The sequence below is a fragment of the Myxine glutinosa genome, chromosome 2, assembly GCF_964187855.1.
Source record: "Myxine glutinosa chromosome 2, kmMyxGlut1.1, whole genome shotgun sequence".
Lineage (NCBI taxonomy): Eukaryota > Metazoa > Chordata > Myxini > Myxiniformes > Myxinidae > Myxine > Myxine glutinosa.
This window is the reverse complement of record NC_136262.1, coordinates 105,989,636-106,061,724: the sequence shown is the minus strand read 5'-3', so window position 1 is coordinate 106,061,724 and position 72,089 is coordinate 105,989,636. Positions and strand designations below refer to the sequence as shown.

Genomic DNA, 72,089 nt, shown 5'->3' with positions numbered 1-72,089 from the left:
ACCAAATTGAGCAACCGAGCAAGAAGGACCTTGGTCAGAGAGGGGACCAAGAACCCAATGACAAATCTGACAAAACTAGAGTTCCTTCGCTGAGATGGGAGAACCCTCAAGAAGGACAACAGTCTCTGCAGCCCTTCACAAATCTAAGCTTTATTGAGGAGTGGCCAGATGGAAGCCACTCCTGAGAAAAACGCACATGACAGCACACCTGGGGTTTGCAAAAAGGCACGTGAAAGACTATGAGAGTATGAGGCAAAAGATTGTGTGGTCTGATTAGATGAAATTTGAACTCCTTGGCCTGAATGCAAAGAGCTACGTCTGATGGAAACCGAGCACAGCTCTCACTCTATCCCTACTGTGAGGCATGGTGGTGGCAGCATCATGCTATGGGGATGCTTTTCAGCGGCAGGGACTGGGAGATTGTAAGGATACAAGGAACAATGAATGGAGCCAAATACAGGCAAATCCTTAAGGAGAACATGCTCGAAAGTGCAAAAGGCCTTAGACTGCTGCGAAGATTTAAGTTCCAACAGAACAATGACCGCCAATCATACAGCCAAAGCAACACTGGAAAGACTTCAGAACAAGAATCTGAAAGTCCTTGAATGGCCCAGCTAAAGTCTAGATTTGAATCCCATTTAGAATCTGTGTAAAGACTTGGAGATTGCTGTTCACCAGCACTCCCCATCCAACTTGACAGAGATTGAGCAAATCTGAAAGGAAGAATTGGAGAAACTCCCCAAATCCAGATGTGCAAAGCTGATAGTCATTCCTACAAAGACTTGAAGCTGTAATCACTGCCAAAGGTGCTTCTACGAAGTATTGACTCAGGGGGTTGAATACTTATGTCGTTCTGTATTTCATTTGGAATTATTTCGTAAAAATTTCGAAACCAAAAAATTCCACTTTGACATTGTGGCGTATTATGTGTAGATCAGTGAGAAAAAAAATCTCAATTTCAATCCATTTTAATTTTCAACCTGTAACAACAAAATGTGAAACGAGCAATGCGACTGTGTCGTCAATATGCCTCCACATAGTCCCTGCCTGTGACAACGGGTAGATGCCCTCATTCACTGTCCCAAAAATAAACAAGTTTGATTTAAATCCCTTCAGCTGTTTTCAAGTATCACATTTTCACCAGCCATGACAGGTTTCACATTGATCGGTGAAGCGGTTTCGGAGAAGGGATATTTTTTAAATATCGGCTTTCAAGCTGCCATACCACATGGCATATGACCTTAAAATTGTACATTCTGCATATGTATGGGTAGCGGATCACGTTTGTGAAGTTTGGTGTTGATCGGATAAGGTTCTTTTTTTTTTTCTTTTTTTTCTTTTTTGTTTGTTTGTTTGTATACAAGATCGAGGCTCGTGAAAGAGCGAACATTAATCACACAGAAAGACAAACCGACACATAAAACATATAACATCGGGAGCGGTAGACAAGATGGGGAGAGAGGGGGAAGGACACAAACACAACATTTGAGAGCAGGGACCGAGAGACATGGAGACATCGAGAGATCTGAGAGAGGGCGAGGGCTTTGGGGGGGGGGGGCATGGGAAGGGGGCGGTGGGAGAGGTATAAAACATATGGACACTGCCAGGACTTCCAGGAAAGAAGTTGGAATTTCAAACAAGGTGGATCTGGGGTGAATTAGCGGGGGTAGAAAAGATCAAGGTTTTGGATGGGGGAAGATAAGAGATGGTGGTGAACAGCTGTTTTAAAGACCTGGAGGGAGGAGTGGGATTGAAGGGAGTGAGGGAGTTTGTTCCAGAGGCGGGAGAAAAGAGGAATGAAAGAGTGAAGGTGAGCAGAGAGCCGAGATTTCGGCAGTTTAACCATCAGAGGGTTGCTGGCAGATCTTGTGCGACCTGTAGAAATATTTGGGGGCAGAGCACAGAGAGAGCTGGGGGTGCAAGGCCGGAGAAGAGATGGTAGAAGACAGAAAGACCACCTACCTGCCTGCGGTGAGTGAGTGAAAGGCCCTCAGAGATAGCTTCATCGCGGGAGATTCCAATAATTCTGAAAGCTTTGGTTTCAACAGCGTGAAGCCGAGCTAGGTGTGAGGCAGGAGCACCGGCCCATAGGGGAGAACAGTATTCCATTGAGCTGCGGATGAAAGCCTTGTATGTGGTGAGGTGCTCAGGTGTGCCGAGGAAGGACTTCGCACGACGGAGGATGCCCAGTCGGCGACTGGCTTTGGAGGCCAGCTTGGAAATGTGGTTTTCCCAAGAAAGATCATGGCAGATAGTGAGACCCAAAAGCTTGAGCGACAGAACTTCTTGGAGAGGATTGTTGAGAAAGTAGATGGGAGGGTTGTCCAGTTGATCTTTTCGGAGAGACATAGTAAGAGTGTGAGATTTGTCAGGATTGAAAGACATGTTCCACTTGTTTGACCAGTCTGTGATTTTGTCCAAGTCTTCAGAGAGTGAGGACGCTGCAGACTGCCGATCTGAGGGATGAGGAATGGAGCGGCAGAGAGTGGAGTCATCAGCAAAGAGATAGAGAGGATTTTCCAGAGAGTCGGAGAGATCATTGATAAAGACCAGAAAAAGCACAGGGCCCAGAACACTGCCTTGGGGAACTCCAGCCTGAACAGGAAGGGGAGATGAGAGAAATCCATTCAGGGCCACATGTTGACTACGACCAGAGAGGAAGTCCGCAAGCCATGCATGGAGATTTCCATGGATACCATAGGAGGAGAGTTTGGTTAGCAGAGCTGGGTGCCAGACCGTATCGAAGGCACGTGATATGTCAAGGGAGACAGCTCTGATTTCCTGTTTGGCATTGAGGACCTCCATCCATTGTTGAGACAGCAGAAGCAGCATGTCCAGAGTAGAGTGACCTGGTCTGAAACCAAATTGATGATCAGAGATCAAGCCATTGGAGAAGAGGAAAGATTTCATATCCGAAGCAATGATGGATTCCATGACTTTGCTGATAATTGGGAGAAGGCTGATTGGTCTGTAGTTGCTAGGATCTGTTTTTGCACCTTTTTTGTGCAAAGCGGTGATGTTGGCTGATTTCCAAGCAGATGGCAGTTGACCTTGAGCAAAAGAGAGGGTGAAGAGAACAGAGAGAGGGTGAGATAGAGCGGCAGAGCAGGATTTTAGGACCCGTGGGCTGATGCCGTCGGGTCCAGTTGCAGAATCAGAGTCGAGGGTTGACAGAAACTTTTCCACCTTGTCAGGAGGAAAGAACACGGAGTCCAGGAGCAGCAGGGTACGACTGGGTATGGTGGGTACAGAGAGGGATGGGTTTGGGACACAAGATTTAGAGGCAAACACAGAGTTGAGGCATTCAGCTTTTTCACATGCGGAGTCAGCTGTGTAGCCGTTTGAGGTAAGGGAGGGGATGGAGGGGGAACAAACACCAGAAACGGATTTGACCAGACGCCACCAGGATTTGGAAGAGGGAGACAGATAAGAGAGTTCGGTCTTGAGAACGGAGAGATATTGTTTCCTGGCTCTCCTGAGGGTGGACACACACTTGTTTCGGGCTTTGTGAAAGGAAATGAGATTTCCTTCCGTTGGATTTGCTTTCCAGGAGACGAAGGCAAGTTGTTTCTGGGCAACAGCCTCACCACAAGATTCCGTGTACCATGGACGGGAGGAAGGGTATGACAACTGAAGACGAGATGGGATAAATCTGTGCATGAGAGAGAGCAATTTACTTTGGAAGAATTCCCAGGATGAGTTGATGTCAGAGGTGGTAGAGATGGGAGACCAGTCCAGATGATTGATGGCTGCTTGAAGACCGTGCCAGTTGGCCTGAGTGAAATGCCAGACTCGTCGACGCTGAGCAGGCTCCCTGAGGATGGTCAGAGAGATGTCCACTTTAACAAGGACATGATCAGATGATCCGATTGGAGCAGAAGAAGAGCAGCAGACATTTTCAGGGAAGTTAGTCATAACCAAGTCCAGAAGAGAAGATGTTCCGTTGACTGAGATCCGGGTCGGGAAATTGACAGATTGTGTCAGTCCCAGTGAGTCGCAGAAGTCCTTTGCTGAGGAGCCATGGCTGGTGAGAGAGGTACCCACACCCAGCCAACTGGCATGATGACAGTTGAAATCACCACATATGAGGAAGAGAGAGTTGGGATGAGTAGATAGAAGTTGGTCCATATTATCAGACAGCGAGATGTAGATGGAGTCATCACTGTTTGGTGGACGGTACAACACACATATGAACAAGAGGTGGGAGCCAAGGGGAAGCCGTAGCCAGAGGTATTCCTGGGGGTGAGGTGGAGAGTGCAGTGCAGGGCGAGTGAGGAAGAGAGTTTTTGATAAAGATAGCAACCCCGCCTCCAGGACGAGGCTCAGGTCTATCATACCGGAGGAGGGAGTAGCCCGGGAGAGATACTAAGGAATCAGAGACATCATAAAGGAGGAAAGTTTCTGTTAAGCAGATCACGTCTGGTTTGACAGAAGCAACCTGTATGGAGAGATCAGTTAAGTTTGAATGAAGGCCCCGGATGTTTGAGGTCCATACCGTTAATGAAGAGGAAGGGGGAGCATCAGATACAGAACAGGGGGGAGGAGGGGTAGGGTAAGATGTGGAAGAGGTGGAAGAGGTAGGGAGAGCTGTTGAAGGTGTGTCAGAGATTTCAGAATAGCTCGGAGAAAGGGAAGGATGGGGCGGACAAAAGGTTTGATGGTGATTGGGTGAGGCACAATGAGGTGTTATTTGAGGAGGGGGAAGAGCGAGGCAGAAGGTTGGGGGAGATGGAGGTGAGAGTTGGAAGGGGGAAGAAGCGGGGAGGACGCTTTGAGGAGGGGGAGTGAGAGGGGGGAAATTGAGAAGCAATGAGGGTGGGGAGATTTGAAGGGGAGGGGTGAGGGGGGAGTTTGGGAGGGAAGGGACAAGGGGAGCGATTTGAAAGGGATGGGATATGGGGGAGATTTGGAGAGAGGGGTGAGGGAGGAGTCTAGGAGGGGAGGGGCGAGGGGGCGTCTTGGCGGGGAGGGGTGAGGGTTAGTTTAGGAGGGAGGGGGCAAGGGGGGAGATTTGAAAGGGATGGGTGATGGGGAAGATTTGGAGGGGAGGGGTGATGGGGAAGATTTGGAGGGGAGGGGTTATGGGGAAGATTTGGAGGGGAGGGGTGAGATTGGATTTTAGAAAGTGTACGATTTATGGGAAACGAACATTTATTGCAAAATGAGTTTCTTGTGACCTTCGAGTTAAAAATACGTTTAAGGACGCTGGATGGAGGATGGAGTGCAGGAGAGTTTAGGGAATGAAGAAAAAAGGCACTATAGGAGATGGATATTTTTTTTGGGATGAATTGATTTGGTGAGCAAGTCGAAAGCAGCCTTTTAAAGAAGAAGAAGAAAAAGGTGTTATAAAATATGACGGAATACATAACTTGAGGGGAAAGTGTAAACATTGAAGGTTAATAACAGTGAAAACTATCTGGGGAAATGGGGGAGAAACACGTGGTCGAAGAACGAACGAACGAAAACAATGAATAAACGAATGAGAACAGAGAAGGAAATGTTTTTTTTTTGTTTTGTTTTTTAGTTGAGATTTACACAAGGAAGTAGGCTATGGGTGAAAAGACTGGGAATACAGAGAACGAAAGTTATTGGATCACAAACGACGGACCGCTGAGAGAAAAACAAAGCCTCAAGGTTGTACAGTGTACACTGTACAAGGCCTCAAGACACGACATGAATTAACACGATTTTCAATACAGGTATGAAAGATTTGCACCGAAAAATCTTCGTCGGGACACAATATACGTACAACACCATAAATAAATACAGTTTTAACGAAAATACAAATGGGAACAATCACTTAACTTCGATTTCAAATCGTTCACGACGCGGCAAGCTATCTATCCAAGATAGCTGCCAAACCACATGACCTACGATATCATCATTTTCAAACTATATGCAACAATGGTGTTAGATGACATTTGTAAAATTTCGCATCGATAGGGTAAGCGGTTTCAGAGATAATTATTTAATATTTTCCTTCAATCCAATATGGCTGCCACATCATGTGACCAATGATGTTTTCGTGATCATCTTTTAATCGCCATGCCAAGTCAATGACGCACGTAAAGTTTCGAGTCAATTGATTTGGTTGTTTGGGAGGAGATGTTTTTTTTAGAGTTTTAGATTAAATCCAATATGGCTGCCAAACCATGTGACCTATGATGTCTTAAATTTAATATTTCAATACAAATGGGTCATAGATCGTGTGCATGCAATTTTAGATTTTTAGGATTAGGAATTTGATGAAAACATTTTTGACTGGTATACCACTTCACCTATGATGTCATCATTATCATGCTTTTGCCCACCATTGGGAGTACTTGACAATGTGACAAGTTTCAAATTTTTCCATTCAGTGGTTTTCGAGAAATAATTTTTATTATTATTTGCGCTTAATCCAAGATGGCTGCCATACCACGTGACCTATGGCGTCACAATTATCATAAAACATTCTGCATGGGTGTCACTCCTACCCTGAACGTTTCGTCTCAATCGGACATGTGGTTGCTGAGAAAAAACGAGGACAGACGGACGGACAGACAACCCGGAAACAATGCCTACGGCCACCTTCGGGGGCGGAGGCATAAAAAGTCAAGGGATGTGAATACTTTCTGAAGGCACAGTATATACATCATAAGGGATTTGGGAATTGAACTGGTTTCCCTCACATCATGATTTGGGAATTCAGATGGGAACGCTACATCAAGCCAAACTCAAAACCTTTCGAGTCGCCCTTTAATAATGATACAAAAACGAGGAGATCTGATATCAGGATGCTTAACATTCACTGAAGGAGATCCACAAAATAAATAGAAAATCTTTTCAACATTAATGGCAGTGACAAGACCAGGAGCCATGAAAGAACCTTGGTCAGGGGACCATGAAAGAACCTTGGTCAGGGGACCATGAAAGAACCTTGGTCCGGGGGCCATGAAAGAGCTTTGGTCCGGGGGCCATGAAAGAGCCTTGGTCCAGGGGCCATGAAAGAACCTTGGTCAGGGGGCCATGAAAGAGCCTTGGTCCGGGGGCCATGACAGAGCTTTGGTCCGGGGGCCATGAAAGAGCCTTGGTCCGGGGGCCATGAAAGAGCCTTGGTCCGGGGGCCATGAAAAAGCCTTGGTCCGGGGGCCATGAAAGACCCTTGGTCTGGGGACCATGACAGATCTTTGGTACGGGGGCCATGAAAGAGCCTTGGTCTGAGGGGCCATGAAAGAGCCTTGGTCAGGGGGCTATGAAAGAGCCTTGGTCCGGGGGCCATGAAAGAGCCTTGGTGTAAATAAGATTTGTGTAAAGTTGGTGTAAAGTTGGAGGGCAGTATAAAGTCAGAGGATCTTTCACTCGGAAAGTAAATCCATGGAATGGTCTCCCTGGAAAGGTTGTGGCAGCAGAAACCGTTCCGCAAACCCTCCCATCTACTTTCTCAACAACACTCTCGAAGAGGTGCAGTCACTCAAACTCTTGGTTTCACTCTCAGCCATGATCTCTCTTGGGCAAGCCACATTTCAAAGTTGATCTCCAAAGCCAGAAGGTGATTGGGCATCCCCCATTGTGCCAAGTCCTTCCTTGGCACACCTGAGCTTCTATCCACCTACAAAGCTTTCATCCGCTGTTTGATGGAGTACTCCTCTCCCCTCTGGGCTGGCTTCTTTGCCTCACATCTTCCTCAGCTGGATGTCTGGTATCCAAGGGTTTCAAGATCATTGGAATCTCTCGTGATGAAGCTGAGTCTATGGGGCTATCACTTCGCCATCGCCAAAAAGTCGGTTGGCTCACTGTCTTCTCCTACCTCATTTCTGGTCTTGCCTCCTTTGCCCTCCTCTCCAGCTTTATCCCCCTCCTCCCCTCCCCCTCCAAAGTATCTGCAGGATACGTGTGGTCCAGCAGAAAACCCCCTCCTAGTAAAACTGCCAAAATCCAGAACCACTGCTCACCTCCACTCATTTATACCTATTTTTTCCTGCCTGTGGAACCACCTTCCACACTCTCTTCGATCTCAATTCTTCCCTCCAGGTCTTCAAGGCTGCTGTTCACCGCCATCTCAGGTCATCCCCCATCTAAACCCCAACAACAATTCTACACCCGTTAAACCACGCCACCCCTCCCAAATAGTTTGCTTATGTATCCATCTTGTCCACCCCTTGCGTTCTCCCCGACCCACTCATCGATACCTGCATCCCTTTAGGCCATGGGCTACCTAGACCCCTGGTGCACCCCCCCCCCCCCCCCACCAACCTACCACCCAAGGTTTTTTTTAAGCCTTGGGGTGTCCTGAACACGAAATTGAATGTTAACAGTGAAAATATAGGGGACGAACTTTCCTGCGTCAAACACCATGGTGACTATCCGTTAACACCTGTTAACCTTCACACGCCCAGAAGGACAGCGATTGGGCGGGAGCTGACCAACAGGAAGGCCGGGGTAAGAAGGGACTCGCCGATTGGCCAGGGTGGAGCAAGAAGGCATTCCTCGATTTGTGAAAGAAGGGCGAGCAAGAAGCGGTGTGCTGACTGGTGGAGAGCTGAGCAGGCAGTGTTGGCCTGCGGGCTGATTGGTGAAGCGCCGATGACGTCACGACCCGACGTTAAAATAACTCTCGGACTGACATTTTCTCTCTTGCCCTCTTCTTACATTCTCTTCTTCTCGCTCTTGATTTTTTTTGCCCTCGACGACCTCTTGCTCCCTTGCCTCTTCTCCCTTGCTGGATTGTGCTTGGACCGACCGTGTTCAGAGACGCCATCGGAGACATACAGAGGCTGCAGGAACAGCTGCGGACCGGGAACTGCGGTTCTCTGTGCGTGGACGAGTGTACGAGCGCTGCAGCACGAATGGGCGCACCAAGGCCTGGTTCCCGCCAACGTGCGCAAAACCAGACCCATTTGCAGACCCTGACGAAACCTTACCAGTGATCAGAGCTAAGCACACCCACACACGTAATTTATTTTCCAGTTCTTCCATCCCTTTTGTCTGCGTTTAGTTCTGTGTGCGGGAGCGCTCCATATAGGAAATTTAGTTTATCGTCGCGCTTTTCTTTGTCCCGGCATCTGTTTTAATAAACCCTTTTTGTTATTTTCCCTGTACACTTCTAAACCCGGTTTTTGTTTGAGTTATTTTCTGCAGGTTGAAGACTGCCTGGCGGGATCGCTCAGGTAAGCGCTTCAGCCTCCTCCCCTTTTCCCTTTCTTTCCCCGCGTGTATCAAGTCCGCAATTGAACTGAACGCTTCGGAGTAAAAGCTCGCTATTGGCCATTCGTGATCCCTGTGGTGCTCACCTGGGGAATCACACGACAATATATATATATATATATATACACACGAAATAAAAATGTCTTTGAAATCACCATTTTTACCTTGGTAACATTTTCACTATGTGAGGTATTCCTTGATCTCCATCCCTTCCTGTCTTCTCCCTACTGAGGAGGATGAGGGCTCATTTGCAAGTTCCAAATGAAGAATCAATCATATAGTAAGTTTGACATACACAAAATACATGACGCTATGAGTCTGACGCTGCTTCCCGGAGCATCACAAGTGGGGAGAACGTCAGAGCCACAGTCACGTGACACCAGTTTCATGGACGCAGCCATCTTGGATTTTCCTTGACAGGACAAGTCAATTTATAACGGCCTTGCCTTCTTTCGGTTGAATTCATCCGAAAATGGCAGAGGTGCTGTTTAAATAATGAATTCAAAGGTACAACTATGAGAGGGCATTTCCGAAACGGAGAAAGCAGGAAGTTCAGCTTGAAGTTTGTAAAATTTGGAGGGAGCCGAAGGCAGAAGGATTCCAATTTTCATTATAAATTGACATTTTTCCTATATGTTGCAATTTAACAGAGATGTTCACTCATATATAATACAAGACAGTCCAATAAATGTCACATTTTGATCCAAAACCTGTAATGGGGCACAAGACTTCCACCTCGTCCATGACTCGGGACACCTTCCCTCAGATAGACCTCAATGCCCACAAGACTTCCACCTCGTCCATGACTCGGGACACCTTCCCTCGGATAGACGTCAATGCCCACAAGACTTCCACCTCGTCCATGACTCGGGACACCTTCCCTCAGATAGACGTCAATGCCCACAAGACTTCCACCTCGTCCATGTCTCGGGACACCTTCCCTCGGATAGACGTCAATGCCCACAAGACTCTTCCACCTCGTCCATGTCTCGGGACACCTTCCCTCGGATAGACGTCAATGCCCACAAGGCTCTTCCACCTCGTACATGACTCGGGACACCTTCCCTCGAATAGACGTCAATGCCCACAAGGCTCTTCCACCTCGTCCACGACTCGGGACACCTTCCCTCGGATAGACATCAATGCCCACAAGACTCTTCCACCTCGTCCATGACTCGGGACACCTTCCCTCGGATGGGCGTCAATACCCACAAGGCTCTTCCACCTCGTCCATGACTCGGGACACCTTCCCTCGGATGGACGTCAATGCCCACAAGGCTCTTCCACCTCGTCCATGACTCGGGACACCTTCCCTCGGATAGACATCAATGCCCACAAGGCTCTTCCACCTCGTCCATGACTCGGGACACCTTCCCTCGGATGGATGTCAATGCCCACAAGACTCTTCCACCTCGTCCACGACTCGGGACACCTTCCCTCGGATAGACATCAATGCCCACAAGGCTCTTCCACCTCGTCCACGACTCGGGACACCTTCCCTCGGATAGACATCAATGCCCACAAGACTCTTCCACCTCGTCCACGACTCGGGACACCTTCCCTCGGATAGACATCAATGCCCACAAGGCTCTTCCACCTCGTCCACGACTCGGGACACCTTCCCTCGGATGGGCGTCAAGACGCACAAGGCTCTTCCACCTCGTCCATGACTCGGGACACCTTCCCTCGGATGGACGTCAATGCCCACAAGGCTCTTCCACCTCGTCCATGACTCGGGACACCTTCCCTCGGATGGATGTCAATGCCCACAAGACTCTTCCACCTCGTCCACGACTCGGGACACCTTCCCTCGGATAGACATCAATGCCCACAAGGCTCTTCCACCTCGTCCACGACTCGGGACACCTTCCCTCGGATAGACATCAATGCCCACAAGACTCTTCCACCTCGTCCACGACTCGGGACACCTTCGCTCGGATAGACATCAATGCCCACAAGGCTCTCCACCTCGTCCATGACTCGGGACACCTTCCCTCGGATGGGCGTCAATGCCCACAAGGCTCTTCCACCTCGTCCATGACTCGGGACACCTTCCCTCGGATGGACGTCAATGCCCACAAGGCTCTTCCACCTCGTCCATGACTCGGGACACCTTCCCTCGGATGGGCGTCAATACGCACAAGGCTCTTCCACCTCGTCCATGACTCGGAACACCTTCCCTCGGATAGACATCAATGCCCACAAGGCTCTTCCACCTCGTACATGACTCGGGACACCTTCCCTCGGATGGACGTCAATGCCCACAAGACTCTTCCACCTCGTCCATGATTCGGGACACCTTCCCTTGGATAGACATCAATGCCCACAAGGCTCTTCCACCTCGTCCATGACTCGGGACACCTTCCCTCGGATGGACGTCAATGCCCACAAGACTCTTCCACCTCGTCCATGACTAGGGACACCTTCCCTCGGATGGACGTCAATGCCCACAAGACTCTTCCACCTCGTCCATGACTCGGGACACCTTCCTTCGGATGGACGTCAATGCCCACAAGACTCTTCCACCTCGTCCATGACTCGGGACACCTTCCCTCGGATGGACGTCAATGCCCACAAGGTTCTTCCACCTCGACCTCGTCCATGTCTCGGGAAACCTTCCCTCTGATGGATGTCAATGCCCACAAGACTCTTCCACCTCGTCCATGACCATTTTGTCAGGTGTAATGATGGTAAGAATACTATCCTGCTCATGTAGTTGTAAAATTTATAATAAAAAGGTTGTGATCAGTCATTCAAGCTCCTGCTTATTTTGCCAGCTCTTCTGTATCATAAAATGTTTATTCATACAAATGTTCAACTCTACTGTTTTCATACAGATAATAAACTGAAACTAAAGAAAAGGAAACCATCTCATTACCTCCTCCACCTCAGGTGGATGTCGGTTGTGTTTTCTCAACCTGTCCGTTTGTGAACAGGATATCTCAAAAAGCTATGGACGGATTGGGACGTAACTTGGTGGATTTGTTGGGTTAGTGACAAGAGCAAGCCGATTTGATTTTGGTTCCGCTCTGAATCCAGATCTGGCCTATCGGTGGGATACAAGAGGTACGCACACTCACCTCTAAGCTGTCTGGCCTGGGTTCGAATCCAGGTGTTTCCCATTCATCAATGTGTGTGCTGTCCCTTGGGTGGAGATTAAACTGGCATCGCATCTGCAGTATTCGTTGGTGGACGTGAAAGATCCCACGGTGTCCCTCGGGAAGAGTAGGAGAGCTATCGCCAACACCTACCCTAACCACCAGGGGACATTGCATCAGTGGTGCAGCCACACCCTCGGCCAATGACGCTACCCCGCAATCTTGTGCTACAGACGAAAGAAGAAGATAGCATGGTTTTAAAATTGATCCACTTTTGATATCTGGTTTTATACCATCGGTCCAAAATCTATTTACCAGGCCAGGGACAATGGGAAGCTTCAGGGCAGAGGTTGTTCCTTCAAAAGCATCCGCCATTCTGCTTCACTTGATAAGCTCTTTGTACATGGCATTAAAAGACCTTCATTCATTGGTTGCTCACATTTACCTGTGCACACGTCTTGATGGCAACCTCTCGTCTGGTCTCCAAGTAAAAGCCTGCTTGCTTCAGAGATAGCATTTTGGGTGCCATCCTGTTTCTGGTTTACATTAGCGACCTCTCCGATTCCATAAAATGCTTCGAGATTGGCAGCGGCTGCATCTCCAGTCAGGTTCACTGTGTTAACAAATATAATTTCGTTCAAAATTTGGGAGATTAGCAAACCTGTACATTTTTGGAATCATCAGAGCATGGAGAATCCGAAAATCAATGTTGGAATTTGCAGACACCTGCATGGCCGCCATTTTGGATTTTAAAAATGGCCGCCATAAAATACATATTTTGCGCTATCTCGGTTTCTAGTCAACCGAGAAACTTAATTAAATATGCTAATCCTATGTTTTCTGGGTCAAGGAATCAAATAAAGGCCTCAAAATAGTGCTCAGGATTATAGAAAAGCAACAAACAAAGGTAATTGAAAACCATTGTCTTTATATTTGTGATATAACGATTACATAATACATGATATTGCAAGTCCTTTGAAGTTATAGGTACTAGGGCATGCCCGTACTATATATAAGCTAGGACGTGCCCGTACGTGGGTGCCCGTTCCTTGCCAAAAAAAAAAAAAAAAATTTTGTGTAGGGGTGTGTGTGTGTAAACATCCTAGGGCGTGCCCGTACGTGGGTGCAAAAAAAACATGCGTGCAAACAACAACAAAAAAAAACTTTGAAACCACGTGGCAGTAACGACCACAGAACCCCCCCCCCCCTCTATTTACATGAATGGTTTGGTCCATTCGCAACGACCACAGAACCCCCCCCTCTATTTACATGCAATGGTTTGGTCCAAAGCGAACGGCTTGCAGTGTTTGGTAAAGAAATCGCCATAGCTCGGTAAGTACTTGTCCGATTAATATGAAACCTTGAAAAGGCACATCCTCGGGTCCCCAGCAATATACCTGGCAAGTTGCAAGTATATCGGACCCGTGGTTGTCGAGAAACAGCGGTCACAGACAAACACACACACACACACACACACACACACACACACACACACACACACACACACACACACACACACACACACACACACACACACAGAGATTGCTGGAATTATAGATAGATGGGTTTATAAAGCAAGAAAGCAGCCTTGTTAGTATCAGATTGAACTATAAGTCCTATACACAGGATCTACGCGGTCTATACCGTTCAGGAATATGCTTTTACAGATCTTCATCACTGTCCTGAGTGTCATTTTCGCAAAGGTGTCCACGCAAATGCCAACATTAATTTTTGGATTCCTCATGCTCTGAATATTCCAAAAATGTATAGTTTTGCTAATCTCCAAAAATTTGAACGAAAAAACATGGTGAACCTGACTACTCACTTAGAACTCCAAAACCTGGAACACGACTTTTAATGCGTGCCAAACTATCACTGGAACAGTGACCAAATTCCAAAATCCTTCACACTCGACCAACTACCCTGCATCGGAGAAGCGACCCATCCAGTATTGTAACCCAAGTCAAGCAACTGCCATGGGAGAACCGATGCACTATATAGACTGCAGAGCATGGCACATGAAGAAGATGATAATACCTCTCCGATGACTGACTCTTATCAAAGGCTCAAAGTTGGGTCGAAAAAAGGTACTACCGTATTTTCCGGTGTATTAACCGAGACCGTGTATTAACCGCACCCCCAACTTTTAACTTTTTTGCCGATAAAAAAGTGCAGTTAATACACCGGAAAATACGGTACTCATATTTGCCTTGTAGATGTCTCAATAGACCAATGAAATGGAACGAACTCGCATGTTAATAAACCGACCCGTGGTTTTCTGACTGAGCTTTATAGAAGACACAGCAGCATGATCAAGTGGAATCTGAAATAATCCACTACAGACATCCAGGAATGAGAAACCTCTTCCTCAAGTATCAACGTGCAAAACATCAGTGTGAGAATGCAGTACAACGGAGCACGAGATGGATCGCAATGTAATCAAAAGAGAGGATACACCTTGCGAGTCTAGGTTTTCACAAAGGGCACGGATGAGTGTGTGAACCAAGCATCACAGATCATGGATAACAACAAAAGAGCATCAAAGAACAGATTCAAAGCAGTTTCAGCTGCTTGATGTCATTTTCATAAAGAAAGCACCTTCAGTTGCCATTTTAGATGTATTTAATGTCCTGTTTGACAGAAATGCTGAAGCACTGTACATTTTGTGGTAATTTCCTACATTTTGCAAAGGGGCACGGGGAGTGGTGATGGCGGATATCCACAAGGAAGATATACCAGAAAGCACGGAGGAAGGGATGAGCCAATAGCCACAAAAGGTTGTCCCTGCCTCCTCCCGCCAATGCTCGGCTGCTCGGCATCTTATTCCAGGTAAATGAAAAGGGCAAGGCCATTGAAGGTCCCAAGGGTGGGTGGTGGTATTAGCACAGGTCCGTTAGTAAAAACCAACCGACCATCTCGATCCTGGTGTGTTCCTTTTAAGAGGGCAAACCTTTTTTGTATGCATAATTGAGGCTTATGGAAGAGCAGGAACAGAATGGAAGGGAACAAAATGATATGGGGGAAACACCAACAACAGAGTAGAAGTGAGAGTGAGATCAAGGGCAGGGGGAGGACACATGAGGGTGAACAAACTGCACACAAGCTGAATGAAACACAGGAAGAAGAGGAAAGGATAAGTGGGGATGAAACAGAAAAGGGACAAACCAACCGATAACTAAAAAACAAAACGAGGTGAGGGATAGGAGTGGTAATCACAAAAACCTGGAGAAAGGAAGTGCTTGGGAATGGGGTCATTTGGAGTAGAACAGATCATGAGTATAGATGGAGGATGACCTCAGGTAGTGGTGAACAGCCATGTTGAAGCCCTGGAGGGAAGAATAGGATTTAATAGGCTGGGGAAGTTGGTTCCACAGATGAGAGAAAAGATGAGCAAATGAGTGAAGGTGAGCAGTGAGCCTGGATTATGGGAGTTGCAGAAACCTGTGAGAAACAGAGCCAAGAGAGGGCAGAGGGTGCAAGACCAAAGAGGTGGTGGTGGAATACAGAGTCCACCAAACTGCCTGCGAAGCAAAAGTAACAGGCCGAGACTCGGCTTCGTTCTTATTTTTATGAGAGATTCCAATGATTTTGGGGACCTTGCCTCCCACGGCTTCAAGAAGGGCAAGGTGTGAGACAGGAGCGCCAGCCCAAAGGGGACAGCAGTACTCCATAACGCTGCGAATGAAGGCCTCGTAGGTTGTCCAAAATTCAGATTGGCAAAGGAAAGACCTTGCATGAGATAGGATGCCCAGTCAGTGGCTAATTTGGAGGCCATCTTGGAAATGAGGTCTGCTCAAAAAAGATCATGCATGACTGATGGTGAGGCCCAAAGGATGGCCAGAGAGATGGAGGTGTTCACGCCAACTATCGAGGCCCACCTCCCCAGAGTTTATAATAAGTCTAGTCGAACTGAAATTCTACAGACATCCAAAACTAGGTTTCCAATTCCCCCTCCATCCCATCCCCTCAAAATCCATGCCCCTATTTTTCTCTCCATCACCACAAGAGGATGAAAACACAAACTTTGTACGAGGATCCCTCGCTTAGAAGACAAATTCGAAAGCACAAGACTATATCATAAAGATTTTATTCTCCAACCGAGATGGGTCGAAATGTTCACTCTCCAAACATTAACAGGCAGAATGCAATGTTCATCACAAAGCACCAAATGTTCTTCAACGTTGTCACTTTTGCCATAAATAATCATTTCCCCTTTCATGTACAATGCTTTGAAATAAGAACACCAGGGGAGGATGATATGCACATCATTTCCTTTTATTTACTTCATCTAATATTATGTTTCTTTTCATTTTACCAAACTCCATGTATCAAAGAGTCTAAAATGCTCTGAGAGACACAGTTGTTTAGACCAACTGTGTCCAATATATAAATTAATCCTCATTTAACCCTCTCACGTAGGCCATGTATTAGTGCAGCGTACAGAATCGTTCTATCTACATGTTTCATGGGGTCCTATTTTTTCTTTTTACCTCGTTTTCCCTTATTATCCGTGGGTTTTTCTGCCGAGTCCTGGCCATGTATTTGTTTCCTTTGGGGCTTGTCGGGTAAGGCAGCGGCGTGGCCAGAGAGACGGAGGTGTTCAAACAGCTTGTTCCTTGAGGTAAAGGTAACGCCACAACTCTGACAGATCAACCCGCCCTGCGACAATGAAACAAAAACGTCGGCACAATACAGCAAGCAAGGAACAACAACAACCGCCAACCTGCAATGTACAACCTTTGAGAATATAAGCTGATATCTGGCAGGAGTCAGCATTGTACTTTGTGGATGATGTTGAATGGAATTGTTACATCGGGAAGGTTGAAGTACTGAATTTCATATTTACACTAGAACAACATTCCGTAGAGCTCATACCTCCACTTGGCTATACAGTTTTGATCTTGTATCGAATCTGCTTGCTCTTGTCACCTACCCAACTCAACCACCAAGTTTAGTCTCTTGGTTCGAATTCTTTTTTTATTATGTGGACACATGCAAGTTTCTTTGTTGGTTTGTCTCCCCACACACAAGGTTAATGATAAATGATGATATGGTATTTATACTTTTATAATATAAGAGCGAGGTGCGTGTGTGTGTGGTTGGTTGTTCACTCCATGCGGGTTCCAGAAGGTGGAACAGAGCCCACCCAGGTCTCAAAGTATCCGTGTGTGTGTGTGTGTGTGTGTGTGTGTGTGTGTGTGTGTGTGTGTGTGTGTGTGTGTAAGTTGTTGTTGCGTGCTATCTCCACACGTGTGGGTTTCAGGAGATGGATCGGAGACCTACCAGGTCTCAAAGTATCCACCTCCATGAGTGTGTGTGGGAGTGTGTGTGTGTGTGTGCGTGTGTGGTTATATGTATGTATGTATGTATGTATACATATTTATATATATATATATATATATATATATATATATATATATATATATATATATATATAAATAAATATGTATATATATATATATAGATATATATATATATATATATATATATATATATATATATGTCGGGCAGGAGGGGGGGGCAGGGGGGGCCCAGCCACGAGACCCAGGGCACCTGAGAAATATATATATATAATTGTCTTTCTTTTGCTTGCTTCAAAAAAGCTTGATTCAATGCAAAACATGTTGTTTTCACGGCTCGGTCAGATCCAACCTTGGAGACGTTTTTCAACATCTTCCAAAGGGAGATAAGTTATGGGAATAGTTGTCATTTAATTCTTGTTTGGCTTTCAGTTAACCTCGAGCAGAGTATGAGTTAATATGTTTCCTTTGATTTGTATGCCTGGCTCAATATGTTTTACTGCCAAATGTAACACAAGGGATCTTGTTTATGGGAATGCATCCCTGGGCCTTGTAAGCCCAGCTTGTTTGGAATTAGAGCTTGAGAAATATCTTACTTTCACACACATCTGTGTCTTCAAACTCGGCTCGGATTCGCACTCCCTTGTGTGACAAGGCTTTGCGATTTCAGGACGTGCTCTACAATTGTGTTTGCTCGATTATTAAACCACATTTGCTGCTTCAAAGGTGCCTCTTCTTGAGTTCCAGGGAGGAATCCCGTCATATATATATATATACAGTGGTACCTCGGCTTACGAGTTTAATCCGTTCCGTGACGGAGCTCGTAAGCCAAATCGCTCGTAAGTCAAAGCAAATTTTCCCATTCAAATGCATTGAAATGCTATTAATCCGTTCCAGCCTCAAAAAAAAAACACCAATTTTTTTTGTTAGGTGCTTTTAAATAACAAAAATGTACTTTATAAATAACAAATAATGTATAAACAAGCACGACCTCGTATATACTGTACATAATACAAGAGAATGTAAAGAAATAAACTGGTTTTATTAAGCAGAGGAGAAGAGCATGCCAGGTGAGGTGTGCGTGTTGTCGACTTGGCGAGGCAGTACGATCGTACTCCTTCTACGATATGTACGATTTTGAAGCAGAAGGAGTCCATAAAGGCTATAACGCCAGCCAAGGGCGTTACGATTATTTCAAAGCTCCGGACCTCTATCCATGAAGATATGGAGAAGTTGTTGTTTGTGTGGTTGAAGGAGAAGCAGCTCGCAGGAGATACCGTGACCGAGAGCATCATGTGTTTGAAAAGATTGAAACTCGGATATCGAGCACGGACCACGAGGTGTTTTTTCTTTTTTCTTAATCTCGGTTTCAGTGAACTTTTGCTCTGTGCTCACGTGTACTGTACCTGTACCTGTAATGGTACGTCAGAGGATGGCACCTGTTGTCATCATATTAAGTGCAAGATGTTCTGCATCGTAAGTTGGTACACCGTGGTCTTTCGGCGGTGTTTAAGCCGGCCGTCTTGGCTTCTGTCACCATTGGCATTGAGTCTTTCGATGTAGGTAGGTCGTTGTGTGCCGGTGCCTTGGCCGAATTCCTTCATTGCTGCATTGTTAGCTCACCTGGTTTTTTATACCACATCTTTGGTTATCGGACCAGCGAATGACGTCATCTCCTCCAAAGTATGGCTTATTCTCACTTGTCTTGGACGATCTTCTACTTCTAGCCTTCCACCGTGCATTTGGTGTCCACTGTACTTACTGTACAGTGCCTGGTAAAATTGATGTAATGGGTTTTTGACCGTCAACGCCATGAACCGTCATGAACCGTCATGAACCGTCAACCGCCATGAACCGCCATGAACCGTCAACGCCATGAACCGCTAACACTCAAAAGCCCATTTATCGCGCCTTATAAAGCAAAACGCAAACCGAAAGCCATGCCTCTCAAGCGAGGCGTGCTTCCGTGGTCACGTGATCCACAGGTGTAGCTCATTATACCCGCACGCGCGACACGCTTTGGCGGTCACGTGACCAGCCACTCTGGAGGCGGGGATCCCCGCCGATGACGTCACCGGCTGGAGCAAGGAGATTCCTCGCTCATGTATTTCGACGATTGCGTGTTTTATATCCAAGCAGAGATGCTTTCACGGCAAGATAACCGCGTGACCGGAACCGGAAGCCACAACCGGAAAATTCAAAAAAATAAATTTTTTGAGCTCGTACATCGGATCTCGGCTCGTATCCCAAAGCAACAAACCGCCCGAGCGACGGCTCGTATCCCGAAAAACTCGTACGTTGGGGCACTCGTAAGCCGAGGTACCACTGTATATATATATATATATATATATATATATATATATATATATATATATATATATATATATATATATATATACAGTATATACTATATATATATATATATATATATATATATATATATATATATATATATATATATATATATATATATATATATATACATATATATATATATATATACATACATATATATATATATATATACATACATATATATATATATATATATATATATATATATATATATATATATATAAAATATATATATATATATATATATATATATATATATATATATATATATAATTATATAATTATATATATATATATATATATATATATATATATATATATATATATATATATATATATATATATATATATATATATACAGTCATGTGAAAAAGTAAGTACACCCCATGTAAAGTTTTGACTTTTTCAACATATTTCAACATACAGCTATTTGATCTTCATTTCCACAATATTGATAGATAAAGGTGATATAATATAACAAATATCATGAAACATTTACATTTTGTTGTCCATTGTATAATTTAAATAAACATAAATGCGAATTTCGCATGTGGAAAAAGTAAGTACACCCCTACATTTATCACGACTTCAAATACCTAAAATTAGAATCAGGTGCACCATCTCAGGTGCAAATGATTAGAACATCGTCAGAGAGGATCTTGGAGGAACCTGTCTTATTTAAACCTCAGACATTTAGTTTGGTTTGCTCTTTGTTGTTGAAGTGTGCGGCGTCACCATGCCTAGATCAAAAGAGCTCTCTGAGGCCTTCAGAAAGAAGGTTGTAGATGCCTACGAGTCTGGGAAGGGATTTAAAAAGATCTCCAAGCAATTTGAAATCAATCATACGACTGTCCGGAAGATCATCTACAAGTGGAGAAGATTCCAAACAACTGCCAACTTGTTCAGGCCAGGCCGCCCCAGCAAGTTCAGCCCGAGAGCAGACCACAAGATGCTGAAAGAAGTCTCGAAGAACCCCGGAATGTCATCACGGGACCTACAGGTAGCTCTTGCCACTGTTGATGTCTAAGTGCACGAGTCTACCATTAGAAAGAGGCTGCACAAATTTGATCTACATGGGAGGTGTGCCAGGAGGAAACCTTTGCTGTCCAGAAAGAACATCAGGGCAAGACTAAAGTTTGCCAATGAACACCTAGGCAAAGACCAGCACTTCTGGAACAATGTGCTCTGGACAGATGAGTGAAAGGTTGAGCTATTTGGCCATAGAAGGCATGTTTTGCAAAAACCAAAGACAGCATTTGACCACAAGAACCTGATACCAACTGTAAAGCATGGTGGTGGAAATATTATGGTTTGGGGCAGCTCTGCTGTATCAGGGCCTGGGCAGCTCACCATCATAGAATCCACTATGAATTCTTCATTGTACCAGAGTGTGCTTGAGGATAATGTGAGGCCATCTGTCGGAAAGTTGAAGCTCAACCGAAGGTGGACCTTGCAACATGACAATGACCCTAAACATACCAGTAAATCCACGAAGGAATGGCTGAAAAGAAAGAAATGGAGGGGTCTGGAATGGCCAAGGTAAAGCCTGGATCTAAATCCCATCGAGATTTTGTGGGGGGATTTGAAATGAGCTGTGCATGCAAGAAACCCCTCAAACATTGCACAGCTGAAAGAATTCTGCATGGAGGAGTGGGCAAAAATTTCTCCCAGTCGATGTCAGAGAGTGAGAGACAGTTATAAGAAACGCCTACTTGAGGTTGTTTCTGCCAAAGGGGGCAATACCACCTATTAGAGCCAAGGGTGTACTTACTTTTTCCACATGCGAAATTTGCATTTATGTTCATTTAAATTATACAGTGGACTACAAAATGTAAATGTTTCATGATATTTGTTATGTTACATCACCTTTATCTATCAATATTGTTGAAATGAAGATCAAATGGCTGTATGTTGAAATATGTTGAAAAAGTCAAAACTTTACATGGGGTGTATTTACTTTTTCACGTGACTGTGTGTGTGTGTGTGTGTGTGTGTGTGTGTGTGTGTGTGTGTGTGTGTGTATGTATGTATGTATATATATATATATATATATATATATATATATATATATATATATATATATATATATATATATATATATATATATATATATATATATATATATATATATATATATATATATATATATATACATATAACCACTCCCTACCACCTCATTTTATAAAAAAACAAAAACCAACCCCTTCCACCTCTGCAAGGAAATTCTCTATGCATGTAAGCGTGTAGGTATGAAAATCATAGAAAAAAAACGGCTGGCCCAATCTCCACTAGATTTTGCATACATGCTGGGGGTACACAGGGTCAGGCCATGGGCACACCCTCCAACCATCACCAGGCAATCCTCTGTGTGTTTGTATGTCTGAAAATCAATAAACTGATCTCAAACAAGGAAATTAGGTCATTTTGCCTATCAATCTTCCTGATGGTTTACTCAAGTCGAAACAAGCGTTAGGCCTAGGTCCCCCTTCGGTGAAGTGATGAGAGTTGACAAAGTAGAAGACGCAAGGTGGCCATCTTGGATTTTGACGTGGCGACCCAATTTTCAATAGCGTTCTTCCTTATGCCTAGATACACCCACACACCAGATTAGAAGTTGGTACTCCGTTTATTTTTCAAGATATTCCGCTCACAAGGTTCAGACATACATGGCGGTGGCCATCTTGGATTTTGACGTGGGTTGCACCCACACACCAAATTAGAATTTGGTCCTTCGCTTACGCACGCAAGCACGCACGCACGGACGGAGGGGAAAACCATAGTCCCCCTTTTGCTCCGTGGCGCGACGGGGGACAATAACCCGATCTTGATCAGGTGACCCAGTTTGTTTGAATATAAAAGAGAACATAGACTGGCTATGGTTACCAAGTAATACAAGATGCTTTACTGTTTCACAAAAGCTCTCAACTCAAAGCAGAGTGTGAGTTTATATGCCATCGATTTGTCCTATGAATCAATGATTGGTTAAAAAAAAAAAAATTGGTGCACAACACTTACAACAATCTCTTTAGTGTGAGATAATGTCAAAACAAACAATGCAAAATGTTACTGTCAAATACCATACACAATGAAGCCAATGTTCATACGTGGCAAAATAAAAGTTGTCGATTTGAATAGCAAAACACTTAATATAATCAATACATGAGCCATGTTACATTGAAATAAACAGCGGTCACCTACACAACCATACCATCTTTGTGGCGTCGTTGGCTTTAGAAGATTTCTTTGACTTCTTAGTCTTGTTCTTTGTCCTGAAACGTGAAAAAGCATCATTCCACCTGTTGGGTGATAATGTAGTTTTGCTAATCACATTAATCTCGCTCATGTGCACACACTTACGAGCCAATGTTTTCTTGCTGGCCTGAAGAAGCTTCATTCTCGTGGTCTTGAGATGAGAGATTGGAAGCAGCGACAGGATTGGTGCAGCACTGCTGTCGTTGAGCAACATTTTCCTGCTCGATAATCTCTGGATCTGGCAATGTCATGTCTCTTTCCATTGCTACTTTTTCATCTCTCCGAATCTTACCTTTCCCAATCTCTGCAACACAACTTTTACACAATCTCTCACCTGCATCGACACATCCATTCTCAATTCTGAAGTCTCCATTACTTTGCTTTTCCCTTTCATTTTCTGTCTGACAAGAAGCACTCACGGTCCCGCACACGTCGGCAGCACCCCCGCATGCGTCGGCAGCGCCTCCGCACGCGTCGGCAGCGCCTCCGCACGCGTCGGCAGCGCTCCCGCACGCGTCAGCAACACTCCCGCACGCGTCGGCAGCACTCCCGCACGCGTCGGCAACGCTCCCGCACGTGTCGGCAGCACTCCCGCACGTGACGGAAGCGCTCCCGCACGTGTCCGCAGCGCTCCCGCACGCGTCGGCAATGCTTCCGCACACGCCGGCAGCACTCCCGCACACGTCGGCAGCGCTCCCGCACACGTCAGCAGAACTCCAGTCAGCACCACTCCCGCTCCCATCGTCGCTGCTCTCCGTCATACTTTCAAAATCCTCAACCCCAAAATTGTTCTTCATATCTTCAAGTAACAACTGCTGCTTTACAATCTCCACCATTTCTCGATGCTTTTTGGATTGTTCATGGTTCTGCAACCTGAAACATACACAGCACATAATTTGTACATGTCACATGCTCTTATTCATTCAAGTAGTCATTTCTGTCGTCAGTTGAAACATCATACATTCATCTAATAGCAACATTTGCTTCTAACTAAATCCGGGCAAGTCAAAGATTGTTCCCAATTTTTTTTCCCCACTGATAAGGCATCATTTACAGCTGATAAGCATGGTCAAAAACTACAAGATGCTGAACACCCTTTGGTCATCCAAATGCCTGAAGGAAGTAAAGATACCGTGATTCTTCCTTATGCAAATGAACAAAACCAGGAGAGCGTTGATTGCTTCGAAATTCTAAGGTGTTTATTGTTGGAGTAAAATAAAGAAATAAAGAGTGTCTGGGGAAACAGGATTGATATATATCACACCCGTGTCCAAAGGAAGCGTTTCAGTTTGGAATTTTTAATATGAAATAGGCAAAGCCGAGAAACGAATGAAACCCATTAGAATGACATTTTAGAATTACCCTTTAGAACCCCCTAGAATTACACTTTAGAACCTTTTAGAATTAAACATGGTGGGTTAGAAAGGTTCTTCTTCTTCATTTTTTGATGGACGGATAGAAGGCCCTCTTCTTATTCTTCTTCTTTAACAGCCAGAACTATTCCCCCACTCCTGTGGGGATGGCTGGGGGAAGCTTGGCCCAGAAGAAATTGCTGGTCAGGCCAGACGTTTGATTGACTAAGGTTAGGGAAGGAAGTTGGAATTTGTTCATGGTGCTGGCGATAGCTCGCTACTCTTTGCAATGGGTACCGTGGGATCTTTAACGTCCACCAACGAATGCAGCAAAAGGCACGCAGGTTCAACGTCCATCTGAGGCATGGCACACACATCGATGAATCACCCTTCATGTGAAACACAGGGATAACAGTTTATAGCTGTCAGGATTCATACCCAGGATTGACAGCTTAGAGGCTAGTGAGATATGACCAAGGTGACAGTCCCGATCTCTTGATTGAGATTTAAGGCCTCCAATCATTGATGAGAGAGAGGGACAGAGAGAGAGAGAGAGAGAGAGAGAGAGAGAGAGAGAGAGAGAGAGAGAGAGAGAGAGAGAGCGAGGGCGAGCGCAGCAACATGTCCAAAGTTGAGAGACTGGAACGGAATCAAAACTGATGGTCAGAGTTCAGGCTGTTTGAAAATAGGAAAGCCTCGACATGAGCAGCAATCATGGATTGCATGACTTTGCTTGTAATTGGAAGTAGGCTCACTGGTTTGCAGTTGATACGTGGCAACGTATCTTTCACCCTTCTTCTTCAAAGGAAGTCTTTGCACCCTTCTTGTAGATGGTAATGATGTTTTTTTGACGTCCAGGCCAAAGGAGAAGGACAGATCAAATAGAGAAGACAAAGGGGAAGCAAGACCGGCAGAGCAGGATTTGAGAACATGGGCACTGATTCCATCTGGGCCCGTCGCTGAAGCTGGATCAATGCCAAACAAAACTTTCTCTACCATCTCGGGTAAGGTCACAAAGTCCAGTAGACAGTGGGTATGAGGGGGTAAGATGGGGACAGAATGGAATTGGACGGGTACACAAGATTTGGATGCAAACACAGAGTTTATACATTCTACCCTATCTCGGGAAGAGTCTGCAGTAGGACCATTTCACATAAAGGAGAGAAGAGGGGTTCTAAAGGGTAATTCTAGTGGGTTCTAAAGGGTAATTCAAATGGGTTTCATTCGTTTCTAAGCTTTGACTATTTGATATTAAAAATGCCAAACTGAACCGCTTCCTTCGGACATGCGTGCAAATTTTGTCAGCGATATACACAAAATATCCCATAATGACAAAGTGAAAACATGTTTATATAAATGTTTACAAAATGATTAAAAATGAAAAACAGAAATATCTAATTTACACAAGTATTCAGTCCCCTGAGTCAATACCTTGTATAAGTGCCTTTGGCAGCGATTAAAAACTTCGATTCTTCTTCAATATGTCTGTATCAGCTTTGGACATCTAGATTGGGGAGTTTCTCCCATTCTTCCTTGAAGATTTGCTCATGCTCTGTCAAGTTGGATGGGGAGTGCCAGTGAACAGCAATTCTCAAGTCTTTCCACAGATTCTCAATGGGATTCAAGTCTGGGCTTTGGCTGGGTCACTAAGGGACTTTCATGCTCTTGTTCGGAAGCCATTCCAGTGTTGCTTTTGCTGTATGCTTGGGGTCATTGTCCTGTTGGAATGTAAATATTCACAGCAGTCTGAGGTCTTTTGCACTCTGAAGCAAGTTCTCCTCAAGGATTTGCCTGTATTTGGCTCCTCTCATTCTTCGCTTTATCCGTACAAGACTGTCGCTGAAAAACATCTCCATAGCATGATGCTGCCACCACCATGCTTCACGGTAGGGATGGTGTTAGATGGGTGATGAGCTGTGCTCAGTTTCCACCAGACGTAGCACTTTGCATTCAGGCCAAAGAGTTCAATTCTCGTCTCATCAGACCACAGAATATTTTGCCTCGTGCTCTCAGAGTCTTTCACGTGCCTTTTTGCAAACTCCAGGCGTGCTGTCATGTGCCTTTTTCTCAGGAGTGGCTCCCGTCTGGCCACTCTTCCATAAAGCCAAGATTTGTCAATGGCTGCAGAGACTGTTGTCCTTCCGGTAGGTTCTCTCATCTCAACCAAGGAACTCTGTAGTTCTGTCAGAGTGGTCAGTGGGTTCTGGCTTCTGGGTCACTTCCCTGACCAAGGCGCTTCCTGCCCGGTTGCTATGCTTGGTCGGACGGCCAGCTCTAGGAAGAGTATGGGTAGTTCCATATTCTTTTCATTTCCTAATGATGGAGCTCACTGTGCTCTTGGGAACTTTCAACACTAGAAATTGTTTTATACCCTCTCCCAAATCTATTCCTCCTCACAATTCTAGCTCGGAGTTCTACGGACAGTTCCTTGGACTTCATGGTAGAGTTTCTGCTCTCACATGCACTGTCAACTGTGGGGCCTTATATATAAAGGTGTGTTTCGTTCTAAATCATGTCCAATCAATTGAGTTGGCCACAGGGGGACTCCAATCAGGTTGTAGAAACATCTCAAGGATGATCAAAGGAAATTGGATGCACCTGAGCTCAATTTGAAGTGCCACAGCAAAGGGGTTGAATACTTATTGACTCAAGACAATTCAGCTTTTCAATTTTCAATAATTTGTAAAAATTTCAAAAAAAAAAAAATTCGCTTTGAAATTATGGCGTATTTATTATGTGCAGTAATAAAAAAATATTTACATTTTATCCATTTTAAATTCAAGCTACAACACCACAAAATGTGAAAAAGTCAAGGGGTGCGACGAGTACTTTCTGAAGGTACTGTACATTCTTTAAATGTTGTACATACGGTGAAATTCCATATAATCAAACCGGATTTTCCAATTGACTTCCATTATATAATTCCTACGGAAAAGATTTTGGCCCCAAGATGTAATAAATATGTTTTCCATCACCCCCAATATGTTTTCCATCACATCACTTCTACAGCGAGACAACGTAGTAGCGCTTAAAGGTGCAGCTGAGAGAGAATTTGCTTTTATGATGTCTTTACTAGAATATAAGACCCGTCGCTTCTCTGACGGAAATACCAATCTTTGCTGCGATGGCTAATCTATGGGAGAAAAAAAAAAAAGAAGGATTCCTGGAAGATCCTGCTCTCGATGCAGGGATAACCAAGGTCACGTGTTGGCATTTGCAGTTTTGACACGCATGTCCATGTACCCATAAAAAACATTTTGGGATCACAAACACTCCCGGGAGTTACCCGAATCCACCATAGTTGGAGTTATTGAAATCCGTTAATCCGTTCTCAAGTTAGAACACGACAGACAGACAGACAGACAGACAGACAGACAGACAGACACGGGTCCTTTTATAATACAAGTTCACCCACTCAATACGGGAGCAGCAAGAAGGGTCATTCCTCTTTGGGGCATATAGATTACAGACAATCTGTGTTGGGGTCTCAAGAACATTGGGTGTGTGTTCATTTGCCAAGTTTCTTGTGGAGAGATCGCCAAGTGGTTTAAGCATTCGAGCAAGCACTCCATTCAAAACCATTAAGGAACGGCTGGCTTGGCAAGTGCAAGCCAGCTGCTTGGTACATGAGCACACCCCGGTCTTCCTCCCTTTCAGTTTCATGTTAAACAGCAAGAGCGAGTTTCAAAAGTTCGCTACGAAAAACGCCATGTTAGCAGCAGGAAAGCCATGTTATTAACCCAACCCTTGTGGGGTATATAGAGTACCGTATATCTTCACTCAGTTTTGTAAGTAAAACTTACGTCATGGATGTCGGAATTCCTCCAAATTTCTTCATTTAGTGTTATAAACAGCATTAGCGACTGTTTAAAAAGCTAATCATAAGTGGTTGTGGTTTATAATATTGTTACTTCCGGAAGAGGCCGTTGCTCCCACGAAAACGCCATGATAAGCTATTTATAAATGTTGACTCGACGTTTGTTCAAAAAGGAAAAAACCCCTTGGAGAGGAGGGATATTATTGGTATCAATTATGTTTTGTGATAACATTAATATTATGCTGTTATCGTTAGGTATGTTATTAGAAGCGGCCTTGGAAAAACGCCACGATAAAGCTAACTTAACATCGATATACACTTAACACGCAACCCCATTGATGGCAATGGTGCGTAAAACCTGCTCAGGGGGAAAAAAACCCTTGGGGGGGGGGGGGAGGGGGGCAAATGAATGCACGACAACCTTCATTATGCAACCCTTCGTCATCCTGTCAAGTTTGGTTGAGTTTGGATAAGTAACGACGGAACGTATCGCAGTCAAAAAATCATCAGACAGACAGACGCCAAATTGCGTATTTTAGTACGATAGATTATCATGTGTTGTTTCCTCTGTAGACGTAGTAAGCCCAAATGATTTTGCGGTTTAGGTAAGTTCTTCACAAAATTTTCAAACCGCCTTAACACATCCAATTTCACATTCAAGGGAATTGCTTTGCAGTCTCTTTTTGCACTTTTGCTAAAAAATTATAATTCAAATATTCAAAATTCAGTAAAAGCGAATGCAATATAACATGTAAGGATTTGGTTCACTAATTTTTATATTACAGTGAAATTCCATATCTGGAACCACCATACAACAAGGGATGTATGTAGTATTTCATTATAAATATCAAATATAAATCCTGCCAAGCTGTGGTTGTCAAAACCAATAAACCAGTGATATTAACGGATTGGAAAAAGGTACAAAAGTGCATCCAATTTCATATGACTGCCAAATGTTCTGCATGAAGTTTGCTCTTCCTTCTTCGGGTGGATCTGAGCATGCAATTATGAACAGAACAGCCCTCTCTGGAAGTGCCTCAGGCATCATAGATTTATATCACACAAGCAAAGGAAACACTGTGTGCTTTGTAAACGAACAAACCCATTTTGCAACAATTTGTAACAAATGTGCTCGCATAATTTAGGTCAATAAGGGTGGGGTGAGAGGGGAGCATGCGGTGGGTAGGAAGAGAAGAATAAACAAAAATATAATGATCCAGCTACATATTTAAGCTAAAACGTAGAATTGTTTAACACTAACTTCATTACTTTTCGGCATTAGTGTGTAGATATCCCACAAACATACTATCCGCATCGAACCAGCAAATCATGCCACACGTAATTCGAATGGAGGATGTATTGCGAAGCTCTGTGGTTGTTAAGAGTTACGTTTACAGACAAACATTTCTATGCAGTATTTGGTAACCTCACCAACTTGTTCAATCCGTCTTGCCATTTTCCCATTTGGCCCATTTCAAAATGTCTCTTGCTCTTCACAGCATCAACACCCAAAAAATAATGTGCTTTGTCAATGCCAAGCTAAGCACAGCTTCTGTCCCACATCTTTTTACAAGCACAAGTCATAAGTTAAAGGCATACTTTTGTGCAAAAAAGTATATACAGTCAAGTGAAAAAGTAAGTACACCCCATGTAAAGTTTTGACTTTTTCAACATATTTCAACATCCAGCTATTTGATCTTCATTTCAACAATATTGACAGATAAAGGTGATATAATATAACAAATATCATGAAACATTTACATTTTTTAGTCCATTGTATAATTTAAATAAACATAAATGCAAATTTCGCATATGGAAAAAGTAAGTACACCCCTACATTTATCACTACTTCAAATACCTAAAATTTGAATCAGGTTCACCAGCTCAAGTGCAAATGATTAGAACATCGTTCGAGAGGATCTTGGAGGAACCTGTCTTATTTAAACCTCAGACATTTAGTTTGGATTGCTCTTTGTTGTTGAAGTGTGCGGCGTCACCATGCCTAGATCAAGAGCTCTCTGAGGCCTTCAGAAAGAAGGTTATCGATGCCTATGAGTCTGGGAAGGTATTTAAAAAGATCTCCAAACAATTTGAAATCAATCATTCGACTGTCCGGAAGATCATCTACAAGTGGAGAAGATTCCAAACAACTGCCAACTTGTTCAGGCCAGGCCGCCCCAGCAAGTTCAGCCCGAGAGCAGACCGCAAGATGCTGAAAGAAGTCTCTAAGAACCCCAGAATGTCATCACGGGACCTACAGGTAGCTCTTGCCACTGTTGATGTCAAAGTGCACGAGTCTACCATTCGAAAGAGGCTGCACAAATTTGATCTACATGGGAGGTGTACCAGGAGGAAACCTTTGCTGTCCAGAAAGAACATCAGGGCAAGACTAAAGTTTGCCAATGAACACCTTGGCAAAGACCAGCACTTCTGGAACAATGTGCTCTGGACAGATGAGTCAAAGGTAGAGCTATTTGGCCACAGTACAAGAAGACATGTTTGGGGCGAAAACCAAAGACAGCATTTGACCACAAGAACCTGATACCAACTGTAAAGCATGGTGGTGGAAATATTATGGTTTGGGGCAGCTTTGCTGCATCAGGGCCTGGGCAGCTCACCATCATAGAATCCACTAAGAATTCTTCATTGTACCAGAGGGTGCTTGAGGATAATGTGAGGCCATCTGTCGGAAAGTTGAAGCTCAACCGAAGGTAGACCTTGCAACATGACAATGACCCTAAACATACCAGTAAATCCACCAAGGAATGGCTGAAAAGAAAGAAATGGAGGGTTCTGGAATGGCCAAGTCAAAGCCCGGATCTAAATCCCATCGAGATGTTGTGGGGGAATTGAAACGAGCTGTGCATACAATTGTGCATGCTATGCAACAATTTTTTGTTGAATAAATTATTGCAAAGTCAACTTTCCATTGTTTTTTGTTCAATTAGATCACCTTTATCTATAGAATGATACTGTTTAAATGAAGATCAAATATTGATATGTCCACATATGCTAAAAAGATTTTTAAAAAACATTTCATGGGGTGTACTTACTTTTTTCACATGCGAAATTTGCATTTATGTTTATTTAAATTATACAATGGACTATAAAATGTAAATGTTTCATGATATTTGTTATATTATATCACCTTTATCTGTCAATATTGTTGAAATGAAGATCAAATAGCTGTGTGTTGAAATATGTTGAAAAAGTCAAAACTTTACATGGGGTGCACTTACTTTTTCATGTGACTGTGTGTGTGTGTGTGTGTGTGTGTGTGTGTGTGTGTGTGTGTGTGTGTGTATGTATATATATATATATATATATATATATATATATATATATATAAACAGAATATATATTGTTGTGGTTTTTGGAATAAAGGCAACCCCCCCCCCCCCCCCCCCCTTTAGTTAGTTGCACCACAACATGTAGCCTCACTTAGTCCGTTATTTCTTATTAAATGTGAAGTATAGTCTCCTTCCCAGTGTTAGTATGCGTTGAGACAGGTAAAGTTAGCACTGTTAACATCCTCAATATGAAGTAAAGTTTGAGTGCAATAAGCAATAGCTGTGCTTGTCGGAAGAGGCCTTGCTTCCAGATACAGCACTTCCCCTCCCCTCTCAACACCACCGCCTCCCTTGCTCCCAACCCCGAATATACATCCACCATTTGAAGTGTGGAATGTCTGCTTTGCAAACACACATTTCCCTGTTTCAAGCCGCAGACATTTAACAAGCACAGGCCGAACCCAGTACCCTAAATAAGGCCAGGGAGATGGACGCACCCCTTGCTGCTCTTGAAGTTTTTGGAACAGGCCACACAGTAGAAGTCGTATTCGATCACCTCCTCACTTCCATCTGCTCACCGTACATCAAGAGAAAGCACAAAAAAAAGCTTACAAGTGAAAAACCTTTCAACTAAGCTAATGCATTCAACTCACCCAACACTTTGATCTGAACAAGTACAAAAATGAAGGAATAGCAAAATCAAGACAAAGCAAATCCTCATCAAGAACACAACTTCCAACTGCACCTTTAAAATGGGATGTATAGATTTTACATTTAAGTAACCAAAATAACTAAATCAATAAGCAGTCGCAGACTCACTTGCGAAATCAATCGCTGTGACCTCACTCTTTTGACATCAAAACAGGCTTCAGTAAGCCACTATGCACATTCTGTTCAAATTTCATAATCAATCAGATAAAAATTGACGATTTTGTGACCGTGACCTCAAAAGCAAAAGGCTTCAGTGACATAATATGCAAACCCTGTTCATCAACGTCAATGAAGTCTTCGTCATGCAAATTAATGAGACTAAGAGGATCTACTAATAATAGATTTGAGAAAAACATCACTTGGCCTAATTCATTTGGACATGAGAATTTCACTTGGTAATTTTATTCCAAAATAAATGAAGCAAATTTAAAACAAGTACAGATGCATTCCAAACTACACCGCTTCCATGACAAATAATTAAATATCCTCCAGCGTGGCATTGCCGGGGCACCTTCAATCACACATTTCCCTGGCAATAGTGATGAACAGGCAATACTGCCATGCAGATCATAGAGACTGTATTGGGTGAGAGAGGTGTGCAATAATTGATTGGTTAATTGCATAATTAAAATCAATAAATGATGATCATAAAATATTTTATTAATCAATTGGCTAATAGCATACCTAAACCAGTAGTGCTTCATCCGAAGCTGTAACTTTTTGGAAATTAATTAAATAAGTCATTAATCAAAATTTTAAAATACTTAATTGATTAATCAATAAATAATTAATCGATTAATCAATATATCAAAAATATCTGTTATAGCCACATCACTTGGTCACAGTCATGTCCAAATATCAGCTTCCTAGCTCAAATGGTGCCTGAGATATTGCCCAGATGAGAAAGAATTAAATAATTAATCAATTGGCTAATAGAATACATAAACCACCACCATTTCATCCGAATCTGTAACTTAAAAAAAAAATTAAATAAGGTATTAATCGAAAAATTAAATAATTAATCGATTAATTGATTAATCAATAAATCAAACATAGCCTTTACAGCCAAATCACTTGGACATTGGCATGTCCAAATATCAGCGTCCTAACTCAAAAGGTGCCTGAGATATTGCCCAGAAGAGAAAGGAAATATATAAGTACTTAATTAATCGATAATAATTAAGTAACTAATCAATTCATTGATTAATCAAAAAAATAAAAATACCGTTTTTGACAAAGTACTTACTTACTCACTATTGTGGCCAAATTTCAGCTTCCTAGCTCAAAGGATGGCTGAGATATCGCCCGGACAAAGAAACAAACAAGAAAACAAGAAATCAAACTATCAAACAAACAACCGGCATAGGAAATGAGCGGTGTATAAAAATTGGTGTCAAAGTTTTGCCAAATGTATTTTTTTTTTAATGAGCCAGGTTGATTTGTTTTTTCGAATTCCGAATTTTGTAAATTTTGCAGTTTGCTCGCAGAACCCCAATGCACATGTAATAAAAAAATGTAAAAGCTTGGCTGAATTAGATGTAACAGCTGCACATTAACACCCCTTTGATCCATATGGGAAGAATCCTGCATAATAAGGGTGATGAAACTTTTTTTAAATTTGTATGTTTTCTGCTTTTTGTATAAAATAATTTGCTAAAGCCTTAAATTCTCACCACTGTCCCATTGGGCTCGATTACCGCCGACAAGGCCAAACTCCATTCGGCAACGAGCCTCAATATCTTGCAACTCATGCTCAAGACTGGCCCAGCCTTTCTCCCGATTCTCTGTTAGAAGCCTGAGGACAGAGGAGGGAAAGTTGACCAAATCAACTTCAAAGGATTACACATAACAATGTTTGCATTGTTAGATGAAATGGGATCCTGTTACTACGTGAGGCAGAAGATATCAGACATGCATTGTATGAGATCTGATGAAGATTGTCGAGACAAATTAAAGAAAACATGTGCAAGTGAAAAAAATACAGCTAAATATCAACTGAAACAAATAAAAGGTTAGCAATAATGTGAAAGCTCCAAAAACGTTTGGAAGGATAGAAATTGGAAGACTATAGGATGTGTGGAAGATCCGCCTCAGATCACTCACCATCCATACTCATGATCTTTTCTGCCCTCATTAACCCTCCACAAGCTCACCCTTTCCTTTGCAGGTTATTCTGTTTTCTCCCATATCCCTCCATCCACCGTTCTGTTTATTCGTTCCATCCCCAGATTTTCTTTCCTGTTCTTTTACAGCCAATTACTGGGCAGACAGGATCGCCTCGACGTACGCACACTCACATCTAAGCGGTCTAGCCTGGGTTTGAATCCTGACACAGCTATAAACTGTGATCCTCGTGTTTCAAAGGCAGCGTGATTCATCAATGTGGGTGCCGTCCCTTGGATGGACATTAAACAGGCGTCCCGTCTGCCGGCATTCTTTGGTGGACGTTAAAGATCCCATGGTGTTCTTCGCGAAGTCAAGCTATCGCCGGTACACTGAACAAATGCGTAATTCCTGCCCGAATCAGCAGAGGGAATTGCATCAGTGACATAGCTGCGCCCTTAGCCAATGATGCTACCCCATAGCCTTGCGCTACATACGAACAAAGAAGAAGTCCCTTACTTGTGTTTGAGTAGCTTGTTTACAGGTTATGTTTTCACGCCGTCTGTCTGTTTGTGAACAACATATCTAAAAAAAAAGTTGTGGACGGATTTGAACGAAATTTGGTGGAGATGTTGGTTACGTGACAAGTCCAAAATGTCCAAAAAATCCGGATCCGAGGATTTTTAAAGTCACCATTGAGAGATAAGGCCAAAAACGATATTTAAAAGTCTTGGCCAGATTTGGACGAAACTTGGTGGACATGTTGGGTGTTTGACAAGGAAGAATTGATTAAATTTTGGTGAAGATTTGAATCCGGATCCGGATAGGATAATTTTTTATGATTATTAACCATTGAGTGATAGGGATAAAAATGATGTATAGCACGATACTGTATTTCAAAACGTTATGGACAGATTATGACAAAACTTGGTGAACAAGTTGGTTCGGCGACAAGAACAAGTGATTCGATTTTGGTTTAGGTCGAAATCCAGATCCGGCCGATTAGTGGGATACAAAACATTAACTGTTGAGCCTGGCGGAGGTATATGCTCTACTGAGAGCTGTTCGAGTTCACCCTGTGCATTCCACCTCTCACCTTCTCATTCTTCCTCCACATGACCCTCCAGCCTGCTATTCCCTCCAGCTAGCTATTCCAGGAGCCTCGACTTAGTTTGCATACAATTTAAAAAAATGTAATTAATAAATAATAGACACCAGAAAAATTAAACATAGGTCGTGGGCACAAATAATGTGCATGTAATCAATAATGGATAGGAGCAAGAGAAAAGTTAGGCGAATATATCATTTGGAGGCATTGGAGTTGGCAAGAAAAAGTGTCACGTTATGACAAAGAAATTGCAAAAACTGAATTTTAGTTTAAAAGCAGCAAACAGATGAATGTTTAACAAAGTTTGAGAATCGTACTTTGCCCGTTCGAGCCTCTGCTGCAACATGTTCTCCTGCAGCTTCTTTGCCTTCTCAGCATTTTGCTCATCCACAACACGTTTGTGTTCATGCACACGCAGGTCCCTTTTGCGCACAAATGCCACGAGCTGCCGAACCGTGTCACTGAATTCTCGGCGCATGCGCTCCCGCAATCGACGGTTTTCCTTCTCCATGGCACGCTTCTCCCATCGATTGCTTGCTTGCCTCGTGTCGTACTTTTCGGCGCTCACAAAAGGGCATCGGCTGCCGAAGCTTTGCCAATAGTCATAAAATGGTCGCACCACCTGTGACACACAACAGTTTTGGCCCCTCTGTGGTCTGCAGCAACCATGAAAGGGCTTGCGACTATTTTGAAAGGGGTTGTGGTGGGGTAGGGGGAAGTTCCATAACATTTGGCACCCTGAGCACTTATGTTCAAAATGGTAAATATATTAAAATATTTAATTGCATCACCGATGTTTCAATGGAACACTCGCTCCTCTTAGTTAACTGGACAGTTCATAGAACACGATACCCTGCACAGTGTTTAAAAGTATATATTTCAATTTTAGATTTTAAATATAAATTTTCATTTAATAAGTTTTAATATATTTAAAAAGCATTTATTAAAAAATTTAACCCCACTTTACGCTTCGCATGCACAGGGTAATAAGCATGGCCTCTTCGAGTCACTGCTAATTTTTTGCACATTTTAAGTTTATCGGAAGTGCTTTGAAAAGCTGACATTGACAGGAATCCTTTTCAGGCAGCTCGTCTAAAATCGCAGCATAACCTGAAAGTGTCTTTGGTCTGACAAGTGCCAAAGCGTACAATTGCCTTAAGTGTGGTACTTGATCCCCATATAGAGACTCAGCATGTTTATTGTCGACACAACAGTCAGTTTATATCCCCAGAATCATATGTCAATGGCACCTTATAATAATTTGAGGACATTTTAAATTTGGAGCAATTTGGGGTTAGGGTTAGCTATTGGGAGTGAAAGTTACTGTTTTAGTCATGGCCAACTTGTTCACTGCACTGCTTGTGAATGTGCAACTTTTACACTATTGTCGACATGTCATGCAGAGTATTTATAACTTGTTACCACAAAATGAGTAAGGGGTCACACGGTGTTATTTTTCAGTGGTGGCAAAATTGTGGCAATTCTTTATCGGCATAAAACTTTATTGCTTTTCATTGGGATTGTTGGAAAGTGTGCATGACAAGTGACCAAGGAAACAATTACATTCGACTATGCTTTACGTATTCAACATGCTAACAATGACAATGCTGACAATGTTAGCTTTAGGGTTAACAACGATATGTTATATAATCGCTCGAAAGCTGAAACAGCATGGAATCCTTTTCAGGCCGTTTCCAGAATATTCATCGTGTGGTTAACCCAATTGCAGTTCGGGAATGCCATAAAGCTTTTCCAAAATAAATTGGGAACACCTTAGGTCAAGGTCCCAACACATTTGCCCACAATTTGAGAACTGCACATGCTTTCATCACATATTTGGCAGTTTTAAAGGTTATTTTCTGTGGATATCTCAAAAGCAATTTTTTGTGGCAGATTAATTTCATGGTGGCAGGTCACATTTGTGACGAATGTGTTTGGGACAAAATGGCAAATGCCATGACATTTGCTTGCAGCACGTATACAAACTGGTCTCAACAGTGGTTAGTTAATGCAAGTATTAACCAAATATAATTCAGCTGTCATCAGTTTATATACATGTCTAACTTTTGTGGGCATCTTGAGTACATTTGATGAATGGAAGGACTGCATTGCAATGGAAGGATCAATACAAATTCGCAGCCAACAACTGACATAAATGAGGATCACAAGGATGCTTCAGTGAGAAATATATTTTTTTGTCAGATTAATCCTTTCTTGTAGAGATACTGAACATCACAGCAAAACAAGATAGTTCTGGGTAATAGAGCAAATGTAACTCAGAAGAAAAGTTTTAAAATGATTCACAAGTACAGATACATTCAAAGTACACCACCCCAATGGCAAATAAATAAATAACATCCTCCAGCGCGGCATTGCCGGGGCGCCTTCAGCCTTTGGCGCCCGGCAATACCGCTGTGCAGCACATAGAGACAGTATTGGGAGGGGGAGATGTACAATAATTGAATGATTAATTGCGTAATGAAATAAATAATAATCGTAAAATAATTAATTAATTAATCAATTGGAGAATAGCATGCCTAAACCACCAGTGTTTCATTTGAAGCTGCAACGTTTTGAAAATTAAATAAATAAATAATTAATACATTAAAAAAATCAATTGATCAATCAATAAATAATTAATTGATTAATCAATAAATCAAAAACATCCTTCAGAGCCAAATCACTTTTGGTCACTGTCATGTCCGAATATCAGCTTCATAGCTCAAAAGGTGCCTGAGATATTGCCCAGAAGACAAAGAAAATAAATAAGCGATTAATAATAATAATAATAAAAAAATAATCGTAAAATAATTAATTTCTTAATCAGTTGGCTACTATCATACCGAAACCATCACTGGTTCATCCAAATCTGTAACTTTTTGAAAATTAATTAATGGATTAATTAATTGAATAATCAAATAATAAATTGATGAATTGATAAATCAATTAATCAGTAAATAAAAAATACCATTTGCAGCCACATCACTTGGTCATTGTCATGTCCAAATATCAGCTTCCTAGCTCAAAAGGTGCCTGAGATATTGCCCAGATGAGAAAGAAAATAAATAAGTATTTAATAAATCGATATAATAAGTACTAAGTACTAACAATTATATAATAAGTACTAACAATTTACTTCCTGTTTATTAAATTGTTAGATGAGTTAATCTTCAATGCACTTTCACACACTTACATACACATACATACACTCACATCCGGGGTCTGCCTAGCAGGCACGTAAGACATTGGCCATATAGTTAGTACTTATTATATAGTAATTATAGACATATAATTGTTGGTACTTATTATATAGTAAATGATCAATTACTTGATTAATCAAAAAAAATAACGTTTTTGCCAAAACACTTGCTCACTATTGTGCTGAAATTTCAACGTCCTAGCTCAAAGGATGGCTGAGATATCGCCCGGACAAACAAACAAGAAAGAAAGAAACCGGAGTGAAAACTGAGTACTCCCTTTCAGCACGCGTTATCGCCAGGCCCCCTTCCGTGCCTGGCGATGACGTCATGCAGCGCCTGGAGATGGAATAGGAAAGGAGAGGTGTACAAAAATATCCTCACCTGATACCAAATCACTGACCGCTGTAATTTACAATCCTATTAGCTTACCTGATCATAGTTGCTGGCAGAATCACCAAACTCGGGAAAAAGGAAGGCGTCACTTTCATCCACATATTTAGCTTCTTCTTTTGCCAGAGTGGCAAATACATTTCTGAAAACAGCATAGAAGCCCTGCACCCACAAAACAATGCAGATGTTTCAAATAAATGAACCGTTTTTGTTTATCTTTAAACTGCAAAAGCAACAGATACATCAGAGCAAGTTAACAGGGTATACTACACCAATATATCAAAGTCTGAATACAAAATCAAGTATTCTTTGACTTTTTTTTACCTAAAATAAGTTTTGTTTCCTAAACTGGCTGACAATGCTTCAAAAGAGAGGTCGAACATTCTTGCAAAAGTACCTGAGAGAAAGGGCTATGCCTCTGCACAACGAAGGAGTTGGATAAAATCCTCAGTTCGCCGATGGGGCTGAGACCTTGGAGATGCACATACTGCAAAGTCCGGATGATGTGGGCCGGTGCAAGACACGAAGTATCGGAGACGGGCGCATCTATCTATAATTCCAGCAATCTCTGTGTGTGTGTGTGTGTGTGTGTGTCTGTGTGTGTGTGTGTGTGTGTGTGTGTGTCTGTGTGTGTGTTTGTTTGTCTGTGACCGCTGTTTCTCGACAACCACGGGTCCGATATACTTGAAACTTGCCAGGTATATTGCTGGGGACCCGAGGATGTGCCTTTTCAAGGTTTTAAATTAATCGCAGAAGTAGTTACCGAGCTATGTCCAAAAAACGATTCAACCAATCAGAGAGCAGCGAGCTATCACGTGTGCCGAACGTGGCGAACAGACTCTGCCTCGGATGGCACATTTGAGAGCGTATTCATTTATTTCCCGTCGGCAAACTATGTTGGCGCTATGTTGGCGTTAAACGATGTTTTAAAACTAATTAAAACTAATTTGCGATTCTTTCGCTTTCCTGCGATATGCGACCTTCCGGAGCTCCTGTGAGAGCGTGCGCCATTACGGATAGTACGGGTACGGGCATGCCATATGTTGGCGTTAAACTATGTTTTAAAACTAATTAAAACCATTTCATGTAAATAGAGGGGGGGGATTGTCACTGTACTCGCAAGCCGTTCGCCGTTCGCTTTGGCGTTGCGAATGGACCAAAACATTTCATGGACCAAACCATTTCATGTAAAGCGTTCGCCGTTCGCTTTGGCGTTGCGAATGAACCAAAACATTTCATGGACCAAACCATTTCATGTAAATAGAGGGGGGGGATATAATTTTAGATATACTGTATATATAGTACGGGCATGCCCTAGTTATAACAAAACCCACAACAGATTGTTACCAATGAATGGACTTTGAACCTTGCGGAAGTGCCTCGTGTGATCATGGCAGTGTTACATATTTATGTGAATGTATGTGAATTCCCATGCAGGTGTTTGCTTCCGTGTGTAGTATATTAAGTTGTTGTGTAGTTGTTGTGGTTGGAGGGTCAGGAGCCCTTCTGAAAGAGTGGCAGGAAACGGAAGTGGCCGGAAGCGGAAGTGACGGGAAAGGGAGGAGAAAAGACACGAGGGAAAGGAAGGCTCCTTCTTCCTCGCCCCGCGACGACGAGAAGGTGGAATCGACCTTACGCTGCGCGGAAAACGCGCCGTTGCGAAACGTCTGGCGAGAGGAGTTACCTGGGCGGTAAATACCTTTGGACACGTCCAGTCACTGTGAGTTCGTGCACGAAACCAAGCGTCCGGGACAGTTTGCCCCGTCTACAAAGACGCGTACGGGTCCGCACGTTGGGCCTCGCTCGCGTCGGAAGCCGCGCTGGGTTTTGCCCCGTCTACAAAGACGCGTACGGGTCCGCACGTTGGGCCTCGCTCGCGTCGGAAGCCGCGCTGGGTTTTTGCCCATCTACAAGGACGCGTAAGAGTCGCACTTGGGGCCTCGCGCACGTTGGACGCCGCGCTGGGTTTGCCCCGTGGCTTGGCAAGGAGGTGCGCTGCAGCCGCGGCCCCAGTCCGAGACGGCACGTTTAGAGCCCGTCCGCCCGGGGCTCGTTCAACCGCCCGTGTGCGGAGAGGAGAGACATTGACCACGGAGGGAGTCAGGAGTGGGGCTCACGTGAGGAATGTATAAGATTAAGATGGCCATCTTAGAGTTTGTGTAGATGAGTTCACATGGTTGTAATATTGATTGTGCATTGTTGATGGTTGTTGATTGCTCAGTGAATATATTATTGATTATTCCGGATCCTTGGTGTGGGGTTTCTTCTTGACCGGAATTCATATTGATTGCGTTACGAAAGCGTATAAACCATATATCTTTCTGGCGGGGTCCCTCCCACGGTCCGGGGGTCACCAAGACCAGGTAGTTACCGGGAGGACCACGTAACAGAATTGGGGGCTCGTCCAAATTACGATTTGCGGTTTCGCAATTGGGTCTACGTCCGGGATCTAAAAGTGTATAAAATAATAAAATAATAATATTTTTGGTAATTAAAATTTATTAATTAATTATTAATTGGTAATATTTTTTTTTGAGAAATTGGGGAAAGTCTTGGGGTGAAGGTTAACAGGTGTTAACGATAGGCACCATGGCGTTTGTGGCACAGAACTTTGGGGTAACCCCGAGTGAGGCACAGTTCCGAGCGTTGCTAAAGTCGGATCTCTTGAAATTGGCCAAACATTTTAACTTGGAGGTCCGAACTAATTTGAGAAAGGCAGAGTTGCAGGCCACGGTGATACAATCTATGGTGGGATTAGGAACATGGGACGAGTTAGCCTGGGAGTGGCTACCCGAAGAACCAGAAGACGTTGAGCTCCGGAAACTGGAGTTGCAATTACGGAGCCAGGAACGGATAAAAGAAGAGGAAAGGAAAGCAGAAAAGGAAAGAGCAGAAGAAGAAAGGAAAGCAGAAGAGAGAAGAGAAGAGAAACAAGCACAAGAAAGGAGAGTGGAACGAGAACTCCAGGAAAGGTTAGCAGAAGAAGAAAGGAAAGCAGAAAAGGAAAGAGCAGAAGAAGAAAGGAAAGCAGAAAAGGAAAGAGCAGAAGAAGAAAGGAAAGCAGAAAAGGAAAGAGCAGAAGAAGAAAGGAAAGCAGAAAAGGAAAGAGCAGAAGAAGAAAGGAAAGCAGAAAAGGAAAGAGCAGAAGAAGAAAGGAAAGCAGAGGAGAGGAGAGAAGAGAAACAAGCAGAGGAAAGGAGAGTGGAAAGAGAACTCCAGGAAAGAAGAGAAAAGGAACAAGCAGAGGAAAGGAGAGCTGCAAGGGACCTCGAAGCAGAGGAGAGAAAAGCGGAAAGGGAATTAAAGGAACGTGACATGGAGCTTCAGCAAGAAATCAAAGTCAAGGAGCTGGAGTTAATGAGAGAACGGGGAGAGGCACCACCCTTGCTGACGGGGTCGACACCTCACCAGAAAACCTGGGATGTGGGCAGACATGTGAGGCTGGTTCCACCGTTCAGTGAAAAGGAAGTCGCGAAATTCTTCCCACACTTTGAGAAAGTGGCTCGACAATTAAACTGGCCGGAGGAGGCCTGGACCATACTCGTACAAAGTGTGCTGGTGGGGAAAGCTCAGGAAATTTATTCGGCGCTACCAATGGACCAATGTGCAGATTATGAGGTACTGAAGAAGCACATCCTCAAGGCCTATGAGTTGGTTCCGGAAGCTTACAGGCAAAAATTCAGGAATGCCAGGAAGAGGGAGAGTGAGACCCATGTGGAGTTTGCCAGAGTGAAAGAAAACATGTTTGATCGGTGGTGTGAGTCAAAAGGAGTCGGGAAAGACTTCGAGACATTGCGGGACTTGATCCTGGTGGAGGAATTCCAGCAGTGTGTCCACGAGGACATCAAAGTGTACCTGCAGGAAAAGAAGGTACCAAAGTTGTGGGACGCAGCCACCATGGCAGATGATTATGCCTTAACCCACCGAATAGGGGTCCACGAACCTAACTCCTCGCCTAGATCTCCGCAGGGGAGGTGGGGAACAGCAGGTGCGGAGAACGACCATACATGGCGGCGGCCTCGAGATGATTATGGGGACAACTATGATACCCCACCGGTTCGAAATCAGAGGGATGCGGGCCCAAGACAAACTTATAGTTCGGGGGGCCCGAGGCAGACCCCGAGTTTTTCCTCCGGGCCTACTTGCGCGTTTTGCAAAAAACCTGGACACTTGATGTCCAGTTGTTACCTCATGAAAAGGGACAACCCAGAGCGGAGTCCGACTAGTACAACTCCGAATGCGATGGCTAGCGTAAGAAATCGCCATCAAGAGGGTTACCAGCCATTTGTTTCCGAGGGGTTTGTGTCACTGGATGGAGCCTCGACTAACCGGAGACCGGTTAGGATATTGAGAGACACAGGGGCCCATCAATCTTTAATGCTTGAAGGCATTTTGCCATGGTCCGAGGAGACGGCAACGGGGGATAGTGTTCGTTTACAGGGGATCGGGGGCGGTGTTAGTGCTCCCCTTCAGGTCATCCAGTTGGAGTCCGATTTGGTGTCAGGACCGGTCACCGTCGGTTTACAAGCCACGTTTCCTGTAGAGGGTGTATCTGTGGTTCTCGGGAATGATTTGGCCGGGGGTCAAGTTTATGGTAACCTGAGGGTTGAGAAAGAGCCCAGCAGGGAAAATAACACCACACCAGCTCGGGATGGTGACAAAAGTGCCAAGTTATTTGTAGGGGGACTGAACTTCAAAACAGAGGAAGAAGTTCTGACCTCTGTCTTCAACAGATATGGGCCGCTGGTGGAAGTGCGGTTGGTAAGAGACTGGGAAACGCAACAGTCAAGAGGGTTCGGCTTTGTCACGTTTGCCAGCACAAAAGACGCCAGAGAGGCAGAGAAGAATTGGAATGGCAAGGATTTGGAGGGTCGGACCATAACAGTAGGGAAGGCATTTCGTAGGCGTCGAGAGGTCTACAGGAGAGGACAACTGGGCGGTAGTTTTGGTGGTGGCCGCAGTCAATATTATTATGGAGGCTCCCTGAGTTACGGCCGCTCCCGAAGGAAGAATTGGCAAAGTAGTGGCCGAGAAGAAGACCGGTATTCAGGGGACTACAGGGACCAGTGGTCCCACCCTAATTATTAGGGACGTTCCGAGAAGTTGAAGCACGGAAGGCGGCGGAGCCGCCGAGCCAAGATTCCTACACGAATTAACCGTGAACGCCGTTCCTAAAGGCGCCCATGTAGAGAACTTTCCTGCACGGACTAACCGTGAACTCCACGTTCCTCAAGGCGCCCATGTAGAGAACTTTCCTGCACGGACTAACCGTGAACTCCGCGTTCCTAAAGGCATCCATGTAGTGAATACTCGGCTTGGCCTCCCGGAAAAGTGCTATCGAGTGGCTTAACTGGCTTTATTTTTAAGTGATAACTGTGCCCGGGGGGAATTGATAATGTGGGGGGGGTTGAGTTATCTGGTTTATTTCTCCAAATTGGCCGGCAAAGAAAGTTTTCGCTGGGTTCAAACTTTCTTTCTTGAAGGGGGGGAGTGTTACATATTTATGTGAATGTATGTGAATTCCCATGCAGGTGTTTGCTTCCGTGTGTAGTATATTAAGTTGTTGTGTAGTTGTTGTGGTTGGAGGGTCAGGAGCCCTTCTGAAAGAGTGGCAGGAAACGGAAGTGGCCGGAAGCGGAAGTGACGGGAAAGGGAGGAGAAAAGACACGAGGGAAAGGAAGGCTCCTTCTTCCTCGCCCCGCGACGACGAGAAGGTGGAATCGACCTTACGCTGCGCGGAAAACGCGCCGTTGCGAAACGTCTGGCGAGAGGAGTTACCTGGGCGGTAAATACCTTTGGACACGTCCAGTCACTGTGAGTTCGTGCACGAAACCAAGCGTCCGGGACAGTTTGCCCCGTCTACAAAGACGCGTACGGGTCCGCACGTTGGGCCTCGCTCGCGTCGGAAGCCGCGCTGGGTTTTGCCCCGTCTACAAAGACGCGTACGGGTCCGCACGTTGGGCCTCGCTCGCGTCGGAAGCCGCGCTGGGTTTTTGCCCATCTACAAGGACGCGTAAGAGTCGCACTTGGGGCCTCGCGCACGTTGGACGCCGCGCTGGGTTTGCCCCGTGGCTTGGCAAGGAGGTGCGCTGCAGCCGCGGCCCCAGTCCGAGACGGCACGTTTAGAGCCCGTCCGCCCGGGGCTCGTTCAACCGCCCGTGTGCGGAGAGGAGAGACATTGACCACGGAGGGAGTCAGGAGTGGGGCTCACGTGAGGAATGTATAAGATTAAGATGGCCATCTTAGAGTTTGTGTAGATGAGTTCACATGGTTGTAATATTGATTGTGCATTGTTGATGGTTGTTGATTGCTCAGTGAATATATTATTGATTATTCCGGATCCTTGGTGTGGGGTTTCTTCTTGACCGGAATTCATATTGATTGCGTTACGAAAGCGTATAAACCATATATCTTTCTGGCGGGGTCCCTCCCACGGTCCGGGGGTCACCAAGACCAGGTAGTTACCGGGAGGACCACGTAACAGCAGGCTTGGTTATTTATTAAATTGATGTCTGCAATTAAAGGAAAGACGATGCTGTGCCTCGTTACCAATAAAGTAAATGGTTACCGCCTCTTCGACAAAGTACATCTTTGTGATGTGAAAATATACAAAGCTTGTGTCAGCTATATTTACGTGGGAGCGAGATGTAGCAGGTAGACTTCCTTGAGGGAGACTGGTTTGGGTGGTTCTTAATAGCAATGGGAAGAACATACCTTGAATGCTTGTGAATGCACAGGGAAAGTTAAAAATGAACTTTTAAAATGATTATATTTACTATGAACCAGGTTGTCTGTGGGGGATTTGGGAGTGTTGTTGTTGGAGCTGTGAAGGTTGTTATAAATATATTGTTTGATTGGTTCCAGGGCCACAACAGAAATTATATGACATGTTTGGATCTATTGCTAAAAGGTGTGTGCGTGTGTGCATGTGTGCATGTGTGCGTGTGTGTGTGTGTGTGTGTGTGTGTGTGTGTGTGTGTGTGTGTGTCAGTATCACTTGCGTGTATTAACAGGAAATGGTTGGAACTCAACAACTCTCATCCACGGATTTTTCGCATATTTCCTCTACTAGTACACCCGCACACTCCAGGAGCGGCAGGAAGGGTCATTCCTCTTTGGGGTATATAGATTAAAGTCGATCTGTAGTCGGGTCTCAAGAACGTTGGGCGGGTGTTAATTTACCAAGTTTCTTGTGGAGAGATTGCCAAATGGTTTCAGCATTCGAGCAAGCACTCCATTCAAAACCGTTAAGGAACGGCTGGCTTGGCAAGCGCAAGCTAGCTGCTTGGTAAATGAGTACAACCCGGGCTTCCTCCCTTTCAGTTTCGTGTTAAACAGCAAGAGCGAGTTTCAAAAGGCCGCCACTAAAAACGCCATGTTAGGGCCAAGAAGGGTCATGTTATTAACCCAACCCTTGTGGGTATATAGAGTACCATAGAGCTTCGCTCAGTTCTGTAAGTAAAACTTACCTCAATGATGTCGGGATTCCTCCAAATTTCATTATTTGGTGTTATATTAGTGTTATAAACAGCATTAGTGACTGTTTAAAAAGCTAATCATGCGTGTTCATGGTTTATAATATTTTTACTTCCGGTAGACGCTGTTGCTCCCACGGAAACGCCATGATAAGCTATTTATAAACGTTGGCTCAACGTTTGTTCAAGGAGGAAAAACACCTTGGGGAAGTGGGATATTAATGGTATTAATTATTGTTTTGTAATAACATTAATATTATGCTATTATCATGAGTTTTGTTATTCGAAGCGGCCTTGGAAAATCGCCACCATCTTACTATAATTTACCAAATGTCCGTCTGTCCGTTTAAAGGTACCGCAAAAACGGCTGAACCGATCGCAACGATATTTTGGGTGGGTATTCCTGGGACCCCTTGGAGTAAAATAGGCGATATTGTTTTCCAATTTTTCCAAATTTTCTAATTTTCCCAAACACGATGGAATAATATTTACCGATATGAACAGTGATGTGGCTTTTGTTGAAATTCTACAAATACTGTTTATTCTACGTACCAGGAGAGAGTAGATCGACTCCTGACGAACTCTTCCTATATGAACGTGCGGCTCCGAGGTAACATCTCCATGGAAAGCAGAAAAATTAATTTTCTTTAAAATCTCTAAGTGGCAAAAGGCACCAGGTCAACACCTAACTAATATGTGTACAAAGTTAGGTTAAGATATATTGAACGGTTTTTGAGTTCTGCTCCGGAAACGAAATGTGTAACAAAATGCACTATGTCCAACTAGTTTCCATGGAAACCAGAAAAATGAAAATTTTCAAATATCTTTAAGTGGCAAAAGGCACAAACAAATTTCATCAAATTTGATCAGTGTTTGTGACTTTTAGAGCTTGGACGTCGTCCAAACTGATGTTTATGGGTCAAGTCATGTCATAGGTCACGACGAGGTCATTTTTCGGACATCGTCAAAACCCGTAATATATGTGTTGAGGTTTGTTACATACTGTCTACACACCACGTTTCAGCCTTCTAGCTATATTAGGAAGTACCAGATTGACGAAAATTGATTTTTAATATGGCCACCCTGCCGCGCCCATTTTTGGGCATGCAATGCCCAAATGCAATCCCAAACTAGTTTATGTCTTAAAGATGCTGCATAACAAGTTTCATCAAATTTGGTCAATATTTGTGACTTTTAGAGCGTAGACGTCGAATTGTTTACAGACGTCAGACAGACGACAGACGGACGACGGACACTGGGTTTCGACAAAAACTCAGCTGGACATAGTCCAGTTGAGTTAAAAAGCCTTCAATTTCTGATATTTTGCCTTTTCATTTTGGCTTCCCAATTGAAGCCCCGCCCACAGGGAGGGTACCGTTGCTAGTAAAGCAAATTTAACATCAATATACACCTCAACATTCAACCCCATTGACGGAAATTGTGGGGAAAACCCACTCTGGGGAGAAAACCTCCTTGGGAAGGGGGGAAAATGAATGCTCTACAACCTTCATTATGTAACACTTTGTTATCCTGTCAAGTTTGGTTGAGATTGGATAAGTAACGACTGAATGTATTGGGATCAAAAATTCATCAGATAGACACCAAATGGCGTATTTTAGTATGATGATTTCTGAGAGTCTGATTTCCATTCAGAAACAGAACAATTTATGATTGCCCATTTCGAAATTAACACTCTTTTGCTTAAATGCTGAAAATTATGTTTAAAAGAGTATTTGAATTACAGATTTCACGCGAGCAATGGCAGGTTAAAAGTGCCTGGCGATCAGAACCGAGTTACTGTAAACGCACACACAGCACATGCATGAAATACCTCATGTGTCATTTCGAAAGTATCATTAAAGTAAAATAGTCCGACAAATATTGTTGCCTGTTTTACTTGAAAGGGGGAAGGTTCTAGCGTCTTGGAACCCTCCCCACTTTCTGAATCTACCGAAGACTTTAGAGATCGTGCACAAAACCTGTTTGAATTCCAATCCCCACACCTTCTCTCCATCAGAGAAGCCCGAGAAGCAAGAGGCAGAGAAAAACGGCATGAGGTCCATTCCATCCTGGGTACACTCTGCATCAGATCCTCCCCGTAGAATCTGCTCCCGGTGTGCATCATACCTGTCAGCAGTAGAAAACTCAGAATGGGAAATTCTTCCTTGGCAATAGCGTCGAACCACAATAGGAAAAGCAAATAGTTTTTGAAAATTAAAATTAATAAACAAGCAAAGCACAGTGGATATATCCAACCATATGTGTATAAACCAATGCTTTTGCTTCAGGTCAATTTTTGTCACAGCATAGAGCCTTGAAGAACAAGTCAAATGCCACAAACAACAAGACCTGGTAGGATCTTGCATCCCAATACCAAAGAAATGAAACTAATCACTGGCAATGAAAAGTGAAAATTGCACATGTGCAATCAATGAGCTCTCACAATTATCAGTCAGCTCAACACAATTAGTATGCCAAACCAAGTTCCTGCCCATTTGTACATGATATAAGCCTCAAAGGGGACTGGCAGGATGGCCGAAAGGTACGCACGATCACCTCTAATCTGAATTGGCTGGGTTTGAATCACGACACAGCTATAAACTGTCATCCCAGTGTTTCACCGGCAGAGTGATTCATCAGTGTGTGTGCTGTCCATCGGATGGACGTTTAACGGGCATCCCATCTGCCAGCATTCGTTGGTGGGCGTTAAAGATCCCACGGTGTCCTTCGCCAAGAGTAGGCGAGCTTTTGCCAGCACCATTAACAAATTCCCAATTCCTGCCCCGACTTCCTGAGTTGGAGTGGTAGCTCGACCAGGATTGTAACCTAGTAACTGCTTCGGCAGAAACAATGCTCTGCATAGGGCATGGTGTAGTTGATGATGACGATGACTCAAGGAGATTATATGAACATTATAAAGGTATGATCCATAATCATCACGCACACCGGTGGGAAATTATAAAATAGATAGGAAAACTAGAAAAGAGAATGTGAAGTGATTGCGTCTATGGATATGTCTCCACACATGTTAGATGTCACCCATTGTTACGACTGATCTCAATGAAATGTCAAATGAAAAATTAAAGGTCATATTGTGGGGGTGGGGGTGAGAGTGAGAGCATGAGAGAGAGTGAGAGAGAGTGAGAGAGAGTGAGAGAGAGTGAGAGTGAGAGTGAGAGTGAGAGTGAGAGTGAGAGAGAGAGACAAAGCGAGACAGAGCGAGACAGAGAGAGAGAGAGAGAGAGAGAGAGAGAGAGAGAGAGAGAGAGAGAGAGAGAGAGAGAGAGAGAGAGAGACAGAGAGACAGAGAGACAGAGAGACAGGGAGAGAGAGAGAGAGAGAGAGAGAGAGAGAGAGAGAGAGAGAGAGAGAGAGAGAGACAGACAGAGACAGAGACCGAGAGAGACAAAGAGAGGAAGAGACAAAGAAAGAAAGAAAGGAAAGATAAGCACAAGAGAGATATCGGATGCTTAAAACTCGAGTTATGGTCTGCAAAATGATTTCCAAATGGCACATCTCTTTGACCTTTTTTAAAACAGGAACCCTGGTGTTGGGCTAGCGGCTAGGGTGCCGGCTTTGGATCCTAGGATCCTGGGTTCGAATCCCGGTCAATCGCTGAATTAACGCCAGGGGGGTTGACTCAGCCTGTCATCCTTCCGAGGTCGGCAAATTGAGTACCAGTTCACTGGTAATTCCCTGTTTGTCGTTAAAGGCGGCAAAAAGGGTTGGCGTCAGGAAGGGCATCCGGCCGTAAAACATTGCTTCAAAAAGGGGACCAAAAAACAACAACAACCACGGTTCCCGAAAAAGGCCAACTCCCGCTTGCGGGGAAAAATGGCCTCTAAAGGTGGTGTTTATTTTTTTTTTTTGACCTTTTAAAACCAAAATTGAATACTGTACCTTCATTTTTCTACGACAGCCATATTGTGCCAAATTTGGTAGAAATCCCATCAGTAGTTCACAAGTTATCGTGGTAACAAAAAACCGATCACAGACAGAGGGACGGACAACCTAAAAACATAATGCCTCCAGCCTTTGGCTGCGGATTCATGTCTAATAATTTTTTGCTGTGCTCCCATCCAAAATTCAAGTGAAGTAACACAAATTTTACTGCAACAGCTTTCCTTTAATATACATAGCACAGGGATAATATTACATACATTTCCATGCAAACTCATTGGCACAACCAGGTTTTTAATGTCGACCTGGCAAGTGCACATCATATATAGTGGCACGATTTTGGACGGAAACCAAAAATAAAATAGAAAAATTATCAATTAATACAGTACATGAAAATTTTGAAATCAAAAGTGACTATTCATATACCCATCTTTAAAACATAGCCATCTTGAAACAGCCTTGGTAGCTATTATATTGGTGCAAACGAGAAAGAAAACATTGTGGAAAGGACAAGCAGTACGAAAACAAGGTGGTAAGATGAGAATTAGCAAAGGTTTGAATACATCGGGTTACCTGTAAATACACCAAAGGATATACACTAGTAACTTTAACATGGGAATGGGCCATTTGGTCCATCATGAATGCATGTGCTAAATACTTTAAAAAAAGAAAAAAAGAAAAAAAAGAAAACATTACTGACCACTCGCAAATAACCCATCTGTAATACCCTCCCCCCAACCCTTTTATGACCAATGACTTGCAACACAGGTTTCCACCAGGTGGCGCTATAAGATACCCATTTACAAAGAAAGAATTGGGCACCTCTGACCCTGAACCCGTGGGACTGTTTTTTTTTAACACGCTAAAACCTCCCCGTGCAGTGAACATCCTGCGTACAACCACCAGTGTTCAGCTGGCATTGCATCTCCTCCATAACTCCAAAACCATGAAACCTAGCAGCCCAAAACTTAGCATGCATACCAAGGGAACTCCAAGGGAGTGCATGAATGAAAACTGGGTATTTGGCTAAATTGAAAGATCCTTTTGAAAATAATTAACTTATATGAAAAAATATTTTTTTTCAAGATGGTGGCGCACTATGTTGGTCAGCCCACTGTCACCTCACAGGGGTCTTGAGCTGTCATTTTGTTTCGGCCTGCTCACAACACTGACTTGGAACAGGCTGCAATGGTGTTTGTATGATAAAGTGCTGAATTTTTTTTTCACTTTCCTCAATCATCGAATGCCTTATCTTCATACTTATGAAGCACTGTATACATCACTTTTGCATGTGCTATAGTTTTCAAATTAAGAGCTAGAAGAGATTTCATTAATTATACGAGTATGACACAATTTTCCACGGTGTTCTTTAATGGGCTAAATGAAGTATATAATCGAAATCTGTCTTCGGATTTGAGGATCGAAGCTCGTGGAATAATCAAGTGTTGAAATCAGCAATGAAATCTGAATGGAAATTTTAAGAAAATAGGAATTCTTATAATTAAGCATATTTACTTCAAGCAAGGCTGTGATTCCTCCTTCTCCATATTTTATGCAAGTTTTTAGCTTAACTGGAATTTGAATTCCAGATAAGGTATTGTCATCGTGGACCATCCGTGCCTATTTCACATTTTCTGGCGAAACCGATGGGCCAATCCAGCTGAAATTTGGCAGCAAGGTTCTGCTCCTGACTGGTAACGGGGATTGCAAAGCTTGTTCCGGTAAAGTGACCGGAAGTGTGTCAAAGTGGCCGACTTACTAAATTCCTACAAACAACTTATTCTCCAGACCCACCAGTCAGAATGCTACCAAATTTGGGTTACAACATTAGGCGTCACATTACCAAACAGCTTGCTATCACCTGCCAAAACTAGCTGTTCCTTAGCAACCGTTTTGTTAGAGTGCTTGTTTGAGTGCTTAAGCCACTTGGCGAGTGCTCTACAAGTTTCTTGGTGATGGAACACACCCATGTTTCACCATTCTCTTACCTTTCCCTTTGCTTTGTCTTTTTGATTAAACATTTGTATTTTGCTTTATTTTCTTAAATATTTGTATTTGTTTGCATATTTAAATTTATTGCTCAACTTTGGGTGCTATTCTTCAATGTTTGGTTCTTTCCAAGCCATGGCGATACAGTCGACAGCAGTGCACTTGACGTTTCTTATCAAAGCGGTTGCTTTTGAAAAGAAAATTAGAAATGGACGTTCAAGACAACGTTAAAGTGATAAAGTAAATGAAGTATTCTCTATATTGATGACTTTGTTGCTCAACTTTTCAACTTTAAGTGGTATCCTTCAATGTTTGTTCGTTTGCAAGCCAAGTGGATAAAGTCGACAGCAGTTGACATCAAAGACAATGATAAGGTGATAAAGTAAAGGAAGTATTCTCCATAATCCCTCAAGTCATCTTCTTGCTTAAGCCTCCTTAGCATCCATGAGGTATAAGGGGGTAAACTAACCACTCCCCCTCAAGTCCTCCTCTCACTTAGATACCTCCATTAGGTGTAAGGGGGTAAAGCAAGACTCTAAGTAAGGGTAAGCTAAGCCTACAGTCGAGGTAACCCTCCCCCCTCCCCTCTCTCCACTTCCCCTTAAGTCTCCCTACCAAATACAAGCCGACCCCCCCCCCCCCCTACTTACCCCTCAAGTTCCTTGACCAAATGAAAATCGAGAACCCCCGCCCCCTTACTTGGTATTCCCGTTAGCAATGCGAAAGGTGGTATTTCGAGAGAGACATGCGGTGCGGTCCCACAGTGTTCACACAGTATGCTTAAGATGTGGCAGTGCTGAGTGAGCAAAGTGGAACGGTGAAGTGAATAACCAGGTATTATGTACGCGGTTCAGTCACCGTGCTACTCCGTGCTAAGTACAGTGTTAAATCACAGCCAAAACTACCCACAGGTGGCACGCACTGTCACTCTGCGAAACAAACAAGAATACATCCTATTCTCCTTTGTAACAACTAGTTGATGGATCACAGTCACAAAGTTCAGGCCCCACACAGCTGCCATGCGGCCCCGCGTTGTCATCTGGTCAGCCCACTGAAAATGTGGTGATCAATTCTCGAAGAGACTTATAAAATGTGTTGTGATGTCCGGATGTCTGTTCATCCATCCGGCGGTCCATCCGTTAACTTTTTGCTATTTTTGCTACACCTCCCTTTTCACCCGGCTGTTGTTCTGAGACTTGACACATGAAAAATCTCTCTCTCCCTTCCCCTCTCTTTCCCCTGCCCTTCCCCACCCTTCTCCCCTCTCTCTTCCCCAATTTTTTTAGGTGATTCTTCATCATTGAGAGAGGGGACCAAAAACAATGCATAGCATGTTATTTCAAAAAGTTATGGAGGAGTTATGACAAAACTTGGTGGATGATTTGGGTAGGTGATAAGAACAAGCCGATTGGATTTTGGTTCAGTTCTGGATCCAGATCTGGCCTATCAGTGGGATACAAAACATAAACTGTTCAGCCTGGCAGAGGTATGTGCTTTACCGAGTCCCGTTAAAGTCTTGCTTATGACTTCATTCAGGCAGAAATACAGCACTAACAGCTTTAAAATGCTGGCTTGACCACCACCTCTTAGGGATTTTCATTTTGAAGGAGTGATTCCCCAATGTGAAGCGTTGCGAGACATATGCAAGTCTTGTATTAAACAAGAAAACTGCAAATTATTTTTGTTTTCATAAGGAAATCTATATTGGGCAAAACAACAGAGGGCAGCACATTCACAGATTTGCATGGCATAAAAGTGGAACAGGAGAAAAAAAAGATGAGAATGGGCAGCATTCTTGAAAGACTGGAGGGAGGAGCACAAGTAAAACAGACACAGGGAGTCAGATCCTTGAAATTGAACTAAAATATTACATGACAATGTCTGTGCAAGTAGAAATTACCATGCACGCTCCTGTCGGTCGCTTAGTACATCATATGCAGCCTGGATCAGCTTGAATTTTTCTGTCGCCTCTTCTGCCCTTTCTGCATTCTTGTCTACACAGCAAAATATTCAACAGCGACAACAAAAAAAACATTAAAGAACGAAATTGTGCAGCAATTAAAAACAAAATTGAAAAAATATAATAGGCTTTTGGCCAAACATTGTTCTTTTGGAGGACAGTGGGGGAGAGTTGAGTGAATGCGTGCAAGGGTTTCTTGGGGAGGAGAGATATTGTGAAAAAAAAAATTAATAATAATAAAACACACACACACACACACACACACACACACACACACACACACACACACACACACACACACACACACACACACACACACCTCGCTCAGACAACAATGGTTATGTGCCTTCAAAGTGATTCAAAAACGTCCATGGTCCACTTGAGCATTGAGGACCACACCATCTCTCAACTCATCCTCAGCTTTGAGGCAGATTCTCCAGTCAACACAATCCCAACTAGAACGGCACTCAGTAGAGCCCATAGCTCCGCCAGGCTGAACAGTTTACGTTTTGTATCCCACTGATAGGCCAGATCTGGATCTGGAACTGAACCAAAATCTAATCAATTCATCTTTGTCACACACCCAACCCGTCCCACCAAGTTTCGTACGAATCCGCCACAACTTTTTGAGATATCCTGCTCACAGACAAGGGTCACATGAAAACAGAACCTCCATCCCCTTGGGTGGCGCAGGTAACCAGTCATTGAAGGACATCAATGAGGACACTCCATACTACCAGAATCCTCGTGGTGTCGTTGGTGAAAGATTGTAATGGCGAGGTGGGAAAATGCGTCCTATTCCTTAAAACCGCACGACCCACTCGGACTACACTCCTATATACGTTCAATAACACAATCACATCTTGTAACGAGAACAATGCAACTGTGTCGCCATTATGCCTCCGCATGGTCCCACAACAGGTAGATGCCATCGTTCCCTGTCCTAAAAATAAGTTTGAATTTAAATCCCTTCAGCTGTTTTGAAGTATCACATTTTCACCAGCCACGACAGGTTTCACATCGATCGGTGAAGCAGTTTCAGAAAAGGGATTTTTTTAAATATCGGGTTTCAAGCTAATATGGCTGCCATACCACATGACATATGACCTTAAAAATGTACACTCTGCATATGTATGGTCAGGAAATCACGTTTGTGAAGTTTCGTGTTGATCGGATAAGGTTCGTTTTTCTATCCAAGACAAACCACGTGACCTATGACATCATCATTTGCAAACTATATGCAAAAATGGTGTCAGATGACATTTGTAAAATTTTGCATCGACAGGGTGAGCGGTTTCAGAGATATAATTATTTAATATTTTCATTCAATCCAATATGGTTGCAACACCATGTGACCATACACCATGTTTTCATGATCATCTTTTAATCGCCATGCCGAGTCAATGGCACACGTAAAGTTTTGAGTCAATCAATTTGGTGGTCTGGGATAATAATAATAATAATAATAATAATACATTTATTTTATATAGCGCTTTTCAAGAAGCCCAAAGACGCTTAAACTTTTTTTACTTTTTACTATATATATATATATATATATACACATATATATATATGGGGTGTACTTACTTTTTCACGTGAATATATATATATATATATATATATATATATATATATATATTTATATATATATATATATATATATATATATATATATATATATATATATATATATATATATATATATATATATATATTGTTGCGGAAATGGCCCTTAGTGGTTTATTAAATATAGAATTAGTTCAGGTCCCCTCTTAGATGTATGTTTACCATAGATCGTCTGTACTGGGATGGTAGTTTTGTGTCGGAAGGTGTAGCAGGCTGTTTTGTGTGGTGCATTGGTGGTGTACAAGAGACGGTTCCCTTTTAATTACATCTTGACAATCAAACAAGGTGCAAGTTCCATTAAGACCGGCCTCGGTTGCAATGCCATGATCGAGGCAATGGATTGACGTGAGAAAGCGCGATTGAGCGGGCAAAAACGACAAGCGCCGTCAAAAACCGGAAGCGGCGCTTCGAGGGGTCGCTGAGCACGTGCGAGGGAGGAGGTGGAAAAAGACGCATGCGTCGATGGCGTGTGAACAGGCCTTTGCGGCGGGTTCCCGCCGGAGAGCTCTCTCCGCGCGTGGTTGAGCGGGAGACACGGAAAATCGTGCTGATCGTGTGGCCGATAAGGAGAGCGGGTGGCCGCCATTTCGCGACGCTTGATGCGTGGCCGATAAGAGGGCGGGCCGCCATTTGGCAGACTGCAGGCCCAAGCGGGGCCTTCAAATCCGGCGACATCGGCTTGTTACGAGCTGCATTCGCCCTTTTCACATCTTCACCTCTCGTCCATCAACACCACCAAGTACCCCCTGTCTTGTATGAATGTTGTCCAGGCCTAAGGTTTATCTCGTTAGGGTCACCCCGCGAAACCCTTAATTATAGCTCCCTAGATAAGAGCGGGTTATTACTCATAGTTGAATTATAATGTTATCATGAACGCCTTGCTTGTTTTGTGTACCCTAATGTTCCCCCATTAAATCTGGTTGATTCGTATGGAAGTTGCCGCACTGCATTCATCTGTGTCGCATTGAAGAGCAATCCGCTCGATTTGTAATTAAAACCAAGCTGGCTACAGGTTGCGGCAGACTTCGCTCGGTCTCTGACAAACCCAACCTGTAGCGACGGGTGTCTCCCCAACTGGCAAGGCACAGGTGTAATTTGGTATCGCGATAGAGGCGCGTAACCCGAGATCTGTGTCGAACCAGCCGGCGTTGCACCCGTGGGACGGCCGTGCCGGGAGGCGCGACCCGTCACCTACAACACTGGTGTCGAGGAGGTGGGATTTGGACCTGGGGTGCATTTCGCACCCCGAACATCGATTGTGAGAGGCGCGTAAAGAAAAAAAAAAGAAAAAAAAACACGTCGCTCGCAAATTCCAAATTTGGTTTCATTTTTATTTTGAGTGGATTGGGTGTCAAACTTCGTAATTTATAAAGGAAGATGGAGTCGCAAAATGGCTGCGCGGCTCAGCAGCGTGACACGAGGTGGGAGAGAATCGGTATTAAGAGTGCAACGAGCCGCACATCACAAAGAAAACGCTCCCACCCACCGATCCAAACCACGTGGTCACAGCATGCGTCATGGCAAAATAAGCAGGACGACAATGCGTACATTAACGAGCTTCATGCACGATTGGACGATGCCTGGGAGCAGGTGGAGTGTAAGGAGGATTATATTGGGGAGTTACACACGAAATTGCATGAGGCACTACAGCAGGCAAGTGAGGTTCAGGAAAATGAGGAGCAAAGGGAGTCACAACAATTGGTCGATGCACAGGAACGAATTCACTGGACGGAAATGGCCTTGGCCGGCGCATTGCGAGACAACACAGATTCCAGATGGGAACGAGCACGGATTCTCGAATTGGAAGGCATAGGGAATCAATTGGTGGAAAAAGTCCAGGTACTACAGGGAGAAAAGAGGAAAGTAGAGGGGAGTACCCATGAGTTGGAACAACTGAGGGAAAAGGTAAGATCCGGTGATCAGACAAGAGAAAGCCTAGAACAGAAGATAAAAAGAGGGGAGGAATACATGGAACAAGAGAAGAGCAAACTGAACAAGAGAATAGAGAAAGAACAAAGCAGAAACGCCCGGGATCGGGAGAACTTGAAAAAGGAAAGAGAGGAACACGATTTGGAATTGGAACAACTGAAGGGAGAATTGTCTGAGAAATCAAGCCAGTTTCGGGAATCAGAGTACAGAGGAAATGAACTGGCACGTCAAATGGAAAGTAGCAAGGAATACGGGAAGAGGATGGACAAAAGGAGAGAGGAAGCATGCGAAAGAGTAGAGGAGATAAGTGAGGAAAAAGAGAGGATGGAGAGTGAAATGTTAAGGAAACACACTGGGCAGATTGAGCAGATAGAAGGTAAAGCAAGACTAAAAAATGAGATGGAGTTACAGAAACACCAAAACAAAGAAAGGGAATTACAAAACAAGCTGAGGATGTTAAGTGAGGAAAGAGAGAGGACGGAGAAGGAAACGTTAAGGAACCACACTGTGCAGATTGAACAGATGGAAGCCAAAGCCAGGTTAAAGAATGACATGGATGAAAGGGTAATGAAAGAACAACGAATGAAGCAGGAGAAGGAAATCAATCAATTGAGAGAAACGACGAGATTGGAGAATGAAGAACAAAAGAGACGATGGGATACGAAACAAAAAGAATATGAATTTGAAATTGATCAACTAAAAAGGAACTACACTGTGCAGATCGAACAGGCAGAAGCCAAAGCAAGGTCAAAGAATGAGATGGATGAACGTGTAATGAAAGAACAACGAATGAAGCAGGAAAAGGAAATCAATCAATTGAGAGAAACGACGAGATTGGAGAATGAAGCACAAGAGGGACGGTGGCATAAGAAACAAGAGGAATATGAATCGGAAATTGACCAAGTAAAGGAGAAAGCAAGGGTGGAGTCCGCAGAGATGGAAAGACTCCGGAAAGGTAACGAACAACTAAAAAGGCTCAGAGAGGAAGAACGACTCAACTGGGAAAGAAAATGGAGCCAGGAAGTAGGGCAGCACAATAATGTGGGATGTGTGACGTCATCACAGGGAGGAATGTTAGTGGTGCAGGACTTGATTGGCATCACTCGTCGAATGAAACAACAATTGGAGCAAACCCTGGTGATGGAGACATGGAGGGAGTATACGGGGTTGTTGACTCATGAAACACATTTTGAGCAGGTCCAGCAAGTGAAGCTGACAGGCCCAGAGGAGTGTGGCGAACCAATGATGAGCGACCGGACCGATGTGACTTTGGAACGAAGCAGGTACGTGGGCATCTGCATACATGGTGCGGACGATGAGCTTAAGTTCGCAATTGGATTTGATGTTAATCAAGAGACTCCGTCCGATGGGGTGCACGTATGCGTGGCACCTGAATGTGTGGATGGAATGCCTGTGGATGAATGCTGTGAGCCCATAGTCCAGTTTACAGCACCGGGGTGTGCTGTCAAGGCCGAAACGTGTGTGAGTGCGGAGCATGGAATGAGTGGTGACGTAGGAAATAGGTTCGAGGTGCAAGGGGAAATAGAAATTCCACCAGGAGCAGGCTTTAGAAAGGGGATTGTAATTTCTCCCTCAGCTTCACAGGAACTTCGAGGTAGAGCGCAGATGCGTAGCAGGCGGCGTTGGCATGCGTCACATACTCCCTGGACCCATTTTCGAACAAGAGGGGCCCAGCAACGACACCGCCAGGTGTCCCTTGGTCATCGGACCTCTCTGAGGACACGAGGGGTTCGGCTAGCTAAATGGGATTTACCTGTCTTCAGGGAATTAAAGAGAAGAGGGGGAGGCCGCTCCCCCAAGTGGGGTCTACCTGACTTCCGCGAACCCTGGAGAAAAGGAGGGGGTGGACCACGACCCCAATTGAGACGTGACCCTTATGAGCCGTGGCGGAAAGGCGGCGGGGCCATGTAAGGGGTAATGAGGGATTCCTTCCCTCACTCCCTTTCCAATGAGCCACAGAAGCAGGCCAGATTGGAAAGAAAAAAAAAAAGGGAATTCTTGACTGAAAATAATATCGAGAGAGATTGCAAATTGAGAGACTGACAGAAGAGACAAGAGTGGCACAAGTGGATGTGCGTGACTATTTAAAAAAAAATAAAAAAAAATAAATGAGAGAAATAGTGGGGACATGACAGACAGGGCGTTAAACACCCCTGCAAAAAGTGGAAGGTGTTGGATGGTGTTGTGGACTGGGTGTGTGGCACTGTGGAATGAATGACGAAGGTGTTTGGGATGAATGGCGTGATTGTGTGAATGAGGAGAGTGAGTGCGAACAATGTACCCTGTTGGTAGGAGTCTCCTAACCAAGTGAGTGTAGGTTAGGGGGACTTAGTGGATTTGACGTGGATTCTGGCTGCTGTTCCATTGTGCAGGCGGACTGCTAGGGGTAGGTGCAGCCAAGGTATGGTGGTACTGGCTGGGAGTGTGACATGGTATTGGAAGTTGGTGAGTCGGGAGGGGACACCAGACAGTAGGGTTTAGAGTGCTAAGAGAGCACAGTGTGGGGGCTAGAGAGCCACCCGGTTAGAGTGCTTGGAGAGCACAGTGTGGGGGCTAGAGAGCCACCCCTTATTTAGGAGCGCCAGAGGCGCGCTCAGGTGAACCCCGAGGTCGCTGGGTGTCCCCCACCACCTATTGGAAGCAGGCAAAGAGGCCTAGTTGTAGTCACACTCCCCAGCCAATGAGTTATGCCTGGCACCACCAAGTGAAGAAAAAGAGACAAATAAGGGCCTTGCCCAGGTTTAAAAGAATGGAACAGTTTGCCAGGTTGGGAAAAATGGGTCATTAGGATCATTGTGGCAATGGCAGGGTTTGTGCCATTGGTTAGAGCTTCAAGTAAAAGGTTAGGTTCGATGAACTCTCCTCCGCACCATTCATGTGTGACACCTGGTACGAGTCGTGTTGATGGGAAAGTTGTGAACAAGGGCCAGGTTCGGTCGCCCTCTCCAAGTGCCAGAGAAGCCACCAGTGTGTCATGAACACACAGATAACAATTGATTAAGAAGCACACCATCCTGTCAGCTAAAAAGTGAAAGGACTTTTTAAGAAGACCATACTAAAACAAGTCGTACCAAGATAAGTCAGGCAAGGAAGGTTAAGGGTACTCTTCATTTTGCCTGGGCTGAGGTCATCACCCCCACTTGCACCCTCAAGAATGCCTCCAGACTGCATTTGCTTACCATCGGTAGAACTGTGCCACCTGCTGTCCAAGGCAGGGCTTGTTGCCTGCTGCTGCTCGGTTGTGTGCCATGTGGGCCGAAGCATTTTTGTGGGCCATGGAGGCCAAAGTGCTTTTGCGGGCTGTTGCAGCCGAAGATTCATGCCGTCTTGTGGGCTCAGTGGGCCGAAGGACTCTTTGTGAGATTAGGCCACTGGGCCGACTGAACTCACCTGGTGAGAGGCCAATAAGGCCACGAAGTAAGGAAACCCCTCTGGGGTGAAGACACAACACTGCCGGGAGGAGGCGTGAAGGAGCGAACACGTCAAGAAGCTTTGAAACTCTGAATGTCTTGCTCCGATGTGAATATTGGTGTTGAAAGTAACATTGAATGCCCTCCTGCGCAAATGCATAATTAGAATGTTAAGTATTGTGCATAGAGTGTGGATGTGTTTGTTAGATTAGTGATCCGACACACTAGCATAGGGACATGCCAATCTTACTGATACTTTGCTTCTTGGAGTTAAGTGCTTGCAATGTTGTGGGTTAGAGTAAATGGGAGATTTGTGCTGTACGTTAGACAGGGCCATTCCCGCGGGCTGCCCCTAGTGGAGGCTCGGGAGAGCCTCGGGAGAAAGGTGGGGGTAGTGTTGCGGAAATGGCCCTTAGTGGTTTATTAAATATAGAATTAGTTCAGGTCCCCTCTTAGATGTATGTTTACCATAGATCGTCTGTACTGGGATGGTAGTTTTGTGTCGGAAGGTGTAGCAGGCTGTTTTGTGTGGTGCATTGGTGGTGTACAAGAGACGGTTCCCTTTTAATTACATCTTGACAATCAAACAAGGTGCAAGTTCCATTAAGACCGGCCTCGGTTGCAATGCCATGATCGAGGCAATGGATTGACGTGAGAAAGCGCGATTGAGCGGGCAAAAACGACAAGCGCCGTCAAAAACCGGAAGCGGCGCTTCGAGGGGTCGCTGAGCACGTGCGAGGGAGGAGGTGGAAAAAGACGCATGCGTCGATGGCGTGTGAACAGGCCTTTGCGGCGGGTTCCCGCCGGAGAGCTCTCTCCGCGCGTGGTTGAGCGGGAGACACGGAAAATCGTGCTGATCGTGTGGCCGATAAGGAGAGCGGGTGGCCGCCATTTCGCGACGCTTGATGCGTGGCCGATAAGAGGGCGGGCCGCCATTTGGCAGACTGCAGGCCCAAGCGGGGCCTTCAAATCCGGCGACATCGGCTTGTTACGAGCTGCATTCGCCCTTTTCACATCTTCACCTCTCGTCCATCAACACCACCAAGTACCCCCTGTCTTGTATGAATGTTGTCCAGGCCTAAGGTTTATCTCGTTAGGGTCACCCCGCGAAACCCTTAATTATAGCTCCCTAGATAAGAGCGGGTTATTACTCATAGTTGAATTATAATGTTATCATGAACGCCTTGCTTGTTTTGTGTACCCTAATGTTCCCCCATTAAATCTGGTTGATTCGTATGGAAGTTGCCGCACTGCATTCATCTGTGTCGCATTGAAGAGCAATCCGCTCGATTTGTAATTAAAACCAAGCTGGCTACAGGTTGCGGCAGACTTCGCTCGGTCTCTGACAAACCCAACCTGTAGCGACGGGTGTCTCCCCAACTGGCAAGGCACAGGTGTAATTTGGTATCGCGATAGAGGCGCGTAACCCGAGATCTGTGTCGAACCAGCCGGCGTTGCACCCGTGGGACGGCCGTGCCGGGAGGCGCGACCCGTCACCTACAACAATATATATATATATATATGTATATATATATATACACACACACACACACACACACACACACACACACACACACACACACACACACACACACACACACACACACACACACACACACACACACACACACACACCACCACCAGTCAAAAGTTTTAGAACACCTCAATTTTTCCAGTTTTTATTGAAATTTAAGCTATTCAAGTCCAGTGAATAACCAAAAATGGTACAAAGGTAAGCAGTAAACTGCTTGAGGTAAAAAAAAAGTTTAGGTTAGCAAAAACGGGAAAATAATGTAAATTGCAGTTATATTGTACAAAAAAGGCCTTCTTCAGGGAACAAGTAATGGGTTAACAACTTACAGCTGTTCTGCAGCAATGTAAGTAAATTAAGCCTTGAAAGTTGATGCAAACAATTCCTACAGATGTCCCAACCTCTGCTAATTACTTGATTACAAACCCCCTGTCTGTATGAAAGCAGTATTGGAACAGACTGTTATTACACCCTCTGAAGCATTATTTGAACAATATTGCACTGCAGGAAGTAGTATATTGGAAACTGGAGGAAACTCTGACAGGAAGAGGTCTGGCAGACCCAAAGCCACAACAGAATCAGAAGACAAGTTTCTGAGAGTCAACAGCTTGCGTGATAGGCTGGGATTGACTTTGGCCGCGATTCCGTGATATTCTCGCATAAAGTTGGAAAATATCGCATACAATTTTGGCCAGAGCGATAAAAAACCGCATAGAGCGTGTCAGTTGGTTTTCAGGTGAAACAGTTTCAAATCGTGTACTTACTACTGGTTTTGTCAGGTCTGGAAGTTGTCAAAGACAAAGCTATTCAAAACTGTAAACAGACCGTAGCCATTTTAATTTCGCTTTCACGCTTTACGGTGGCTGTGACAATGTTTTGCGGCATTAAACGACGGCTTTTCGGCAACCACGTGTTCGCTGTCTGCAGTAGTTTCTGGATCACACTTTTTCTGAAAATGCCGCCGAAAAAGAGACCTCTGCTACCACAGCCTGATGGGCAAAGTATAAAACGATTCTTTATAGGTACCAGCAGTAGTTCTAACACTGAGGACAACCAGGATGATCCAGCAAGTGACCGTGTGCAGGGTGAAAGTGGGACAGTGGCTAGGGCCGCCACAGTGCAGACAGCTCCTTCCGGCAACACTTTAATAACGTTTCAAGACAGCTGGGTCCTTAAATTCGGAGACTGGCTGAAATATGATGCCGATCAGCACAAAATGTATTGTTCACTGTGTAGATCGGAGAAGTTAGTCAACAGTCTAAGTCAAGGTACAAATAATTTCAAAACGACTACAATAACCCGACATATTTCGTCATCTGATCACCAACGAGCGATTGCAGCATCACTGGCGAGAAGAAATCTTCAGCTCACGGTTGAGGGGGCTAAATCAAAAGAAGAGGAAAGTATTTTGACGTGTCTGAAAGTGGTGTATTGGATGTCGAAGGAAGCAATTCCCCTGTCTAAGTATAACAGCTTGCTGACCTTGTTGACAGAGCTTAATACCCCAAATCTGGAGAATTTAAAAGTGAACAAACATGTGACATATGCGAGTTATAAATCAGCCTGTGGTTTTCTGGATGCCATTTCCACAACAATTGACAAATTCATGGCAACTTATGTGTTAAACTCATCTGTAGCATGGTTAATCATTTACGCAATAAAAGCCACAGGGAGTGAGATAGTCTATTTGAATACAGAAAGAAACACACAAGTCTTTGTTTTCTGGACCAAATTTTTTTAAATTAATACCCTGAGAATAATGAGATTTGATGAGTGTGAGTAAAATTTTATCTCAAAACAATTTTGTATAATCCCATCGTGTTTGGAAAAAATCTCATTGTTTTGTACACAGGTAGATTTTCTCCCATTGCTAAAATCCTCCAGGATAATTCCTGGATAGGCGGCTCACAGGACAACAGCTTCAAGCACAGCTTAACACTGGTCGAAGTAAGCAAGTCTGTTTCAACTGTGAAGAGAAGACTTCGAGCTGCAGGTTTGACAGGTCGAGTGGCAGTAAGAAAGCCATTGCTAAGATGGCAAAATAAGAAAAAGAGGCTTGCCTGGGCCATGAAGCACCGCCAGTGGACTACTGAAGACTGGAAGAAGGTCTAATGGACCGATTAATCAAAATTTGAAATCTTTGGTTCATCACGCAGGGTTTTTGTACGCCGTCAAGTAGGTGAAAGGATGGTTCCTCAGTGTGTGACACCAATTGTCAAACATGGAGGAGGAAGTGTGATGGTCTGGGGCTCTTTTGCTGGATCCAGAGTCGGCGACTTGCACAGAGTGACTGGCGCCCTGAACCAAAAGGGCTACCACAGCATTTTGCAGCGCCATGCAATACCCTCTGATATACGCCTAGTTGGTCAGGGGTTCATCCTCCAGCAAGATAATGACCCTAAACACACCTCCAGGCTATGTCAAAACTACCTTCGAGGAAAAGAACAAGACGGTAGGCTTCAAATCATGGAATGGCCAGCACAGTGTCCAGACTTAAACCCCATCGAGCTGGTTTGGGATGAACTGGATAGAGGGTGAAAGCAAAGCAACCGACAAGTGCAACACATTTGTGGAAACTTCTGCAACAGTGTTGGGAAGAACTTCCAGAAAAATATTTGATTTCCATTGTAGAAAGAATGCCACGAGTGTGTTCGGATGTCATATCTGCAAAAGGTGGCTACTTTGCCGAGTCAAAAATTTAAATTAAAGTTTGTTAAACAAAATGATTCTATGATTTATTTTTTATCTCCAATTGTTTATTTGTTCGATGCTTAATTTCAGAGTACATTGAGACATTAAACTGCGTAAATTTCAATAAAAACTGGAAAAACTGAGGCGTTGTAAAACTTTTGACCGGTAGTGTATCTCTATCTATATATATATATTTGTGCAGCGTCTGTCCTGTCCTGTGTTGTGTTGTCTTGTGTTGTCATTGAACTACTTTCCCAAACTTTTGTGAAATCGTACTAAACTTCTGGTATGCACATATCTCTCCCGTCGGTATGTCCTAAGGTTTTTTTTTTTTTTTTAAATAGCATTTTTTTTTTTGGGGGGGGGGAATTTTTGGGGGAATATTTTTTTTCTCCAACTTCAATTGTTTATAAAATGTGATATCACGTATATTACAAATACATTTGTACAAAATAATTGTTTGAATTATGATTGGTTTAAACAATGACAAAACGGCAACTCGGGTACAGTCATTTATCTATATATCGACACATCTGGGCAGTGTCTGTGTTGTCACTTAACGACTCCCTCAAACTTTTGTTTCCGTGGTTGTGAAGTGTTTTTAATAACGTTGTGGTGGTTTTGAATCACGTGGTGGTGAAGTATTTTGAATTATGTGGTGGTGAGGTGTTTTAAAATGACGTGGTGGTGAGGTGTTTTTAAATGACGTGGTGGTGAGGTGTTTTTAAATGACGTGGTGGTGAGGTGTTTTAATATCACGTGGTGGTGAGGTGTTTTTAAATCACATGGTGGTGAGGTGTTTTTAAATCACATGGTGGTGAGGTGTTTTTAAATCACATGGTGGTGAGGTGTTTTTAAATCACATGGTGGTGAGGTGTTTTGAATTATGTGGTGGTGAGGTATTTATAATTACGTGGTGGTGAGGTGTTTTTAATTAGGTGGTGGTGAGGTGTTTTGAATTAGTTGGTGGTGAGGTGTTTTTAAATGACGTGGTGGTGAGGTGTTTTTAATTTTGTGGCTGTGAGGTGTTTTTATTACGTGTTTTATGGCTGTGAGGTGTTTTTATTACGTGTTTTATGGCTGTGAGGTGTTTTTAATTTTGTGGTGGTGAGGTGTTTTTATTACGTGTTTTATGGCTGTGAGGTGTTTTTATTACGTGTTTTATGGCTGTGAGGTGTTTTTATTACGTGTTTTATGGCTGTGAGGTGTTTTTATTACGTGTTTTATGGCTGTGAGGTGTTTTTATTACGTGTTTTATGGCTATGAGGTGTTTTTATTTTCATGGTGGTGAGGTGTTTTTATTACGTGTTTTATGGCTGTGAGGTGTTTTTATTACGTGTTTTATGGCTGTGAGGTGTTTTTAATTTCGTTGTGGTGAGGTGTTTTTATTACGTGTTTTATGGCTGTGAGGTGTTTTTATTATGTGCTTGATGGCTGTGAGGTGTTTTCAATTTCGTGGTGGTGAGGTGTTTTAATTTTGTGGTGGTGAGGTGTTTTTATTACGTGTTTTATGGCTGTGAGGTGTTTTTATTATGTGCTTGATGGCTGTGAGGTGTTTTCAATTTCGTGGTGGTGAGGTGTTTTAATTTTGTGGTGGTGAGGTGTTTTTATTACATGTTTTATGGTGGTGAGGTGTTTTGAATTACTTGGTGGTGAGGTATTTTGAATTACGTGGTGGTGAGGTGTTTTGATTTACGTGGTGGTGCGGTGTTTTGAATTACTTGGTGGTGAGGTGTTTTGAATTACGTGGTGGTGAGGTGTAATCGTCCCAAACTTCCAGTCTGCAGATAACCCTCCCCTATGTATGTGCTGAGGGGTTCTTTCTTGAAAAAAAAACATTCAACCTAAATCTTCAACCTAAATTGCCTATAAAATGTAATATCACAAACACAACAAATACATTTGTGCAAAGTAATTGTTTGTATTATGATTGGTGAAAATCATGACAACACAGCAACTCAGGTACAGTCATTAGCCTCAGCTAAAATAAGCCCGTTCCTCAGTATCGACGCTTGGTGAGGCGAGCGTAGCGAGCCGAGCCAAGCTAGTATATATATCTATCTGTGCAGTGTCTTGATTTGTCTTGTGTTGTCACTGAACTACTCACTCAAACTTTTGTGAAATCGTACCAAACTTCTGGTATGCACATATCTCTCCGGTCGGTATGTCGTCAGGGTATTTCTTTTGAAAAATTTTCCAAATTGTTTTTTTTTGGAATATTTTCGGGAATTTTTTTTTTTTCCAACTTCAATTGTTTATAAAAGGTAATAAATATCACGTATATTACAAATACATTTGTGCATTATGATTGTTTGAATTATGATTGGTGTAAACCATGTCAAAACGGCAACTCGGGTAGTCATTTATCTATACTAGGGCGTGCCCGCACGTACGTGCGTGCAAAAAAACATGCGTGCAAACAACAACAAAAAAAAACTTTGAAACCACGTGGCAGTAACGACCACAGAACCCCCCCCCCTCTATTTACATGAAATGGTTTGGTCCATTCGCAACGACCACAGAACCCCCCCCCCCCCCCCTCTATTTACATGAAATGGTTTGGTCCATTCGCAAAGCCAAAGCGAACGGCTTGCGAGTACGGTGACCATACCTTGGGAACCACTTGTCCGATTAATTTCAAACCTTGAAAAGGCACATCCTCGGGTCCCCAGCAATATACCTGGCAAGTTTCAAGTATATCGGACCAGTAGTTGTCGAGAAACAGCGGTCGCATACATACATACAGACAGACAGACACACACACACACACAGAGATTACTGGAATTATAGATAGATATATATCTGCACATGTGGGCAGTGTCTGTGTTGTCACTTAACGACTCCCTCAAACTTTTGTTTCCGTAGTTGTGAAGTGTTTTTAATAACGTGGTGGTGGTTTTGAATCATGTGGTGGTGAGGTGTTTTTAATTTTGTGGGTGAGGTGTTTTTAATTTCGTGGCTGTGAGGTGTTTTTAATTTCGTGGCTGTGAGGTGTTTTTAATTTCGTGGCTGTGAGGTGTTTTTAATTTCGTGGCTGTGAGGTGTTTTTAATTTCGTGGCTGTGAGGTGTTTTTAATTTTGTGGCTGTAATGCGTTTTTAATTTCGTGGTTGTGAGGTGGTTTTAATTTCGTGGTTGTGAGGTGTTTTTAATTTCGTGGCTGAGGTGTTTTTAATTTCGTGGCTGTGAGGTGTTTTTAATTTCGTGGCTGTAATGCGTTTTTAATTTCGTGGTTGTGAGGTGGTTTTAATTTCGTGGCTGAGGTGTTTTTAATTTCGTGGCTGTGAGGTGTTTTTAATTTCGTGGCTGAAGTGTTTTTAATTTCGTGGCTGTGAGGTGTTTTTAATTCCGTGGCTGAAGTGTTTTTAATTTCGTGGTTGTGAGGTGGTTTTAATTTCGTGGCTGTGAGGTGTTTTTAATTTCGTGGCTGAAGTGTTTTTAATTTCGTGGTTGTGAGGTGTTTTTAATTTTGTGGCTGTAATGCGTTTTTAATTTCGTGGCTGTGAGGTGGTTTTAATTTCGTGGCTGAGGTGTTTTTAATTTCGTGGCTGTGAGGTGGTTTTAATTTCGTGGTTGTGAGGTGTTTTTAATTTCGTGGCTGAGGTGTTTTTAATTTCGTGGCTGTGAGGTGTTTTTAATTTCGTGGCTGTGAGGTGGTTTTAATTTCGTGCCTGTGAGGTGGTTTTAATTTCGTGGCTGTGAGGTGTTTTTAATTTCGTGCCTGTGAGGTGGTTTTAATTTCGTGGTTGTGAGGTGGTTTTAATTTCGTGGCTGTGAGGTGTTTTTAATTTCGTGGCTGTGAGGTGGTTTTAATTTCATGCCTGTGAGGTGGTTTTAATTTCGTGGCTGTGAGGTGGTTTTAATTTCGTGGCTGTGAGGTGTTTTTAATTTCGTGGCTGTGAGGTGGTTTTAATTTCGTGGCTGTGAGGTGTTTTTAATTTCGTGGCTGTGAGGTGGTTTTAATTTCATGCCTGTGAGGTGGTTTTAATTTCGTGGCTGTGAGGTGGTTTTAATTTCGTGGTTGTGAGGTGTTTTTAATTTCGTGGCTGAGGTGTTTTTAATTTCGTGGCTGTGAGGTGTTTTTAATTTCATGCCTGTGAGGTGGTTTTAATTTCGTGGCTGTGAGGTGTTTTTAATTTCGTGGCTGTGAGGTGGTTTTAATTTCATGCCTGTGAGGTGGTTTTAATTTCGTGGCTGTGAGGTGGTTTTAATTTCGTGGTTGTGAGGTGTTTTTAATTTCGTGGCTGAGGTGTTTTTAATTTCGTGGCTGTGAGGTGGTTTTAATTTCGTGGTTGTGAGGTGTTTTTAATTTCGTGGCTGAGGTGTTTTTAATTTCGTGGCTGTGAGGTGTTTTTAATTTCGTGCCTGTGAGGTGGTTTTAATTTCATGACTGTGAGGTGGTTTTAATTTCGTGGCTGTGAGGTGTTTTTAATTTCGTGGCTGAGGTGTTTTTAATTTCGTGGCTGTGAGGTGTTTTTAATTTCGTGCCTGTGAGGTGGTTTTAATTTCGTGGCTGTGAGGTGTTTTTAATTTCGTGGCTGTGAGGTGTTTTTAATTTCGTGGCTGTGAGGTGTTTTTAATTTCGTGGCTGAGGTGTTTTTAATTTCGTGGCTGTGAGGTGTTTTTAATTTCGTGCCTGTGAGGTGGTTTTAATTTCGTGGCTGTGAGGTGTTTTTAATTTCGTGCCTGTGAGGTGGTTTTAATTTCGTGCCTGTGAGGTGGTTTTAATTTCGTGCCTGTGAGGTGGTTTTAATTTCGTGCCTGTGAGGTGGTTTTAATTTCGTGGCTGTAAGGTGTTTTTAATTTCGTGGCTGTGAGGTGGTTTTAATTTCGTGCCTGTGAGGTGGTTTTAATTTCGTGGCTGAGGTGTTTTTAATTTCGAAGCTGAGGTGTTTTTAATTTCGTGGCTGTGAGGTGGTTTTAATTTCGTGGCTGAGGTGTTTTTAATTTCGAAGCTGAGGTGTTTTTAATTTCGTGCCTGTGAGGTGGTTTTAATTTCGTGGCTGAGGTGTTTTTAATTTCGAAGCTGAGGTGCTTTTAATTTCGTGGCTGTGAGGTGGTTTTAATTTCGTGGTGGTGAGGTGTTTTCAACGTCGTGGTGGTGAGGTGTTTTGAATTACTTGGTGGTGAGGTCCAACACAACACACAACAACTCAGGTACAGTCATTAACATTATCCTCAGCTAAAATAAGCCCGCTCCTCAGTGACGACGCGTGGTGAGGCGAGCGCAGCGAGCCGAGCCAAGCTAGTATACATATATATTCAGCCGTAAATGGTAAAGAGAATGAGCAAATGCATTAACAAGATAAAGTATGTGACAAACATCCCATCTGTGTATTGCATTCGCCTTGTACTTGGAGCGACACAATTCGAACCTGGATGCCACTGTAGCGCTAACCGACGGTACGCCTGCTTCAACTCCCCATCGACAGTGTCCCTCGCTACACCAAGAACCTCGTAGTAGCACCGCATGGCGTAGCTAGCGAGTAGCGAGAGCGGCAACAAAACGCCTCACATTCAAGGCCTCGCAAGCACTGTACACACTGTAGTCTGTACTGCTCAAAGCAGACTTAGCAGAGTCTGCTCTGCTGGTTCATCGATTTGGGGGTTCGTGTTCAACATCAAGTGAAACGTTTTCTTACATTTTATAATATAAACTATAGAAGTCTTTTATTACAATAACCACACCTTTTAGTTTATAAAAACAGAGGAGCTCACCATACGATGCACTTTAAAAATTACCAATACACCGCCTCAAGGTCGGCTGTTGGAAAGATTTTGTAGTTGTTATCCAATTCAAATTCCTTTTCATATTTCACAAATAATTTGATTTAATTTGATACCGGATACAGTATTTGTATCAGTCTCCAATTGAGCGGAATTAACAAACGAATGAGTAAACAACCGAACATTAACTTTTTTCCATTCCTCGTCATTGTGCACCATGTAAAAAAAAAAAAATTAGACACGAATATATACATATACTAGCAGAAGTACCCGGCATTGCCGGCGGGGGAGGGGGGGGAGGGGAGGCTGGGGGGGAGGGGAGAAAAGGGGGGGGGGAGGGGAGAAAAGGGGGGGGGAGGGAGAAAAGGGGGGGGGGAGGGGAGAAAAGGGGGGGGGGAGGGGAGAAAAGGGGGGAGGGGAGAAAAGGGGGGGGGAGGGGAGAAAAGGGGGGGGGGGAGGGGAGAAAAGGGGGGGGAGGGGAGAAAAGGGGGGGGGGAGGGGAGAAAAGGGGGGGGGAGGGAGAAAAGGGGGGGAGGGGAGAAAGGGGGGGGAGAAAAGGGGGGGGAGAAAAGGGGGAGGGGAGAAGAGGGGGGAGGGAGAAGAGGGGGGAGGGGGGAGAAGAGGGGGGAGGGGGGAGAAGAGGGGGGAGGGGGGAGAAGAGGGGGGAGG

At 43.8% G+C, this 72,089-nt stretch overlaps 1 protein-coding gene across 3 annotated transcripts; it reads right to left on the bottom strand.

Annotated features, from left to right (window-relative positions):
* Positions 1 to 16,355: 16,355 nt before the first annotated feature.
* DNAJC21 (DnaJ heat shock protein family (Hsp40) member C21) lies at positions 16,356 to 71,449 on the bottom strand. 3 transcript variants are annotated; one of them, XM_078771378.1, is made up of 10 exons: positions 71,412 to 71,449; positions 54,427 to 54,520; positions 48,641 to 48,764; positions 39,202 to 39,324; positions 35,890 to 36,194; positions 34,035 to 34,156; positions 32,148 to 32,220; positions 23,297 to 24,064; positions 23,148 to 23,208; positions 16,356 to 16,943 (listed from the first exon to the last, which is right to left on the bottom strand). In XM_078771378.1, the coding sequence occupies exons 3-10, from the start codon at positions 48,698 to 48,700 to the stop codon at positions 16,758 to 16,760; spliced, it is 1,698 nt and encodes a 565-aa protein (XP_078627504.1). In that variant the 5' UTR covers positions 48,701 to 48,764; positions 54,427 to 54,520; positions 71,412 to 71,449; the 3' UTR covers positions 16,356 to 16,757. The 3 variants fall into 3 exon arrangements, with proteins under 3 accessions (XP_078627504.1, XP_067963664.2, XP_067963666.2); XM_068107563.2 differs by lacking the exon at positions 71,412 to 71,449 and adding an exon at positions 71,069 to 71,295; XM_068107565.2 differs by lacking the exon at positions 71,412 to 71,449 and adding an exon at positions 54,806 to 54,849.
* Between the last annotated feature and the right edge of the window lie 640 nt (positions 71,450 to 72,089).

What these genes read in the sequence shown, in the direction of transcription:
- DNAJC21 (XM_068107563.2), bottom strand. Translation starts at nt 71,165, where the DNA reads ATGCGGTGCTACTACGAGGTTCTTGGTGTAGCGAGGGACACTGTCGAT. An exon ending in TCGAGCCCAATGGGACAGTG is followed by an intron (nt 32,221 to 34,034) that starts GTGAGAATTTAA and finishes TACGGTGAGCAG; the next exon opens with ATGGAAGTGAGGAGGTGATC. An exon ending in CCAACGACGCCACAAAGATG is followed by an intron (nt 16,944 to 23,147) that starts GTATGGTTGTGT and finishes TCATTGTCGCAG; the next exon opens with GGCGGGTTGATCTGTCAGAG.